This window comes from Pezoporus flaviventris, unplaced genomic scaffold, assembly GCF_033815535.1.
Source record: "Pezoporus flaviventris isolate CSIRO_AGI_PZ_B2104156 unplaced genomic scaffold, CSIRO_AGI_Pfla_v1 ptg000002l, whole genome shotgun sequence".
Classification (NCBI taxonomy): domain Eukaryota; kingdom Metazoa; phylum Chordata; class Aves; order Psittaciformes; family Psittacidae; genus Pezoporus; species Pezoporus flaviventris.
The window spans coordinates 58,011,398-58,069,818 of NW_026892550.1; the positions used below are offsets into that span (position 1 = coordinate 58,011,398).

The window sequence follows — 58,421 nt, forward strand, 5'->3', positions numbered from 1 at the left end:
CTGCAGGTTGAGGTGGGATTAAAACCATGACCCAGAGATCAGCTCCTTCATCTAGTCATCAAAGCATCTGTGCTCCTGTTGACTGTCACTTGCTCTAAGTGGGTTCACAAGGTTTCACATCATGCTAGTGTGGCCTCTTCCCCAGCCGTAAATCATTTTGCTCACTCAGGAGTGTGAGATGCTGCAAATGAATGTCACAAACTGAAACAGGAATGTTTTCAGTCGTATTTCTTCCTGTTGGAGATTTGTTGCTTCTACTGAGGTGTTCCTGCGCTTTAATCTAGGCTTGCTCTCCATGTCTTTGTGTTTCCAGGCTTGTTTCTTTTCTTCTGCTGTTACAGGGATGGGAGGGGGTCGCTCTCTTGCGGTAATTGATGCAACGTCCTTCCCCTTGTTTTCTCCTTGCTTCCTCAACACTGCTGCTTTGAATTTGTATTTGGAGTTACCTTTTAATCTGTAGCTGTATTTTTAATGCTTGGTTTTTTTCTCTCCACTCCTTCCCCTTTTCACAGCTGTTTCCATTCATCACAGGGCTATCTGGCTGTCTGAAGGGAGTGCCCTGATGGCATATTTGAAGTTGAACTAACTGTAGTGGAGCCTATAGCCTGGCTTGTCATACTCTTGGCCAAGCCTGTAGTTCTCTTTAAGAGCTGCCCTGAAATGCAGCATCACTGCTGGGGGAAGGGGAAAATGGGTATCTTGGTTCTCCCATTCATCCTGGAATTCCTGGGATGCCAGTGGGACAGCTCAGGCTCTGTGCATAGCTCCCTGGAGATCTTGACCCAGACCCCTTGCTTTAGGCAGGTATTCAGAACAGCTGCCATGTAGCTCGCTGGGTTGAATGATGAAGGGCTCAGCAGAGATTGGCACAGATGCTGGCTTCGGTAGCTGCTAGTCCTTTGGGAAACCTGCCGTGAGAGCCAGCGTCACGTGGGGGCTCCTGCTGCCTTGCTGTTCCAGGCAGGTGAATACTGAACATATTTTGTTGTTCCTAAACATCTAAGGCCAATCTCTGCAAACACTCGTTACAATATAGTGATGAGTGCTTGTGGCTTGTTTGTGGCTCTAACAGGTCTCTCTGAAACCAGCAGAGGTGTTTACGGGAGCATTCCCAGCATTTACGAGCTTTTCCAGAAGTCGGTGTCTTGAACTGTAGGTGTGTTTGATGCAGAGATTGTGCCTCAGCCTGCCAATATTGAGGATTGTGCAGAAATCTGTCAAACTAGTGAACCTCAGAAATTCAAAGGATTTGTTGTCTTGCGGAAGAAATCTGTTCTTTAGGTTACATCTAACCTTCCTGTTGTGTAGTATTTCACACCATCGTCCTGAACGTAACTGAAAGACGATTTAGGCTGCTGGGGAGAATTGAGGGATTCACACAGCTCTGAAATACCTGCAGGAGAGTGCAGAGGGGTGAGTCTTAAATTTTGCAGTGAAAAAATAACTTTGGAGACTGTGTGCACCGAAACACACAGACAAAGGAAATTAACAGTTGGGGTTTATGTTTTGTTTGCTGTAACAGGCATTCTGGCCATCACTGTACTGTAATGAGTCGCTGCTCTGGAAACCCAAGATTTTTCACGCTTGCTCGTTTGACTTTCTCTTTTTTCTCTCTGCTGACTCTGAGGAAGGACGTTCCTGGGTTGGCCTTTGTGACCGTTGAAGCACAGCTTGAGTGACATCTACTGAGCACAATGCGTTGTTCTTTTGTAAAAAAGATGTTTGATATCTTTTTTTCGTCTTCCAGTTGAAGATACTCCATTAGTATTGACGTGACTCACCTGAAGGCGTCATAATGGACAAGAGCAGCAGCGACAGGTATGGATAATTTGATGTATTCGTGGCTTCCCAGGTGCTGTGACAAATTCTGAGAGGTTTGAAAACAATAGTCCCCCCCATCAATGCAAGCATCATAATGACTGAGTGGGAGAGGAGGAGTCTCATATCTAACATTCTGTCTTTACGAAAGGCATCAGCTCTTTGGCAAACCAGAATCTGCTGCAAAACGGACAGTGATTAACACTGGATATCAACGTGACCCTCGTGTAGATGTAGCGCTTAGGGACACCTTTCAGTGGTGGACATGGTAGTGCTAGCTAATGGATGGGCTGCATGATCTTCATGTCCTTTTCCAACCTAAATGATTCTGTGATTCTCACGGATGAGAGCAGTCCCTTGTCCCATGGAAACTACTCATCGCAGGGAGGTGAGGTGTTTGTTTACAACACACCTTGCCTTGATACTTCCTGCACCAGCCCCACTGCTTCGCATCCTGTCCTTTTCACAGCCTCAGCGTAGCAGGGGGCAATGTTGCCATCCCAGTGATCTGTGTGAAGCAAGCCAGCCTTTAAAGTAAGGATTTCTGCACTCATTTGGATTTCTGCACGCATTTGGATTGAGAAAAGCAGTGCTGGTTCATATGGTTATGGAATATTTTATGGCATTCGGAACGATAAGTGGATAATGCCAAGGAAGATGATGCAAATTGCTCCTGATGGCTGTCAAAAGCTTGTAGGGCGCAGCCTCTGCTGCGGTCTGGTTCCTGGGAGAAGGTGATTTCTCTTTGAAATCTATTTTCATCAATTTAAATATTGAAGGAGAAAGGGTTGTTTCAATTTCTTTTCTCAGAAGTGTTCGATTCCTAACATCTGTAAAGCAGTTTCTTTCGTAACAGGCTGCATCCAACTTAGTCTTCTGTTGTTGTTAAAGTCGTTGGGTTTTTTTTTTTGATTCTCTCAGGTATTTTACTCAGTTTCTTCCCTTTGGCCTGCTGCTGCTCTAGCCTCACCGTAGCTATGCTGTGTGGTGAAATCTAACTGCTTTTCATGATTTGCCCAGCAAGGATGTGCTGCTGGCAGTCAGCTTTGGCTCTGGAAAGTGCCAAGTTTAAGAAGGTGCTATAAAGCAAGGCTATGTAAAAGTGCTTTGCTGATTCAGGGTCAGCAGAGAATTTTGCTGCCTCAGCCTTCTTCAGACTTGCCACTGCTTACAGCACACAGCTTCATTCACCTTGTTAAGCTGGTTTTTGTGTATGCTTCCACGTATGGGTTTCTGAATTTTTCTTGCCTTCCAAGTGTATTTGGAAGCAGAAGTTCGGGGATCAGGTGAATCTATTTCTCCAGGTACATGGAGCCCTTAAAATTGTGTGGTTTATGGTTTATAACCTGTGCTTTACAGTAGCACAGGCTGCATGGCTATTCCTGGACTACTGGTGGAGAAAGACGCAAGATGTTCTACTTTACAGCAAAGGGATTTTAGGAAAGCTTACTAGCCATGCATTTAATGATTTTAATATCGCTTGGTATCTATTCCTTCTTCATTGGTACTCTGCTTGATTGTTTCACAATACTTAAGCTTCTGGGATTTGTGCCAGAAACTTAATGGGTTATCATATCTTTATTAGTGTAATGTCACACTGCATTTTTTCTTGAGGTAAGGGATGCTGTATTCCCCTTTGAACAGTCCCTGATTCGGTTTTGTTGGAATCTTGCAACCAACGCTAGGTACTGATTGCTACTGTTAAGTTTTTCTTTCTGTTGGTGTTTGTTTTATTTAATGCTTCTTGAAAACACAATGTGCAAAGATTTATTTCGTAATATTACCCCCATGCGTGCCCACCCAGCCAGCCCCCTAAGTAGCATTGTAACAGAAGAGACCCAGGAGCAAGGAAATTTCACAGCAGGTGAAAATTACTGACTTCCCCAAGCTCTGGGGACATGTGGAAAACTCTCAGGTGCTTCAGGAGGACTCAGTTGAACAGAGGAACAAGGGAAGAGATTTGAAAATCCATGGGTGTGTGAGGTGAGTAGGACTGAACCAACACTCAGGGCAGACACTGTTAAATGGAGAGCAAAGAGATGCCACACTTCCGTCTGGAAGTACTGGGTTGGGCAATGTATCAGCACCTGCACTTTGTATGGAAACGCTGTCACTTTAGGCTTGAAACCTCTGAGTCGTGTTGTGGATTTTTTTCTTTCTCCCATGTAAAATTGTAAGTATATGGCCAGGTAAGATGGTGCTGTGTACATAAAATACATCTAATGTTCCCACCACCTGTGCTTCATCGCTGATGCCTGAGGTCAGTAGCGCGGCATTTTCAGGAATTCAGAATCGAGAAACAACGGCATCCAGGTTGCCTGCACACCTTTGCTTGTTCTTCTCTTGGATTTGAATTTCTATGCAGTGTTTATTTAAATGAGAGGCTTTCTCTGGAGACCCCCATTTTTATTCAGTGCATAAGTAGGTAAGAATGGATCTTCTAAAATTCACATGCTCATAAACAGCTTAAATACATTTGGAATTAGGATCACCAGTAGGAAGCTTGTCCTGTTAGGTTTTTCAGAAGTATTACTTTGGTAATCCTCTTCACCTCAGAAGTGCCCTTTTGAGTTAAGGATAAGCTGCAGAGTACAAGAAGCTTATGTTATCGATTTGTTTTGTTTGCATTGTACCTAATGGGGTCAGTTTCCTTCACTTGCAACACATCTGTCAGAGACAAGGACCTGAAAAAGGGGACACTTCTATCCCTGATCAGTGAATAAAAACACAGGTGGGAAAAGCTGCAGTGTGCTAATGTTGAAAAGAGAAGCAAGGGGGGGGGGTCTACAGGTTACGGGGTATGTTCTGGCAGGAAGCTTTCTTCAGGGAAACGCTCATTTATCAGACTTGAAATGTTCCCCAGGAACTTAGCGTTTTTCATCAAGTCTTGCAATGAAAATGGCGTTCATTTTGTTGTTGGGGCAATGACAGCACTGGGGTAGAGGCTCGAGGAGCAAGACCCAAAGAGCTTGTTACGAACACTGACTCCCCTTCTCTTGTAAGCAGGTATTTCACTGCCAGGATAGGTTTGTCCTGAAGACTACCAGTGGTTCATGGTCATGTCTTGGTCAGTGCCTGGGTGTCAGTGATTCTAACATTTCTTAAGTGCCCTTTTCATCACAGTGTATCTGTTTAAGGAATATGTTCAAAAAAAGGCCAGCAGGTACCTCTGTGCCACAGTTCTATTGGGTCATCCTCTTGATTATTTGCAGGTTTGCAGTCTCTTCAGAGCCTCAGCAGAAGTCTGTGCCTCTATGCTTTGAAGAAATGGATGGTAGGCAGCGTGAAGCAGGGTTAGGTTTTTTAACTGTCTCGCAGGGTTTCATAGGCATTAGTGAGACAAGCACTGAAATACAGAAGTTGAATTATGGCATGGAGAAATAAGAAATGTAACTGCATTCAGTATCATAGTGAAAAGCCTTCTTTTCAATGGCTTCTTCCATGACTACAAGACTGATTATGCAGGAAAACATTAAAGCATTGACCCGTTAAGAAAATGCGTGTTTAAACCTCATACCGCAGAGCAAATGCAAGACTGCTGCCTACATCTAGGGGGGGTGTAGATACAGTTGGCTCGCTGCGGTGCAGCACATTTCTTCCATGCTGTGATATTGGATAGTGTACGTTATGTCCACATCTAGCATTGGAACCTGCTGCAAGCCATATGACTGACATATGCTGCAAGCCGTATGACATATCCTGCAAGCCATATGACAAGTCACACCCCTTGAAATTCCCTAAGCAGGGGGTCTGTGTAGCCTGCACAGGCAAAAGCTTTGCTGAGTTGTATTGGGGTGGTGCCTGCAGGGGTGGCTTCGGTGAGAAGCTGCCAGGAGCTTCCCCCGTGTGCAGTGTAGTCAATGCCAGCTGGCTCCAAGACAGACCCGCCAAGGCCAAGCCCATCAGCAACAGCGGTAGCGCCTCTGGGATAATGTATGTAAGAAGGGGAAAAAGAAAATCCTGGCCCCTTCCGTAACCTTCGAGTTTGCTGGCAGGACTTGTGACCCTATGGGGGCCCCACGCTGAAGCAGAGTGTTCCTGAAGGACTGCACCCCATGGAAGGGGCTGATGCTGGAGCCATTCCTGAAGAACTGCCACCTCTGGGGAGGATTCACATTGGACTGTGTGCCCTGGGAGGGAGCCCACGCTGGAGCAGGGGAAGAGCGTGAGGAGTCCTCCCCTGAGGGATCTTTCCTTTCGGGACAAAGATGTGGAATGGGAAGAACCCAACCGTTTTCTGGTTGTTTTTACATTTTTAAACTATGCACTTAAAATTATGTAGCTTTATGTAGAAGCTTTCTGTAAATGGCCTCTAAAATTGTAATTTACTATTTGCTATAAATGGGGTATAAACTGTTCCCTGGTTATCTGCCCAGTGCTTTGATGGGAGTTGTGCCCTGAACCAGAAAATGAGGAGTGTAACCTTGTTTCAGTGTTGGTTTAAATCTCAGCTGTTCTGAAAGAAGTTGGGTAAATGTTTGGTTAATTACTGGAGGAAAGGAGTTGCAGGCGCAGTTTGGTTTTATCATTGTGCACGCAGAGCAAAGGCCAGCAGAGCTGCTTTCGAGGGAGTCTACAAACCGCCAGCAGGCCTAGAGCCCAGCAGAATTTGGGTGAGAGGCTTTATTTTCCCCAAGTTTCTTAGCCTGCAATTTCAAGCATGGGTACTTGCAAGTTTAGCAGCAGCAGCAGCAGCCGCCTCGGCTTTCCATTCGCTACACCTGCGTAGCCACGTGCGTCCTGTACTTGCTTTTGAAAACGCTAAAAGCCACGCGAGCCTCTTTTCCTCTACAAAAGCAAGCAAACGTTGCACACCCATACGCACACGCGCAAGCCGCTGGGAGGGATGCGGCAGCGGGCAGGGAGCCGCCGCTCGCAGCGCTACGCCCGCTGTCCACAGAGCGCCGGCTGCAAGCGGCCAGGTTGAAGAGACTCGTGCGCGGCGGCGGCGGCAGAGCGCGCCCACCCGCCCGCTCCTGTCCAATCGCGCCGCTCTGCTGCGCTGACTGACAGAACCGCCTGCCCAATTTAGGAGGTTGGGTCGTACCATGACAGCGCTGCTAAAAAGGGTGGTGGGCGCACCACAGTGCGGGTACTCGTGGGGGCAGTGAGCTGCTGCCAGACCCGCTCCCCATAAAGCGACAGAGGACTAAAAGAGCAGCGGGCCGCGGTTGATGTTGGCACGCTGCGAGCCAGATCTTGGTTTTTCACAGAGGGCCGTGTGGTCAGGTCCGGTCCCCCCCGTGAGTTCCCCCCTCCCAGCTGAAAGTGCCGAGGCCCGCATCGTCCTCCTCGTCGCCGGCCGGGCATGACTGGCGCCGGAGGAGGGCGCGGCTGCCCGGATGTCTGTCAAGATGAGTGTGAGGCAGGCCGGGCTCGGGGCGCCGGGCTGCGGGGAGCGAGGGCTGCGGTGCGGTGGCCGCTTGGAGCCGCACGCTGACGGGCGTCCGGAGGAGGGCGACGCGGCACCGCCACATGGACGAGGAGGCGTTGGCAGCCGGGTAGAGCCTGGGTAGCTGGGGAGAGAACTCATGGAGAGAAGACACTTGGGGCGTTAAACTTGGCGACGGCTGCCCAGTCGAGGTAGGGCGTTAAAGAGCTTGTGTCGCTGTTGGTGTGGTAATGATGCCTTCGCTCCTTGCCGGGCAGAGTTTGCTGTTGGTGCGGTGTGTGTGGAGAGGCGTCCTGGCTGGATTCCGTTGATGCGTTTCGCTCACTGAGGCGCCGCTGCCTCAGCTCAGCATAAAGCTGCTTTTAGCTGGAAACCCAGAGTCCTAATTCTCGCTGTCAAACCCCTCCCCAGCAAGTTAACATCACTGGGAAACTGATTTTCTCCTCCCCTGGGGACTTGTCCGTATCTCTTTTGGTGGTTTTCTCTTGTAGCCAGCCCAGCCTAAACAGGTTTCTGTGGTTGCCCGCAGCGCTGTTTGAAGGGGTGGTAAATGGTTTCTGTTCTATTGGGTTGGAGAACTGGCAGTGTAAATGGGAGGTTGCGTCTGCCTGTGTGCAGGTCTGCTGGATAGGTGGGAAATGGTTGTAGAGAAGAGTACGGAAACGAAGGGTCCGATGTCGTTGCTGTCAGGCAGTAGAATTCAAGCGAATGCAGCAGTGGCGGTTAAATCCTTTTCGGGTGACTGTGTTCTGGCTGCTGGGGGGCGGGGGGCATCCTGTCTAAAGTCAACTTCACCCTCGGCATGGGGGAGGCAGCTTTTCTGAAGTCACGGTGTTTGATGACGCAGTGCTGTTTAAGGTACCCGTTAAATGCCTTGTTAGCTTTTAGGATGCTTTAACGAGCGGGTCAGAAATGCCAAGGGGAGAAACTCTTCTCGTTGCTCTTTAGCCCCCCCCACCCTGCTCCCCTGTGCTTCAGGCGAGGGATGATTACAAGGAATTAAAACTGGTGGTATATCCTGCACAGAAGTTTGGCGCTCCGCAGTGTGTTTTCACAGTGGTGCTTTTCGACAGGCTTGAAGCCAAGAGGTGGCTTTACGTTGCAGACTGCAAGATGACAGAGCCCTGAGCTTTAGGGAAGCAGGACGGGAAGGTTGGCTGCTTCGTTAACAGCTGACCTCTTCTCTAGCTCTGACTACCTGCTCTCTCTGCATGTGGGGAGACTGGGAGCACTTCAAGTGGCAAAGGCTTAAGTTTGCGGCATCCTTTCCCTTTCCTTTGTGTGATGACTTACTGGCATGATTTACTGGCCTGCTGTATCAGCCCGTTGCTTTAATAGGCTGCGTGCTAAGAGGGGCTACAGCATAAGTGTTAGTGCCACTGGCTGGCTGTGAAGCTTGGCTTGGCTCCAAGGCTAGGGACACGCTTGATGTCTTGGAGGTCACACAGCCGTTTTCTTGGGTGGCAGGAGGGCACATGGGAGCAGGGCCTAGCAGGAAGCTTGCCATCAGACAGCAGTTTTCCATAGCTCACATTGTGTCAGGAAGCCACTTCTGCAGGAATTGGACCTCTTGATTAACTGTTTCAGGAAAGCCAGGCCTCTAGCTTGACCTTCAGTAGGGGATCATCGGTGTGGTCTTTGAGAAAATGTCAGTGGTGGGGAAGGCAAGGCTCTTCCCTTCCAAACTGGGACGCTCGAGAAGTTGAGTGTACTAAGAAGAATATAGGAATTGCATGTATGCAGTAGACTGTGCGGTAGGGTAGAAAGAGGAGGGAAGAGAGAAAAATAATGCATCCACATAGTGTGCCTGTGAGTAGAGTAGAAGCAGGAGAGGAGGCCAATGCCTGCATCCACATACTGTGCCTCCGTGCTGCTGCTTGACAAATGTCCATTAATAGTCCCAGATTTTGCAGGAGTATTTCACAGAGATGGTGTAGTTTAAAGTATCTGGCTTTCCGTGAAGTTATTCTGCTGCGCATGTGACGCAGCTTTATTGCTGTTTTGATGTGGGGCTGGCGGAATTGAGTGTATGCGTATGCGGTTGAGGAGGAACAGGGGGATTTGACCTGGTGCTTTCCAGATTTCTGAGACCACCACTTTAAATACATTTGCACGATTGCTTTAAATGGAACTGCATGGTTTGGCAGGTAAGCAAGCAGCTTTCTGACTGCCCATTTAAAGTAAAGACTAAGTTTTCAAGCCTGTTTATAAAGCTGGCAAAGTTCAGTCTCTGAAAGTGGCAACACCTTCAAAATAGTAGATTCTTTTTTACCCTCAGGTGAAGAGTTAGACAGAATCACAGAACCGTGAGGGTTGGAAGGGACCTCTGGAGATCATACAGCCCACCCGCCCTGGCAAGGCGGGGCCACCTAGAGCAGATGACACAGGAAGGTGCCCAGGCAGGTTTGGAATGTCTCCAGAGAGGGGGCCACCACTACTCTCCTGGGCAGCTTGTTCCAGTGCTCTGCCACCCTTGATGTAAAGAAGTTCTTCCTCACGTTGGGGTGAAGCTTCTTGACTTTTAGTTTGTGGCCATTGGTCCTCATCCTGCCGTTGAGCACCACTGAAAAGAGTCTGGAACCAGTGTTTGACGATTCAATGGACGGATAGTTTTTCCCTTCCCACCTTTCTTGATGTATGGTATCAAGAGTAGAAAGCCCTGAGAAGGATGCTTGCTGTACCTTGTATGTATTATAGCACCATGCGGTGACATGACATAACTGATTTGCCAACTGTAAGCATCCTGTTCAAAATGACTTTCATGCTGGACATGCACTGTTGTCTGAGAAGCACAGTAGGTACTCGTTGGTAACAGTGGTGTAAAGCGTTAACCATCCTTTCTTTCTCTCTTTCCTAAAGCTTATGCAATGAGGACAGAAACCTGCTGCATGCTAGAGAGAGAGAGAGATGAATTAGGGAGGCTCAGCAGGAGAAAAACAAGCTCCCTGAGAAGCCTCCCGTCTTTGCAGCACCCTACAAGGTAATGATGGGGGGGGGGGTGTGGGGTGTGGGGGTGTGTGTGTGGTGGAGGGAGAGGAGGAAAGATGGTTGGAGCGTAAGAGCAGAGCTGTGGCTTCTGCATATGGTGTAGCAGAGTTGAGTGTGACACGTGCAGAACCAGCATCTTCCCATCTGCTTAACTTAAGCTCATCAGAGTATGGGTTTAAAGCTCTGAAGATGGTGCAAGCGCAGTAAGGTCTTTGGGCTGGGCAGATTCATTTGGAGGCTACTTCCTGTAGTTTGGGAATTTGAGGGAGAGCACCCAAGAGCAGCTTGGCTGCCTGTCTGTGTGCAGCTCTGATAGAAACAAACGGGTCTGCTGTTAGTGTTCCTGAAGACTGCAGGCACACCTACAAGTTTGGCTCAGAAGAACTAAGAGTGAGCAGAGCAGTCCCACTTGCTTTGGAGGGACTGCACTGCAGGATCAAGATGAGCTTGCCTAACTTTGCTTGTGGTGATACACGGTGATGCAATTAAGATCCTGACGAATCTCTCTTGCAGAGCTGAGTCTCCTGAAGTTGAGGGTCCGTGCTTTTTCCATTTCTGCCTCTGTTCTTCTGTTGCAGACTCATAAAGGAGATGACTTGTCAAACCAAATTCGGAACGTGCTGGGCAATTATGAGGATGTCATGGGGCTCATCAACTCCAAAACCCAATGGAATTTCTTAGGGCTTCAGGAAGTCCTTCCTCCGGTCTCACCTGAAGCACCTCATTTCCCACACTCCCTTGATGAAAATACCAGCCCTACATCATCACCTTCATTCCACGACACAGCCCACCATCCACCCACTACGGCTGTAAGTGCTCCTCCTGCTCACCGCTCAAGTCCCTGCGAAAAGGCACAATCAAGGCCAAAACCGCATTCAGGTTTGCACGTGCAGAGCGGCAGCTCATCCAACGGTCAGAGCCAAAGTCGCAAACGCAGTTGTGGTGACAAGGAAAGTCACGAAGGTCTTCATCGCAAGGGAAGTGACAGGCGTGCGGCTGGTGAAGGTCGTGCTCATGATCTGGACTACTCCATTTTCTCATTTTCTTCATTTCTGACACCTTTGCCTCCTCCACTGGAACCTCTGTCACCTCTGCGTTCCGACCTGCACGTCAGTTCCAAGTCAGAAAAGAGCAGCAAAAGCCAGGAGCTGACCTACAGTCAAAGAAAATCGTTTCAGGACCTAGTGACAGGATCAGAGGAAGAGGAAAGTCAGGACGGCTCAGACATTGACCTGAGCAGCAACATTCGGCCTTCCTCTCGGACGGTTCCTACAGCTTTGCCATCAAAGCCCAGCGCGATGCAGCAGAAACCAACTGCCTGTGTGAGACCAATGGATGTCCAAGATCAGGCGCGAGAGGAATCGCCAGATCTCAAACCTCTCCTGGAGGAATACCATAGAGAGCCCTTTGAAAAGATCTCAGATCTGAAGGTGAATGCCAGAGCCAGACTATTCAAATCAGAAATCCCTTCTGAGCCCGTAAAGGTGAGTTAGGAGACTCTGTTGCTGGCAGGGTAAGCTCAGCTATGGGAGGACAGGTCACCAAAGGGCAGAGACTACGAGCAGCATTGATGGCTGTGCACACTTTATCACTTTTAGAAGGTGTATTTTAAGAGTGCCTTTTGCCAGTACATCTGGGGGAGATACCTGGATGGTGAAAATGCAGCACTCGCCATGATTCCGTGTCTGTTTTATCAGTGAGGCTGCAGCAGGCCTTATGGTTAGAGCGACTGCTTCTGTTGCTGTGACTTTTGTCTTGCCTGTAAAGATTGTTGAAAAGAAGAAGGGGGGAAATGATACGCTGAGAGGTCAGGGGGTGATGTACCTACAGTCAGTGCATGCAGAGCGTCGGTACTCAGTGCTGGTGAGTAGAAGTCCCATATGTTTGCTGAGTACTGGGACAGCTGACTGTGCAGGGAGTTCTATGGTCACCTGGTAGGATGAAGGTTTTTGGGCTTTTTGGGGTTTTGGGTAGTTGTCTGTGAACACCACAGGGCTCTCCTAAGTGAGTTTGTACGATGTAACTGTAGACCCTCAGGGAAGTATCAATGTAAACAAAAAATATCCTGAAGATTTCTACCAGATGGACTTAGCCCTTGGGAAGCACGAGACCATTCTGTTTCCCGCTCCATGGAATGTTTTTTGAGCAGTTTCTCGAAGGAAATTTAGTGCAGAAGTGGGATTGTAAATCATAAGCAAGACCCTGAAAGCCCTCTAAAATTCTGCATTCAGGGAAAGACTGTAGGCTCTTTCTTGTCCCCCAGCTATGAGCAAAAGGAGCAGAGCTCTTTTGTTTGTTGTTGTCAGCAGAAGGCATCCTGGGCAGCAAGCTCGAGCATATCTTAGTTCTGGTCACTGCACTTGTCCTTTCTCTGCCAAGGACTGAGACCTAAGGCAGCTGGGCAAGGAGAGAGGTGGAGAGAGTTTTAAGATTGTGTTTTGCCTTTGTAGGAGAAAGGGAGAGTGTGGGTGCCTTCTGCCTTTTGTGGAAGAGGGTGTTGATCAGCTGCAAACGGCTGTAGGCAATTTCTTGTGGAAAAGGAGAGGAAACTGGCAAAATGACATTGATGAGAAGTTAACAGGTACCTTAATGCCCAGGTTTGAAAAGAAACAAGTAATAGACACAGACTAAACCCAACCAAACAGTAGCTATGCTGGGTTTGGATCTAAGTGACTAGAATTTTGTTGCAAAATGCCTTTTAGCTTTTAATAGCCTGATTCCTGCTGACCTCCAGCAGTACATAAACCCTCAAGTGGTTAAATGGCTTTAGGAAGTAAAGCTAGAGCTTCTGAGAAACTTGAAACCTTCAGGCAAAGGAAGGCAAACCTGTGATTTTTTTTCTTTTTCTCCGAAGCTCTTTGGACACAAGAAAGAGGTCCATGCATTTAGTTTGAGATTGAGCAAAATAATCCATCTTGGAGTTAGAAAAGCATGTAATATCTTTGAGGACTGTTTTATTTCCTCCAGGCAGCCAGGCAGGAACAGGACAGTGCACCCATTGTTTACTGAGCATTTTGATGTAAAATGCTTCCATTGCCAGGAGCCTTCATTGTCAGCTGAAGAAAGCAAGAGTAGAAGTTGATGGAAACGGTTTGGTTTGTTTTCAAACCTGCAGCAAGGGTGGTGGCAGGCTGGAGCTGCTGTCTTGTCTTGTCTTGTCTTGTCTTGTCTGTGAGTGGGGCTTCTGGGTTGACCCTGGGACAGAAGCAGGAGAGTGCCTGGAGGTATGGCATTGTTTCAGTGACTCAACTTTAGGTTGCCTTGGAAAGGAGAGGAGTGGACTTGAATGGGTTAAGCGCGCTTGTGAAATCGTCCACAGGGGACTTGGCTGCATGCAACCTGCTGGTTAAACTGGGGCTCACAGAGGACCTGAAATAGCACCCAGATAAATTATTTTAGAAGGCTCCTGTGGACTTTGAGCCTGGTGGCTTTGATTTGTAGTCTGCCATGAAGTCGCGGGTGTCAAAACCAAGCGAGCAGCGTAAACACAAATATGAGAACAAGTAGATTTTGATGTAACTTTGAAGATTTCTGTCTCGCTGGATGAGGCAGAGCCATTCTGTACATTTCTGTGGTGCCTCAGTATTGCTTTAGTGTGCATAAAGCAAAAAGTATAGCATGGTTTTTGTTTTTCATGAAATGTAGAAGTGAAACTTAACGCTGGGAGCAATGGCAAGCAGATGGACTTTAGCTTTGCTTTGCTGGAATTACAAGAGTCTTGCTCCATTACGGTCAAGAACTAAGCTGGTGAGAGGGGAGATGTAGGATGCGTTGCTTGTTTCTGCTCCTCCTGCACTGCTAAACCCACCCAGCTGGCTACCTGAAGCTAGAAGAAAACTTGAACAAGTGCATCCCCAAACGTACATTTTACAGCTGCTGCAGTGTGAGGTGCCTTGTTAGTGCAGCACTGGAACCAAGTTTCTTCTCTTTCCACAAGGACAGTCGGATAGGAAGGTTTTTGAAAGTTGGGTTTCCGTTTCAGTTTTCTTTGAGTTGCATTTTGCCTTTCCTTCTCTCTTCCACCTTTTGTCTTGTTTGTTGTGGCCATTGTGTTTTTGATGAAATGAAGTGAATTTTCTGCGCTAAAAACGGTGCGTCTTGCGGTAATTATTAACCCTCTGTGAAAATTAATCCTAGCCTTAGGCAATCTGCTCAGAAAATTGCCTTCTCTGCTCATGGGTTTGTCGTTCTCTGACTGCAGCTTCCCGAATTTCGTAGAACAGCTCGAGCTGCTGCTACGGGGACTCGGCTGCCAAACAGTATCTGAACGTTATTTTGCAGTAGCAACGAACCCTCAGGCAATTTCCACGTAACAAAATGGCCTTTAAAGTCTGTAGCTATAATTCATGGAGCAGTCATGAAAGACATATTTAGCTCTGTGCAATCTGAGAATTTAAACAAATTATATCAACCAAGATTTTGTGACTAGATAACAAAAGTCCCTTTTTGAGCTTCTGATTTGAATGGTTTTGAGCCAATACAAAAATAGCACCAAGGGAAACCTAAGGGTGTGCAAGTATTCCCACGCTGAAGTCAGGGAAGGGATACTCATCCTTAAAATACAGCTTGTTTCGAAGTCTGTGCACACTTTATCTGGTTTGTTATTGGCTTAGTGCAAAGCCCACAGGCAACAGTGCGAAGACACCTCGGTAAGCTTCAGCTCAAGTTCCATATTTTTCCTTATAAAAAGGCTAATAACTCTTTTTGTGTGAACTTTAAAACAGAAACAAATATAAAAAACAACCCCTACAATTCCTGAACCTGAAAGAAGTCAGAAGAAAATCTTGTGTTAACTACCTGCCTGTACCTCCCGTACTTGATGCGGTTTTGCTGCTTTTGTTTGCTCGACACCAGTGTTGCGGTTTCCCCTGTGTAGCCAGTTCTCCTGTGGCTTGCAGGGGCCTTTTTTACTGCAGCAGCTGCCAGTTTTGTTTGCCCTCTTAAGAAAGGGTAGACGTTCCCCATGCGTCAAACACTTGTGGGAATCGGTGAGCGGATGAAAGAAAGAGATCTGTTGAACAAGTGCACTGTGTCTGCAGCAAGCGATAAACATCCCTTAAAAACATGCTTAAGGACCACCCATGCTGATAGTTTGCTTGCAGGATGGTGCCTGCCTGACTAGAAATTATTTTAATCACAGGTATATTCACACAGTCTTCGTATTTGTTCCAATAAATGCTTTCCTGAATAGGTAACTAGGAACGGTTGCTTCAGCTTTCCCCAAAAGCGGCTTTGTCACCACATCCTCTAAAACCAGGTGGATGGAGTAAGCCATGCTTCAGATCGTTGGACCTGTCTTTGTATCAGAGATGTATTATAATCTCTTTAGTGGTAAATGTTTGGCAGAGCATCTGCTTTGGTGTCTGGTGTTTCTTAAGATAGCCTGCAAAAACCTGTATGGATTTCTGTGTTTACGTGTTTGTTTTCATCAAGTTGATTGTAGCTTCAAGTTTTGGCAGGCTTTTTCAGTACACAGCAGCACATTATTGCATCCCTAATCAAGATGATTAGAGGCTTGGTTAAAATACATACAGTCTCTTTTGTTGGCTGGGTCATTTTGGAAGCGTGCCCTATGTGTGTGCATCTTGCATCTATCTATAGTATTAGAGGGTAGATTCTTAACACAGAAATGCAGGTGGAAAATCACTTTGAAGAGTAAGTTAGTGTGTTATTCCTAGCGTGACTTGTGTGTGAACAGAGAGTGCATTTAATATGCAAGATCTCCTCCCGCTCTGAGCTAGCGAAGCACGTGTAGATGAAGTGAAGACAGGGTGGTAGGTTTTGGTCTGATCTTGCCCCGCCTGTTCTATTCAAACTAAGTCTTCATTCATGCATATGCAGTTTTGTGATCCCCATTGCATTCAAGGGGCAAAAGCCCATGCGGTTGACATGGAAAAATAAATTTGTAACCAAATATTTCTATTAAAATATAGTATTAAATTGGAAGCAGCTGTAAATGGGAAACTTTTTCAGCAGCCTGAAGAGGTGACCTTCTCTGCTGATAATTGATAGCTGCAGTGGCAAAGCTCTCATTAGGAAACAAAGAAAACTGCCAGCACAGTGAAGGGCATGGAACTCAAATTGGCTTTTCTGATCCTGCTCGCTCGGGTTTTCTCAGCACTAATAATTTAGCCTGAAACCAGGCAAAGAGCAGTAGCTGGTATTCTTGAGCCACACACACACACACACACACGTTGCGAGTCCATTTCAATTAGGAGGAGATAGCAGGCAACATAGGAAATGCCTGCGTGCTCTAGCTCTTCTTGACCTACGCTGCTTGCATATCTACAGGCACCAGTTTCACCTGAGGTGAAAGGGACTGAGAAGCAGCACAGGGCTGATTGGTGTCAGAGGGGCAGCTCTACGTGGGCTGTGACGACAGAGGCATACAGATAAGCAGGCGGAAATTACTGAAATGAGAAGGAGCAGAAAGGTCTTTAGGCGAGGCAGGCTGTTTACAAATCAGGGAGCAAGCTTCAGCCCCCTACTTCCACATGCCAGAGCTGTGTGGTCCTTCAGCTCCATTTGGCACACCTTGGCAGAGTGGAATAAAAATGTGTGCTGTAATTTCTAATGGAATACCTTTGATAAAAAGCAGCAGCCTTAAAAGCTCTTCAGCCATTACCCCAAACCAGCGCTGCTTATTCCTTGTAGTATCTGTGGCAAAACCTTCTTTTCAAAAAGATGCCCACTTTCTGAGTTTCCCAGCTTTGGCGAGCGTTGACTGCATTGTGCAGAGAGGAGAAAGCTGGGCTTTTGCCACTATTCTGTCAATGCTTCTCGTGCTTTGCCCTTCCGCCTCCAGCTATCACACCGAGACCAAGGAGCAGGCTACTGGTGCCTCCTGCTGTGAAGCTGTAACTGAGTCTGCCACAAAAGACGGCAGTGCCGGGCAGGCTGATGCCGTCCCTGTCTTGAGTTACTGCCTGGTTGGGGCACTGCACTGCTTCTGGTTGATGGCTGGGTGTCTGGCCCACACATCATGGCCAGTGGACATCTCCTTTGTGTACCAGGTGGTTCCTCAAGCAATTTAGTTTGCTTTGGGGTGATTCTTATTATCCCGAGTTCCTTGTTCATCTCTCTCTAGTGTGTCTAAGAGATCTCTGTAAGCCTCAGGGCATGTGCTTATGGAAGTGTGTGGGTTTTTTGGAATTGCCGGTGAAAAGAGGACTTGGAGGTATTTCGGAGAGTTTTGTCACACAGTTGCTGTGCAGCTTGAACAGAATGCCTGTGCATTTCTTAAATTGTTTTCTACATGAAAATCTCCCTCCCTTCTTTTGCGGGTGTGTGCACCTGTGCATTTGTGCAAGCCTGTTGTAGTGAAGGCAGGCTAGTTCCTCCCCGTGTTGCTCTAACCCGGCGGTGCATTCAAGGTTTTATCCTGAACTGCACAAGTTAGTCATACTGCTTTTCAACTTTTCTAATCACAGTTGGTGTTCCCTTGAGTCCAGGAGCTGGCATTTAAGAGTCCGGTGGGTTATTCTTCCACTTACAGCCACCTTTACTTTGCCTGCTCCCAGTTTAGGGCTTTATACTGGCTTCTTATTCTGCTGAGTGCACGTGGGTGCACAGAAGGACACCAGTTAGGAAGCAGGGGGAATCCTGTCAGCTGGACAAGCACCACTGTTTAATGAACTCTCTTTCACTTTGGTTCTTTCTCATCTTTATTGGAATATATCTTCTACTAAAGACTTGAAAACAACAGGCTTTGTAGAATAAAGTGCCCTTCTGATGGGGCTTTTTAGTCTTTTCTTATTAAGGGACTCCCGTGGCCTTTGTAGAACTGTTGGTAAGCAAACGTTTGATGAGTGCCTCTGTTTATCTCAGTCAGCTGGTAAAGGAACAAAGAAACTCATGCTGCTTCCTTCTTTTTATTTGCTTGTAGCAAACCTTCCGCTGGGATGCCCAAGCCGTTAAGGAAATTTTGAAGGTAGGTGCTCTTAAATAATAGATCGACGTGTTTGTGTTTTGTATACATTGAAGTAGTGGTGGTGGGAGGAGGAGGAATATCACCGCGTGCATGGCACTGCTGCTGGACTGGGCTTCTCTGTCCCTGTAATTATGGTACATTTGCGCCAATCTGAGCCAGCTCTTAATGCAAAACTGCCTCTGCAACCTGTGTCAGAGATGGCTTTGTGGGCAGCGCACAGGCTGCCAGTACTCAGCTGGGTCTGAGTACATGGGACCCTTTCACCGAGCACAGAGTGCAAATAAGATAAGTGTTCCAGGAGAGGCAGTGAGGGTGGCAGGCCATATGAGTTCCTTTATTTCTGGGAGTGAGTATTACACTCTTCAGGATTTAAACTTAATAGGGAGACAAGAAAAGTCTGTCTTGTGTGATTTCAACAGAGTGGTTCTGAATTTCTGAGCCCCAGCTTCCCCAAAGGTTTTGTCTAGATTGACCCCCATTAAGGTGTTTTAGCGTATGTTCAAGACAAAGATCGTTGTCTGTGCTAGGCTGTTCACGTGTTTGTTGCAGTGCAAGCCAAAGCTTTAGCCCAGTCCTCTGTGTCCAGCTGTGGTGCCAGAAGAGGCAGGTTGGAGGTTGATCCCTATCTCCTGGCTGCGGTCTGTGTGCTGTGCTCTTAGCCGGACCATGGCTTAGCCCAACTAGCTGGTCCCTGGGTGAGAGTTAGGGCAGGGCAACAGGGCAGAAAGGCTCCTAAAGACATAGCCCATCAGGCAGTCGCTCTCTTTGGTTTGAAACCACGTCTTGGAGCTCTGCAGCAAAGGCATCTTGGCCAGTCAGAGCAAAAGGCAGTGTTTCAGGTAGAATAGCATGAGGAATGGCTGGCAGTCAGAGCTCCCTAGCTGACCCCCTTGAGTTTTGAAAAGCCTTTCAGGGGGGTGTTGTTGCTGTAATAGGAACATAATAGGAAGTTCCTGAACTTTGAAAAAGTCCAGAGCTACTGGTAGACAGGTTTTATGTCCTTTTCCCTTTATTAACTGTGATAGCCTAATCCTGCAAACATAGGAAGTATTTAACTCTCTACAAGCTTCACTGAGATTGCTGCTAATTGGGCAATGCAAGTATGCTTGGAGAAAAGGAGCAAGTGCTCATGACGGTCTGGCTCGCTGAGCTCAAAGAGGGCTTCTTGCTGTGGTATTGCCTCTTGGGTTTACGATGGAAATGCTGCGTGGTCTCCTGCATCCTCCTGGGGCTCGGCGGGCGGCTTCCGGGGAATGCTCTCGGCCGTCGCAGGGCTCGGCTCCTCCGCGGGGCTCGGCTCCTCCGCCGCCTTCTCCCGCTGCTCGGCAGCCGCCTTCTTGCGCTCCTCGACCTCCTCCACCGGCAGCCGTCCCCTCGCGGCCTCGGGCCCCGCTGCCGCCGCCGCTTGGTCCCCGGGGCCGCTCTCCCGGGCAGCTTCAGCAGCCGCCGGCTCCCGGGGCCGCGCCCCCTCGGCTCCCCGGGGCCTCACCAAGACGGAGGCGAGGGCGAGGGCCAGGACGGTGAAGAGCAACCGGACGGGCAGGTACAAGTCCACGGCCACGTCCGTCCCGCCCTGCTGCTGGAGCCCGCCCGTGTTACAAGTCATTGCCATGAAGCACCACTAGTGAGACAAGAACCTTAGCCCAAGCCTCACACTTGATAAACACTAACACAGCAAATACCGGCTCTAAGTAAGTTACAACATTCTGAAACTGTGATATCAACAGGAACAACTCTGAGAGCCAATAAATCAGCATTGTGACGAGTGACTATTAATCCAGTCAGATCTGTTGTTATCTCAACCCCTCATGCCCCACGTTTGGGCACCAAAAAGAACTCTCGTGGTTTAAAACCAGGCAGAGGGCTTGTTCACTCACTCCCCCCCTCCTTTCCCTCCCCCTACTCCCAGAGGGACGGAGAGGAGAATTGAAAAGAATGCAACTCCCACGGGTTGAGATAAGAACAGTTCAGTAACTAAGGTATAACACAGATCACTACTGCTACCACCAATAATAATAATGATAAAGGAAATAACAAGGGAAGAGAATACATCACGTTGCCACCAGTCAACCAATACCTCGCCCGCCCCCCTTTCCCCCCCCCCCAGCCCGACCAAGCACCGACCCATACCTCCTCCAACCGCGCAGTGCCCCAGCCCTTCCGGCTAACTCCCAGTTACATCCTGGGCATGACGTGCTGTGGTATGGAATACCTCTTTGGCTAGCTTGGGTCAGGTGTCCTGTCTCTGCTTCCTCCCGGCTTCCCCTCCTCCCTGGCAGAGCGTGAGGCTCACAAAGTCCTTGGCCAAACCAAAACATCATTGTTATCAGCTCTGTTCCCGAGCCGAAAGTCAAAACACTGCACTGCACCAGCTACCAAGGAGGAGAAAAATGACTGCTACTGCTGAACCCAGGATACCTGGGTGAGAGTTAGAGCAGGGCAACAGGGCAGAAAGGCTCCTAAAGACATAGCCCATCAGGCAGTCGCTCTCTTTGGTTTGAAACCACGTCTTGGAGCTCTGCAGCAAAGGCATCTTGGCCAGTCAGAGCAAAAGGCAGTGTTTCAGGTAGAATAGCATGAGGAATGGCTGGCAGTCAGAGCTCCCTAGCTGACCCCCTTGAGTTTTGAAAAGCCTTTCAGGGGGGTGTTGTTGCTGTAATAGGAACATAATAGGAAGTTCCTGAACTTTGAAAAAGTCCAGAGCTACTGGTAGACAGGTTTTATGTCCTTTTCCCTTTATTAACTGTGATAGCCTAATCCTGCAAACATAGGAAGTATTTAACTCTCTACAAGCTTCACCGAGATTGCTGCTAATTGGGCAATGCAAGTATGCTTGGAGAAAAGGAGCAAGTGCTCATGACGGTCTGGCTCGCTGAGCTCAAAGAGGGCTTCTTGCTGTGGTATTGCCTCTTGGGTTTACGATGGGCTCAGCTTTTTATTGTACATGAATATAAATGTCTTTGAGGTACAACTTCAGTTGCCTGTATCAGCAAAAATACTGTAACCCACTTCTGTCATTTGCTTTCCAGGAAATGACCCAGTCATGGCCACCTCTTCTGACAGATATTCCTACTCCTCCTACTGCAGAGCCTTCCAAATTTCCATTACCAACAAAGGTAAACACCCTCTTTTTGCCAAGGCTTTTGATAAATTAGAAGAGAGCTTTCCAACTCTTGCACGTACTTTCATCTGATGAGCTTTCCAACTCTTGCACCTCCTTTCATAGGTAAAGGCTTTTAGGAGAAATTATCTTTAGAAGTCACAATGGATTTTGAATTGTGTGATGGTTACTTGCAATGCATCACTTCTGTCCGTGCTAAGCTACATCAGGCAAGCTTAGACTATTGGAGACTTCGGAGTTATTCTTTGTCACGTTGCTCAAAGTATCGATTAGAGTAACAAACACAAGGAAATCGGATCACTGATACGCTGCTATTGAGAGATGATGTATTTGATTCTCAACTTGCACCTTGTGCTTGCTTTCTAGGAGTCGCAGCCTGTTGGATGTGTAGCACAGAACCAGAGTAAGTAGAAATCCAAAGGAAAGCACACTGTTCTATGTGTATTGAGAGACGGTTTTGAGTGTCATACATTGAGAACATCAAATGTTTACCTTGATTAAGGGACGTGGTTTCCTGTGCTTTGTTAAACATTGATGAGTTTAGAAAATGCTGAAGAGACTGTATGCATTCCTTACCTAGAAATTAAGGCAGCAGTTCAGCAGAGAACAAACAGTATTTCATTAGGAAGCCCCATTTGGAGTGATAAATAATCTCAGTGGCAATCAGTTACGTCCTGGAAGAAAGTGACTTTCTAACCTGATGCTCAGAGACCATAGGGTAAAATACGCTACCGGTGAGGCAGATAAACCCCGCTGATTCTCTTTTGATTTACAGGACAGTACGATGGACCTTCGGATACGTTGCCTCGTTCTCAGACAACAGTATCGTAAGTAACCAGACTCAGTTGCCATCTCTTGGTTGAGATTGTAGAGTCTTGCACTCAAGCTCTGTCAGGTCTGTAAAACTCAACCCTTTTCGTGCTGTTCTGACATTCTGCAGAGGAGCCTCCCCTGGCTGGTAGTGTGGGATAGTGTCTTCCTGAGTAGTTAGCTGCTGCTTTAATCCATTCTTTCTTTTGCTGCTCCTTCTTCCACCCCAGCTTGCTCCTCCTGAAGGACTTCTGGGACTTTTCTTTGCGCTGTTAAACATATTCGTTTCAACTGCTGCAGGCTCTGCCTTCCTCCACAGACAATCTTTTTCAGCTCTTCTCAGCTGCCTGTAAAAATCCCTTCTGAGCTTGAGTCAGTTTTCCAGGCAGCAGAGAGAGAAGAGACTTTTACTGTAGACAAGAATCTGAAAATACGCCTTTCTTAGCGCAGAGGTCCAGAATTGTAACTTCGGCATGGTACGTACCTCTGTCCTTCGCCAACATCCCCTCTCTGCTCAGCGTCCGTGCGGGCTCTTCAGAGCCAGTGTACCCAGAGTCAGCAAAGACAGCTGAAGTGGGAGGAAGAGGGTGGCTTAGGCTAATGTCCAAAATGGAGTCAAGAAGGATTTCCCCAGGGACTTCCTCTGCACCTGTCCCTTGAACCGATGCATCCCTTCCTCTTTGTTTTTCTGTTTTCACTCGCACAACAGGGCTTGCTTTCTTTGCTGTTTAAAGCACACGTGACTGAAAATCCAGCTGCCTGGAGTAGCTTGCCTTACCAAGTGTAGCTGGCTGAAAACAAACAGCACTTGTGCTGCTTAATTTGAAGCAGCCCTGAAATCCCAGGGTGCTCGTGTGCCCAAATTAAGCATTCGGCTTTACAGAGCGTGCAAGGGTTTCCCAGACGGCTTTCATTCTTGAATACAGCCTGAAGTTAGCACCTGGCAGTGCTGGAATGGAAGAGCCCTTCTTTTAAAAGGGGAAATGTCTCACTCATTTGTGGTGATGCATCTTTAGCCCAGCTGGCGGGGAAGGACCAGCCTTTGCTTTCAAGCGATGCTGATTTTAGTGCTCCTTCTCTCACTAACAGAGCTTTTCTATAGCTTTGGAGGGAGATTGATGGTGTGTATCTAAGCTGGAAAAGAACAGGTCCTGCAAATGAAAACCTGGCGTCTGTTAAGGCATGAGCTAATTAAGGCAGCCACAGGGCAATGGCACGGGCCAAATGCAAAGAGAGCGCGGTAGGCCTTTGGGTGTAATCAAAGTCTGTGTGCGCCGAGAACCTCTTGTGCATCAGGGTAAGGTACTCGGGGACTGTGGGGTTGGTGCCTTTTCAACAGGCATCATCTGTGTGGCAAGGGTTGGCTCTGTACTGGTAGACACAGGAGACCTTTGGGGTTTCTTCGCGCCGTCCTGCTCAGTGGACAAGAGTGGATTTGTCACATCTGATTTGTGGAATTGTTTGTTGGGAGTCCGTGGTCAGCTTTGGCAGTAAATGTGGTCCTGTTTCAAGGAGAGTATCTCCGTGCATGGCAGCTGCTTTGGTGTGACTGTAAAATAGCGTGTCTCTTTTGTGGGAACTGTGCTTAAAGGAGGGAATCACTTTTTTGACTCAAGGTTTTCACTCCTCCGATGTCGCAGAATTAGGAAAGCAAAGGTCACCTCAGGGTCATCAGAGGTGACCTCCAGAGCTGTAAATGGTTTTTGCTTTGTTCATAATCGGACATGAAGGCGTGAAAGAACGTGAAGTTTTGTGTCGTTTTCCTTTTCCCCACAAGTATCAGGAACACAAACTCTGCCCCCACTTTTCAAGGTGGATGTGGTTTCCTGGGAATCTTTCTTACTTGTTTTCCTGCTCTAAAATGTCTTGTCCTGAGGGGTTGGAGGCTTACTTTTCTTATTTGGGCATGAGAGAAATTTCTCACAGAAAGCCCTTAGTTGGAAATGAGGTTGAAATAAACGCAGCTTTGACCTGATTGATCAAAATCCCTGTGTCAGTGGCCAAGCTTTCATCCCGTTTTGAAATGACACTTGTGTAATTCTCTGGGTTGAGGAGCTGGTCTCCAGCTAGTTTCAGGATTTGAATCACTGTACTTTCGAACAGCAGGAGTTTTGCCTGTCTGTTTTCCAGCTCCTTTTGAATATGCCTGTGTGATTTCCAGAGGAGAATAACACCTGGGGGAAGGCTGGGTCCCCGCCCACAGATCCTTCCCTTCCAGCCTCTCGAGGCCTTCAGTAATACATTGAAATAGCAAGCAGTAGTTACCACCTGCAGGCAGAGGACGAAATGATGCTTCTAGAAACATTTGCAGGCAGCCTGCTCTCTAGCAATAGTAAAAGAGAGTTTGCGGCTCCCCACTTGTAAGCTGCTTGGAGTGTCTGAACTGCTTGATTTACAGTTATTGCTGAGATGTGCAGGAGCATCAAATTCATTGTGTAGAGAAGAAAGAGGAGGGAGGCTTGCCCTTGGCATTTACTTACGTATGTACGGTAGAACACTTGAGCAGCAAAAAGAGAACCCTTGTGACAGAAAAACATTTGCAGCCCCTGAGAGCAGAGAGCATGAGCGCACGCAGCTTCTGGTGCACAGATGATGCTTTCTGTCCCTTGGGGACTCAGTGCAGCCCAATAGCACGCCACTCTCTTAATGTACAAGGATCAGAGTTCTTCCACCCTGTGCTGCTGCGTTAGTGCGCTGGACAAACTTAAGCGAGGAGCATTCCCCTCACAGAGCTTCATCTTTGTTGTGTGTAGATGGCAGCCAATGATACTGACATCCTTTTCAAAATGTCCTGAGATTAGTTGAAAAGTACAATATAATGTTCCTAGATTGTGTGTTATCGTTTTATCATTCATTAACGACAGGGTTTAGCAGATAGAGAATGCCAAACATTCCTAAAGAATGTGGGAGGTTGGTTTCTTTTGGCAAGCACAAACCAAGTCGTTTTCAGTGTCTGGTACTTGAAAGTACGTCTGCCTTGGCTGATACTTATCTTCTGGTTGTCTTTCAGAGTGCTGCTCCGGGAAGACCTGCAAGTCAGTGATAGCGAAGACAGCGATGACAACCAAGTCGGTTTTAGATGTTTTATACGCTGGGCACGCAAACATCCCTTTAAATCATCAGGCCTTGTTGCGTTGTTCCGAATGCCTTAAGCTAACCTTTACTCTCATTCTCCTCCTTCTTTTTTGTGAACAAAACAGGTTGCTGACAATCCACTTGCTCCTCCAAGGTACAGCTTTGTTCTTGAACTAACAGCTAGACTAAATAAGAAGGGAAAAACAAACTACGTCTTAATATATGGGGTGCATGGGTAAGGGGTTCCTTGTTTCTCCTGTAGATACAGGATTTGGTTTCTAGCTGCCCGAAGCTGCTGTTGAAAATTGGCGTTAGTTGTATGGGGTTTTACAGAAAGCTCCAATGAGAAATGAATAATCCAGGCATGCTGGATTTTTCTTATCAACCAGAATTATATTTCCCCAAGTTCTCTTGCCCTCCACCAGAGTATCTGAAGATCACCCTGGAGCCAAGGGGATTCTCAGTTGTAGTAGTGCTGGGTGAGGTGTGAGTCCAGTTTTAGTTTAGAAGGAAGCCCAAAACAGCCAAGCAGGCGAAGAACGGAAAAGCGTTGGGTAGACTCACGGAGGCTGTTTCAGCTCCTCCTGATAAGGCAGCTCCTTATAAGTAGTTCCTGCCATGTATTGTAAGTCAGAAGCAATATTTAGGGTAGACGTAACGGCCACCTGCCAGTATTACAAGAAGTTGAGAAGCACAGAATTTTCAAGATTTTCAAGAAACTTGCCTCCAATCCATACAAATGTGTTGATTCTGACGTATGGAACAAGTTTCAAAGAGAAAAAAAAATATTCACAAGCCCATTTTGAAACAAAGGACTGCATCCAAGTCATGGCTCTTCCTCAGTTCCATTCACTCCTGTTGCCAGTGCTGGAGGAAAACACTCCTGAAGAGAGGAGAGTCTTGCAAAAACTGCTGGTGCTTGACGTGGTTGTTAAAGAAGCAGTTCCAGCACCTTGCCCAAGTAACACAGATGAATTGAAAACTTTATGGGAAGAATATAGAAAAGAGAAATCATCCTGGCGTGGATGTTTCTGTGTCATTAGCCTTTACGGCACCCTTTTCTTTTGAGGGATGAGGCTTTCAAAAGAGCACTTGCCAGTTTTGGTTCCTTTTTAAAATTCAGTTGGCTAAATGCAGCTGCAGACTGCAGCAGTCCTGCTCAGAGATTTCTCTGACCTGTTATAGAGTTGGAGGTTTTATTACTTCTAGAGGTTTTTTATTCCGGTGCTTTATCTTTTGAGCATGGCACTGTATTCCTTGGCCTTATCCTTTCTCGTCTCAGTACCAAAACAGGGGTTTCAGTTTTAGTTTTGAATCCTGTCATGTCAATATAACAAGAAACTTCACCTATGCTGCTTTCTAATTTTATCTCATGGTGGCCTTGCAGTGTCCAACAGTCCCAGGCCAAGACTGTAGCATCAGCACATTCCAGCAGCTCGGAGTCAAGGAGCACCAGTGGCTCAGGGAGCACCAGTGACTCAGGGAGCACCAGTGACTCAGACAGCTCTTCAGACTCAGAGACAAGTGGCAGTGAAGCCAAGGAACCTTTGAGAGCGTCAGCGCCTGAGGTGAATGCAGATAAAATGCAGAGGCTGCTTAATACAGCCTCTTGCCTCAGCCTCCCCGCTGTCTGAATGCAGCCAGGACAGGAGACCTGAAATCCTCTCATGGCTCAGGTGTCCCTGTGACGTCTATGCTGCATCATCAGACTTTTCCTGCCCTTTGCTCCCCTTCTAGAATTGATCAATTCTATAACCCTTGTTAACAGCATAATTAGAGTTTTACCTGCTTAACCTTGAAGTGTTTGTCTAGCACTCCTTGAGGAATTAGTGACTTCACTGGCAAAACATAAGGAAGGCGCAGATGAGCAGCACAGCTCGTCTGGGGGTGTCTGGGACCCACCTCTGCTCACGGGGCTTTTCTGGGTGCTAAAGCTATGGACTGCTTCAGGATAAGACCACTTTCCTGATAGGTTAAGAGGAGCCCCTCTCTCAGTGCAGCTCCTGTGCACAAGTGACAGATTGAGCTTCTCCCAGATTGCAGCTGAAGTGATCAGACCTGCAGGAAGGGCTGGAATGTGCTTAGACTTGCTTCTGTTGGATTTGGCTCAGATAGTGCTGCACTGGCAATTCTGAGGCTTTTATTGGGAAAAGCAGACAAACAGAATGTGGTGCCTTAAGGTTTCATTACTGAGAGCATGCATTTTCTAAAAGTCTGCTGCGGAAGTGCTCGTGTCCCATGGTTTCAGACAGTTCCTCCAGCTTGCAAAACGTTCTCAGGCCAGTGGGAAGGGAAGCGCATGCCTATATCCTATGGACCACAGCTGATGTAAGCAGTCTGCTGACAGTTTTGAGGTGCTCTCACAAACCCCAGAAACCCTATAATTTATTTCTTCCCCCTCCGCCAGCCCTAGCTTTCCTGTCTTTTACCTGAGAAGCACCTCAACGGGGAAAATTTTATGTGCAGAAAACAGACTTTGAAAAGGAGTATCTTTCTCATCTTGCATCTACGTGCTTTACCATCCAGCAGTTCAGTTACAGACTTTGCCCTTTGCAACGTGGGTGTCTTTGGAAGGAAGCAGATGTTATGTGCTTCTCTTCTTTTACCAAATGCTGCCTGCTTTGTCCTGAGAACCCTCCATTGAAAGACCCTTCTTGCTCCAGTGAAGTTATTTGCCACTGTTTGCCAATGATCAGCTATTTGCCACTGATGGTTTATCCTTGTTTTATACAGCAAACTGTTCATCCATGATGCTCGAGGAGCAAGTTAGTGCACACGGCCTGTTTGTTTATAGTTAGTTCTTCCCATGCAAAAGCACGGACTTTGACCTACAGGCCATAGTTCCTTCTTCTTCTTAAACAGAAGTCTAGTGTTTGGAAAACCTAATGAAAACCCCTAAACCCATGGGGAAACAAACTGGGTTTTAAACCGGTTTTCTAGGTAGTTTCACTCAAAGAAAGTTGAGGACATGTCTTGTTTATCGACGTGTTCTACAGCGAGTTGAATGTGGATAGAGAAGAAAATCACAGCGGAAGGGACCCAGGAGTCTCGGTAAACCTTTCATGTAATAGAGGCTGTCTTTTTGGAGAAGAACTGTGGTTCCTCTTGGAAGCAGAGTTGTGACTGAGGAGAACTGATGTGGGCAAGAGCATAGCTGTGCTCTGGTGTCCAGACAATGAGCTACACATTTGAGTGATGCTGACACACACATGGTAGTTTCAGCATGGGTCCCAGAGAATTGTGTCTGATTTGCAGCTTCTGTTGTCTGGTTTAGGGTTAGTTGGCTTTACTGTAATATGTCAGACTGCTATTAGATTAGGCAGGGCTTGTAGCAATCCCATTCTGTTATCTGACTGACTCCAGAGGCCTTCAGACCTCGGTCATTGCTTATGCCTTGCTTGATGCGGAGGGAAGCGTGTGTTGGGCTGTGTAGGCAGAGGAGTGGGAAGAGGCCGGACTTGATGTGCTATACAATTCTGGTAAATGGTTTTCTCATGGTTAAACCACAGGAGCCTGACAGCCGACCTGTCAGACTGCAGAGAGGTGTGACAGCTGGCACAGGTTCTTGTCGCTTTGAAAGCAGTGCTGCGTGCAGGAAGTTTTGCGCAAGCGTTGCGAGGACAGCACCTAATCTGTTTTTACAGTTGACGCTCTTTATAGATGTTGTCTCAGTTTGCAGCAGGGTTGGTTAGTGGCAAACAAAGATGAAGCTTTCATGTAGACTGGTGTCTTAGTGAGTGACAGGCAGGGCTAGCAGTGATCCAGGAGTGCTGTGCAAGACGTTTGACTGATCCTGTGGAGAAATGGGGTCTGTGTTTCTGAAGCAGATGTCGATGTGCACATGCTAGAGCATCCCCACGGTCTCATGGTCTCTCAAGCTCTTTCAAACAGTTGAAAGAGGAAATTTTCCTGGGTTCTAGTAAGCTGTGCTAGAAGGAAAATAGCTCATGAAGACCTCAGTCTTTCATCTCTCCTTTCTCTTTTTGCCTGCAGCCTGACCCACCAACTTCCAGTAAGTGGCAGGCTGGCAACTGCCTAACCAAGGTAAGCCCACCCTTCTCCCTGCAACCCATTTAAAAGCAGCACAGTATCTGAAATGCCTGCTAGAGTGTGCAGTCATTTGTGCTACCCGTTTAATGTCTGTTGTGGGAGAGCACCTTGTCTGCAGTTTGGGGGGGTGCCCCGAAGAACTAACCCAGCCATCCCAGTTTGTGCTTTTCAGTTTTGTCCATGGGTGCCCCTTCTGCTGCCATTAGCCAAGTAAGCTCAGTCTGAGTAGCATAGCCTTTTCCTGTGTGGAGTAGTCTGAAACAGTTGTGATTGCTTGCTTACACAAAGAGAAAGGAATTCTGCAGGCTTGAACTGTGTTATTCCTTAGGGGCGATGGTAGAAGCTTCGTGCCTTTTGCTTTTCCATAAATGCAGGCTTTTAACTGAAGCAGGTTCACTGACAGTAACAACCATCCCTAAGCCCTGCTTTGGATCTCAGTGCTTGGATAAATACATAGAAGGTTTCTTTGGCTTTCCCTGGAGCTGTCGTGGTTCTAGCAGTGAACAGACATACGTGAAAAGACACGTATGTCCAGTAAGGGGCTTTCCAGACACATCCTTGCAGAGTCCTTCTGCTGTAATAGTTGCTTTCCTTTGAATTAAAGACAGCCCTTTATTTAGCAAAGATAGTAATTGCTCACAAGTGGTTTTTGGAAAGCTATCTATCTCCCAAAGGGGACTGTGAATAAGCTTCCAGGCAGGCACAGAGAAAGTTGGCTGCAAGCCTTATGGTGGATGGGTATTCGCTATGGATATTTCTGTGCCTGTATACCTTTTTGGTGGTCCGCACCAAGCGGGTAGCTTAGCATGTGTAGGTGAATAAGCCTGGTTCCCATGTGGGTTTAGTTTAGTCTTGGCATTTTCTGAACTTCCCATAGTTGTAGGGGAGAATTCAGGAGGGTGGGGAAATCGTGAAGAAATTTGAGAGACCCCAGCAGTCCCCCTTGTGCAGAGCAGTGGGGGAAAGGTGAAGAGGCAGTAAATCTGTCACTTCTCCTGCTGCCTCAGAAGACCCAAGGCAGGAGCTGTTTGATCTTAGACATGTCCTGCCTGGCAGTCTGAGCGTCTGACTTCAGGACCCCCCCCCTCAGAGCCTCACTGTCTGTATTATGTAAGCATGCATCTGTCCTTGGAGGCTTATCACATGACTACATCAGGAGGAATCTGAATACATTTCTGTATAATTCATACCAAGTAGGAGAAAAAAAGCCCAGCCAGAACAGATGCAATGCTTATTTTGAGCAATGGAAGTGCCTTAATTTTGATTACTATTAGCCGCAAGAGGTTGAGCAGTTCCATCTCTGCCACTACAAAATATCCAAGCAGAAGGAGATAAAATGTCATCTTAGGATACTGCTCAGTGAACCTGAAATCTGTATCTGCTGTGGTCTGGGTTTCCACTTTGTTGGTTCCACTATCTTTTCAATACTTCTAACAAGAATTGATCAAACTTAGCTGCATTGGTTTATACTTTACGTGAACTTTAAAAACCTGAGTGATTTGGTTTTCTTTCTTCCTGTTAGAGGAAAGCGGTGGACGAAGAGACGAATAGGAAGAAATTGAAATCAGAGAAAGAAAAAAAATCACTGAACTCTTCACCTAAGAAAGACTCCAAGAAACTGAAGTGAGTATACGGTGGTGGAATGGCAGAAAGATGCACGAAAGTGAGTGTGTCTTAAACAAGGAACTGTATCTTCTGTCCTCACACATTTGCTTATAACGTAATGTGCCTCCTGAGGCTTCATCTGCTGAAGACTTGTCTTTAACTCCTGGAACCCACCAGGTGGCTGTGGGAATGGAATTTATTCACCTTATTATTTGTTGCAGGTGTGAAGTGATACTTGGGTGTCACCTGTTTCCGATCCCTTCTTAATGCTGAGGATTATGGTTCTAACCATTCAAGAATAAGCTGATGTTTCAGTGGCCGATCGTCCTCCCATTCTTGCTGTTCGCTGCTGCACAAGCGTTGAATGTTGTGGCATTTGTCCAGATTTCTAACCGTCGAGATGGACATGATTTTAAACGCTTCCCATCCTGCAGCTTCCGTTGCCGTCTGCTCTGTTCCATGTATTGCGCATAGCTCGGGATATCTCTTTACGCTGCAGGAAATGTAATTGCCAGTTGTGCCCATATTGCTTGTCCTTTTAAGCTGGTAGGCAACTATTTGCGCTGCTGCCTTTTGGACCAGATGCAGGAAACACATTTGTGCCAACCAGATTTGTTGGTTGAGTTCCATACAGTGCGGTAGACTGCCTGCCTGCTGGGATGCAGGAGTCATTCCCCTTCTCCAAACCTCCGTGGAGGTGATCTGTCAGCAGGTGATTGCTCTAGGTGGTCTGGGGGGTGTTAGCTGTTCTATGGGGAGTGGCGTCTGCTTGTTCTGCATGATAGTTGAGGTGTTTCAGGGGATGGCAAGAGAACTTGCTGTCTAGCTGAAGATGCCCCTGCTCATTGCAGAGGAGTTGAACTAGACAGGTATTAAAGGTCCCTTCCAAACCAAACTACGATTCTATTCTGTGATGTTTGAACTCTCAGAGAGTCCATTATTTCTGCTTTCATGAGAAACAGAATTAGCCTTAAAATGCTTTCTAGGCAGGTGGAGAGCATTTCCCTTCTCCACTGAAATCATCTTGTTGGTTTTGTCTTTTTGTGTCTGTGACTTAATGGGCAGACAAGCGTGTGTTTTGAATCATGACTCTGTCTGGAATTTCAGGGGGCCTTTATGGCCGGGAATTTCTCCTTTATTCCAGCATAGCGTTTGCAGTGCTTCAAATGGATGTACTGAGATTTCCCCTATATAATTTGCGTAATTTGTGCTGCCAGTATTTTGGCTAGATCTTTGCTAGAGCAAATGCTTCCAGGCGCATGTCTTCAAATGGGAGGCTTGCGCATCAGTCATGGGCTACTGAATTAAATTCTTGCTGTGACTTGAATTTGAGGCATTGGTATAGCGTTGAGACTTGAATTTGAGGGATTGGTATAGCGTTGAGGTTTGTGGCCTGAAAATACGAGTAAACTGCTTTTCTGCCGAGAAAATAGAGACGTACTCTTGAAGCGCTGAAACGCTGGGCTAACGTTTAGTTGGGTCGTATTTCAGCTGGTGTCATAACGGAGGGGCTTTGACACTGGGGTTCATTCCTCCCTTTTTCTCAGTGAAGGCAAACCCCATGCTCCGGCTTTGGGAGTGAAAGGAGAATATGTATTTTGGAGGAGAGAGGGCACTGGATCAGGTCAGAGGGTGCTGCTGTGCTATAATCCTCTCTGGAGCTGTAACAAGGCAGTGAAGTGAGGGAGCACGAGTGCAGTGAGTAGGGACTGTGCCATGGGAAAAGTGGGTTGTGGAACAGGGGAGAGGACTGTCCCATGCACAGCAGAAGGAAGCCAGATGTGCAACGTTACACTTCAGTCTTTTCTCTGGGTTTAGCTTAATTTCCTCCTTGTGATGTTGCAGTCCCTGAGTTGGAATGCCCTGTTGGCTGATTTCTCACAGAGAACTGACTGTCTCTGTCTTTAAGTAAAAAGGGGCTGTGTTGGAGGGATGTCTTTTTTGCAATATCCTGCTATCCTGGTTATAAATTTTTATTCCAGGGACAAGTCCTGGGGCTTAATTCTACTTGAAAAGCAACTCGCTTGTCTGTTGTCAGCAGCTGAAGATGTGGTATCTAATGCACACTGAAATTTCATTTTTCTTTTGTTGGATTCTTAATGTCATCTTCACTTCCAGAGAGATTTCAGCATCATCAGTATATGATGCAACGAATTTTGTAAAAATTCACTACATTATTGATGCACCATATTCATCCCAATTGCTGAATGCTCTTCCCGTCTCCAGAGCATCAAACTCCAAAGCTTCATTTGAATACTGGAAGAATGATTTTCAACCTCCACCACTGCCACCACTGTGTCCTATACCTCCTGCACCAGAGTCAACAAAGGTGGCCCAGAAGAGACGCAGAAGCCAGAACGACGAGCTGTCTGCCATCGCCAACACAACCAAGACTGAGAGCAACAACAAGGATCCTTTGATCTGCAAGCACCGCAAAGTGCAGAGTAATGAAGCTGAACTATCAAAGGATATCAAAGTAGGTATCTGTTATAACTAACAGGAAGTTCCCTGCAACCCGTGGGTGCTGCGTGATTCTCTTTAGAAACATGCTCTGAGGATATAGAAAAGGAAAGAAGATAAACCAGCCACCAGAGAAAGCTCTCTGAGGCATTTTGCCCCTTTCACGGCTATCTGTAACCGTACGTCACTAGCCCAGAAGCCTACACTGTAACTTCTCTGCTGACTTGCCATCGTTTGTTTTCATCTCATTTAGTGGAGCTTAGTGAGAAGAGGTGCCCGTGTAAAAACCAAAGGCATCGTGTTGATGGCAGTAACTGTTTCTGACTGTAGGCAACTGCAAGTACAATACTGGTGTAAAATAAGGGTGTTTACAAAAGGGAAAAGTGGGCTGCTTAAAAATAAGAAACATACAACCCGCGTGTAAGGTTTTCATAGTATCATAGAATGGTTTGGGATGAGATGGAGCATTTACCACTTCTTTGGGCAACCTGTTTCAGTGCCTCACCATCCTCACAGTTTGCTTATGAAATTGTTAGTGATCCTTGCAGCTGGATCTTTGCATTTTTGGGTTGTAAAATTCAGTTGTCTTCCTATTTACTAGTGACTGGGTGGGTGTGCTCTAGTATGTTGTGTGAGTCAAGCCCGACTGTGCTCGCTCTCTCAGCTGGCTTCTAACTGCTTGCTTTTTCCTTATAATGTAGTTGGTAATGGAGAATCAACGATTTTGTGGTTAAGCTGGAAATAAGTGTGAATGGATATTACCTCTTGCTGCCTTGGTTAGTGAAAGGTTTCCTGAAAAATGTGCTGCTTGCAGCCTTACTGCTATCTTAGCCATTGTGCAAGGAAAGCTGCTACTTAATTTCCCCATGCTTGGGAAAAGTATTAATGATGTGAATGGTATTAAGCCTTTCTACTAGCAGTCAGGTAAGAAGCCAGGTTTTCATTTCCATTATTGGAGGAGGTGCTGGGGAAGTAGGTTAGAAGACAGGTGGAGCCTGGGAGATAGACTATGCCTGGGACAAAAAAATATTTCCTATTGAAATTCAGGAAAGGCAAGCTTTGGAATCGTTTTCGACATCTCTCTAAGCAGATTTATCTGTATTCTGTGATTTGTCAGGGATCTGCCGGACACGTCACAAAACTTTTCCCAGTGCCTTCTTTGCCAAATGGTACCTCCCAGCCAAAGAGACCTCAACTCAAGTTTGAAAGGTAAGGTTTTGTCTTACACCCGTCATCTGTACTTTGTAAAGCCACCAGGCCAGCCTGGCCCTGCAGCTACCCTGGCTTCTGCCTTAATAGGCATTTCTCTGGGGAGGAAAGAGAGAAGGAGAGGTGTCGGTGACTTGCCCTGTACTGTCTTCTCATGTCTGGGACTTACCCCACCTACCCCAAAGCAAAGGTCTAATTACAGCATTTCTTGGACTAGAAGCACTACTCTAGAAATTAGTTACTTTTTCACTCTGAGAGGAGGTACCTCTTGTGCCTGCCTACAAATGATAGGTTTTGATTTGCCTCCTTCTTGGCAAGTGGTAAACTACTCTGTGACAAGGTGCTGGGCAGGCAGGTAACTTTTTCTGAGAGGGCATGACTCTTTACTTGCTCGTTTTGTTAGTGCACGACTGGTTGTGTGCCATTTGCACGGTGAATAGTTTATCCCACTGCCTTTTCCCTGTTTTCTGTTTTTCCTCTCTGTGTCCCAAATTCAGACATCTGAAGTATCCAGCAGAATACTACGCAGAAGAGGCCAGGAGGCTGAAACACAAAGCTGATGCAATGGTAAGTTTTGGCTCTGTGCTAGAAATGTAAAGCAGCTCATGCATTGGGAGCCAGTATTTGTGTTCATGTGCATAAGGATTCACCAGCTAAAATGACTTCCCATACTCCAAACTTGGAGTCTGTTCAAGTCATATGTGGGGATGCTGTCTTTGTTTCCCAAAATGTTCAGACATTTCCCTTTGTTATAAACACATCTAGAGAATATGCCTCAAGAACAGGATTTAGAGCAGATGTTGTCTGAGGTTAGCAGGCCACTTTGCTTTGCAGAGCTATGACAAAGCCCTTGTCAGAACAGTTATAGGACAGTTTACCCTGAAATGTCACGATCCTGACAGTAATTGTGTTGCTGGTGGACAAGACTTGGAAGTGCCCTTTGCAGATGTAAGCAGCTCTCTTCTTTATGTGCAGTTTAGCAGTGTACATGAAGTAGTGTAGTTTTTGCTAGTTAGGCCTCAGTCAGATAAGTTACATATGCTACTTGCCATTTACCTGTGAAAATGAAGTGAGGGAACCTGCCTTTCACGAGGCAGGCCTCCAAGACCAGACAGTAATATCCAAAAACTGTACAGATAATAAATACTTGGGGAAACCATTGGTCAAGAGGAAGAGCTACAAACAGCCAGAGCACACCCAGACCACATTAACTGTCACCTGGAGGCCTGGCCCGCATCTTTTTCTTCCTTCAACTCCTGACTTACTAGGGAGAAAAAGGGAATGTGGGTACACTTGAGACATTTGGGTACACTAAGCCATTTTTGTCGTAGTCTAAAAAGGAGAATATTCTTCCCAATAGACTGACAAGATTGCGAAGGCCTTTCAGTACCTAGAATCTGCCCTTTTCTTCATCGAGTACGGAATTGCCTTGGAAGCGAATGCACAGAATTTCGCCTACAAAATATTCCAGGACACCACAGATTTCATCAAGTAAGCAGTTTTCAAAGCAGCATGTTTGGAGGGGAAGGGTTAGTTGCATTGCTTGTTTGCACCTGTGGCAGCTGTGGGTTCCCACCATGGAGCAGAGTTCAGGTTGCTGTACAAGCACAGGACAGGCCATGCAAAGGCACCAGAGACAAATCCTTTGAAATGGTTCAGCATTGCTTATCGGAAGAAGTAGGCGCCATGTCCTCTTGAGCATTTGAGCCTTGCAGCTGAGGTACACCAGAGAACACCGGTTCTGACAAGAAAGGGCATGAAGGGATTTTTCCTTTATCCAGACCTGAAGTTGCTTTTGCATGCGAGCTCAGTAGCATTTCAGTTTTAAAAAGCAAAGCAGCAATACAGCATGTGAAAGAGCAGTCAGTGCCCCAGAGGTCTTGCAACTTGATTGAGGGCAGACTTTACTGGTTTCTGCCATGTGTTTTTCTACCAGTACGCTTTATTGGGGCTTCTTTTAGCAACCTTCCCCATTTAGTTTCAGAGCCATAGTAGATATATGCAGGTAGTATGACATACACGGGCCGTGTGACATGTACAGGCAGCACAACCTGAGGAACCATGTATTGGATAGGAGGGAGACAGGTATCAGTTTATTCCTATTGAAATGAGGGGATGTATGAGTGTGTTTGAGAGTTGATTTGATGCCTTGCCTCACAGCTGAAACAGCTGTCAGGTTTTTCTGTCATAGCCTGCAAACTTTTAAAAGGAATTGTTTGCTTTCTGCTCTTGAAGGACTGTATTTCCCAGCTGCTGCTGTTGCTTTGCTTTGCTTTCAGAAAGCAGAGTTGCTTGGCTGTGTTTTACCAAGCGACGCATTTCCTCTAAGATGTCTGCCCCAGGCCATTAGGTGGCCCATGGGGAACATCTACTTGAAGGGGTGCTGCCTGTTAATCGTGTAAGAGGAGAGTGAGTCACATAAGAGGCCGTTATCTGTTCCTGTGGCATGGAAAACAAGGCGTTTTGAGACAGTCCTCTGCACAAGGTCATAAAAGCACTTGGTGCCAGGACTAAGACCTCAGGGCATGTTCCCTGACTTTTGGACCAGCCTTTGAGATAATGGCATGCACTGTTTTCTCCTATAAAGAGCGGGCCATCAGATCACTGACGGCTGACAAGGTTCTCCTTCTTTTGTTTCCTTAGATTCATCATGACGCTAAAATACTGTATGAGCCCCTCAGCACCTTCACATGAAGAAATCTTTACCGTGTTATGGTGCGTAACTCTTTTTCTGTGCCTTCGTACTTTTTAGACTTGATCGAGTGAACGACTCATTACTTTCAGGGGAAAAGGAATGAGTGAAATGGGAATCAGGGTTCTGCAAGGAAGAAATCCTCACACTTGAAAATCCAGACTGAACTGGAACACCTCTAGTGTGAGCCAACATATCACAAGGGACCACACGTGGAAGGCACAGGCTCTAAAATCTGATATTCTGGTAACTCGAGAGCACCTAAGGGCTTTCACCTAAGGTGAAAGAATGCAATTTGGCTGCTCATGTTGGAGCCACCTCACTGAAGCTGTAGCTTGAACGTAGCTGAGGCACGTGGCTGCAGGGGGGCTTACTCAGCCTGTGGCACCTGTAAGAGGCTGGGCACCTGTTTATATGAAAGACCAGACCCCGCCCTCGTTTGGTTTCTTTCCCCTTGTGATTATTTCACAGTGACTTTTTTAAAGATAGGCAGAAGGAGGAGAAATCCCGAGCTTTCTGGACTTTGCAGCAGAGCTGAGGCATGCCTGCCTGCGTCCCGCAAGGCTGCTGACTGCTGAGCAGGCAGCAGCAAGCGTGAATATTGACCAAGCTTGGGTGTGTTTCTGTTGACAGCATGCGCTGCCTGTCCCTTCTGAACATGGCCCTGTTCCGTGGCAAAAAAGAGACTGCAGCAAAGTATTCCAGCATTCTGAACGACCACTTCAAGGTAGGGCACGCGTAACTGAGCTGCCAGATGCATGGCTGCGCTAGTTACTGATGGCAGCTGAGCAGCCCAAATCTAACAAGAGTTCTTTTCTTGCTGCAGAGATTTCCCACAAAAGCACCTTCTCCGTCTGTTGCAAGGTAAGATTTGAAAATACATGGGTTGTAATGTGCCCATAAGGGTGTGAGTGAAAACAGTAGCTGGAGTATTTGAGTTGCAAGCTGCATGTGAGAGTGCCTTTCCATTGGCTCTTTCTTGCCACCTGAAATCTATTGTTAGGGGCCATGAGTATGTTTCTGCTCTCTCTTTCCCACCTCTTCTTGTTGGGAAGGGGTTTTCTTTGTTACGAGGTCCAGAGTTACCGTGTATCAGGCGGAGCAGGTCTTTACCAAAGAAGTGGTCAGAGGAGCAAAGAAGGTATCATCACTAGGCTGTTTCAAAGCCCTTGTTGTCATCTTTGTTCTGTTAGAGATCCTTTGATACTTAGTGAGATACCCTTCCTGTCTTCCTGGCCACTGTCCGGTAGGGTCGTGCCTTCACCCTGTGGCAGCATAACTTTGAGGTGATACCTGAATATTTGTCTCTTTAGCTCAGTCACCAATTAAGAAACTCATTTTCTAATTTGTGAGTTCTAGAGCATGTTGTCCTTTCTAGGTATCTGCAGCAGTGTTGCTGTGTATGTGGCAGCGAAAGTTAAATGTTCATGATGGTGTTTCTTTCTCCTGCAGGAGCACAGGCATGCCTTCTCCATCGTTTCCAGTGCCGTCTCCTACCACTTCTCTGCGGGGAGCTGGCAACTGCAGTGGCAACAGTATGTGCTCTTCAACCGCCGTCTCCTCCGATATCCCAGACATCACCTATTCCTACGTCAACATCACTTCCTATGTTCTCTCTGCGCTTAATAATTGGGAGCGAGCTGATGCACTGATCCTGAAGAATCAGGGTAAGCTTTTGCCCTCTGGCTTTTCTGTCTTTTGTGTTGTGTTTGTACGTATGTGCATGCCTAAATTCTAACAGTGTAGCAAGCACCATACCTAAAGATCAAAGCATTACATACAGACAGCTATGGCATGTTGGCAGAGATGCCAGATGATGATATATTGATGAGTGTTGCCATTTAAAGGTTGGCTCGGCATCCTCAAATGTCTAAGAGCTAAGGGGTGAGCGTATCAAGTGCAGGGAACCAGCCAACTTGCATTTCCTGGTAACACAAGAGGCATAAGGAGTTTTTTGCTCTTTACTTTTCCCTTTGGGATGCGTAGGTTTGCTGAGTGGGTTCACTTTTACTAGAAACATTTTGGCCTGCAGCCCTGTGCTTTTGTTGGTCAATCTTCCAGGTAGTTTTGTCTTGAGAGCAGTGGGGCTGGCATCACCCTGTAACAGAGAGGCTGAGCTGCCCTTGAACTGGAGTTCTTCTGGGGCACATGATCAGTATTTGCCGGTAGCATCTCCTGACATTGCTGCTACTTTTTGTGTTTTACAGTTTTGTTGTTAAAAAGATTGTACTGTCCTGTGGTGCCGCGACAGGTACAAGCAGCGGTGAATGCTCAAAAGCCCTAGATTGGGTGCCTTCAGTGTGTAACCTGCTATTCCACGTGGCATTTGCAGCCATTGCAGTCATTTTCCATAAACCACAGCTTTCTGAGCTGCTGTGGGTGAAGGGGTGTAGTGTCACAATCTGTCGGCAAACTCAGAAAAACCCAAAAAGACCAATGTGCCTGGCTCAGTTGCTGGAAGGTTGTAAAAATTCGCTAACGAGGCAGTGGCTGGAATTCAGAGAATACTCCCGAAATGTTCCTTACACAGCTGAGCAGAAGTTTTCAGCCTCCAATCTTTGTGTGTAAAAAACGAGAGCCGAAAGGTACTCTGCAACATGATTGAGACTGGAGGGACTAAGGGACTGGGAAAAGCCCATGTCACTGGAAGGCAGGTCCTACAGGAACGTCTCAGAAAGGTGACCGGAAAGGAACAGGTGGGCTGATTTCCCATAACTTGCTGTCACCTGCAGAGAAGATTGCCAGTACAGTGCAGGGTGTGCGGCCTGACGGCACCTCCCAGCAGCCTCAGATAGGCTACAAGAGCCGTCTCCTACCTGTGCAGGAGAAGGAGCATGGTGCCTGAAGTTGGTGGGAGGATAGGAGCACTACCTTAACCCTGCCTCAAGTGCCCAGCTAAAAGCAACTCAAATTAGAGCTGTATAGCCTGTCAAGCCTTAGAAATGTTTAAACCTGTTCAGTTGAGAAATCGTGATGGCTCCAGGGTTTGAGGATGGATGAAAGGAAAGGGCTGTTCTGACAGCTGTGTGTGCTTCTGGGCATCCTTCAGAAAGACGGTCAAATCTGGCCGGTTCAACATCTGGAGGAGCATGTGGCAGGGACTGGGGTGTGAACACCCAGACTTCTGCCCCCTGCCGTGGAGTCTCAATGTCCTTTTACAGGCACTGGGGGAGGTGGTTCAGTGTGTATGCACACGCGAGTGCCTTTTCCTCTCGTATGCCCTGCCGTGCGTGCTTGTTAACACTTCCCAGCCTTCTAATACCGCTGAGCTGTCTGTATTAACCACGTGTTTAACGGGACTTCCCAAGTGACAGTGTGCTGCTGTTGTTCCTCCGTGCCTCTTGTGTGAAACCAACCAAATGTTTTCTCTCTTTTTTTTTCCAGAGTTTTTTGGGGAACTCGGCGCAGCATCGGAGGAGCTGTCACTGACCAGCAGCTTGATCAGACTAGTCCGCTATGTTAGACAGGGTTTACACTGGCTGAGACTGGAAAACAACATGCCTTAACTGGTGCTCAAGTTACTTAAGTTGGTTGTTCTTCTTCTTCTTAAGTAGATGGAACAACTTCTTCTTCTTAGGTACCTCGACCAACTTCTTGGGTACCTCGACCAACTTCTTAGGTACCTAGGTACCTGCAACAATTTCTTAGGTACCTGCAACCACTTCTTAGGTGCATGCAACAACTTCTTTGGTACCTGCAACAACTTCTTTGGTACCTGCAACAACTTCTTAGGTACCTGAAACCTCTTCTTAGGTGCCTGCAACCACTTCTTAGGTGCCTGCAACCACTTCTTAGGTGCCTGCAACCACTTCTTAGGTGCCTGAAACAACTTCTTAGGTGCCTGCAACCACTTCTTAGGTGCCTGCAACCTCTTCTTAGGTACCTGAAACCTCTTCTTAGGTGCCTGAAACCACTTCTTAGGTACCTCCAACAACTTCTTAGGTACCTCCAACAACTTCTTAACTGCCAGGAACAACTTCTTAGGCACGTGGAACAACTTCTTAGGTACCTCAAAGAACTTCTTAGGTACCAGGAACAACTTCTTAGGTACCTCCAACAACTTCTTAGGTACCTTGGAGAACATCTTAGGTACCTGGAAGAACTTCTTAGGTACCTGGAAGAACTTTTTAGGTACCTGGAACAGCGTCGTAGGTACCTGGAAGAACGTCGTAGGTACGTGGAACAACTTTTTCTTCTGAAGTACCTGGAACTTCTTTTTCTTACTATCATTCTTATTTCTATTATTATTATTTCTTTATTTTTGTTTTCTGCCCTTGGGGTTTTGTTTGTTCTTTGCACTTTCAAAGTCTCAGCCTCTCTTTATTGAATTCTTAGATTGTTCAGGTGTTGAACTGTGGAACTGTCAGCTACAAAGCGCCTGCAGAGGAAGAGGAATCATCGTGGGATAGATCTGGGTATACTGGAAAAACATTGAACTGTTTTGGGGAGGAAAGCCACAGCGTTGATGGCACCTTCCTTTAAAACAACGAAGCGCAATGAAGTGTCTGAATGGCTCAATGTATTGATGGTCTACAAACATTTCTATAAATAACCAGTGGAACAATAATTATACATTAAGAAGTGCCGTCAAGAAGGACATCTTCCTCCTGAGGTTATTATGCAACATCCCAGTGTTTGCAACAGCTGTTTGAACAGAAGACATCTGAGAGAAGTGTTATTGCAAGCACAGGTGCAGTCTTTGTTGTCTTTACCTCTGCATTGGCAAGTAACACCCTCACCAGCGCCGGGCAGCGTTACATTCTTATAAAAGCCACAAAAATTACTGCCTTGCCTGTGTCCGACCTCACCCTTTGGCATTTGTCAGCCACCCGCTGTCCTGAGAACTGGGGGAAAGCCACCGCCTTCAGTGCTGCAAGTTCACTCCAGTCATCGCTGCTTTGGTCCTTCTGGCCACGCACACATGCTCTTAGCACTTGAACTGTGTTACTTAGGGTCTTGTTTGGCTTAAACCTTGTAAGCCAAACACAGTTGGGGTGGCAAAATGACGAAGTGTGGTTGGAAAGAGCTCTGCCTCTGCTGTGGTGAAGGGACATCACTGACACTGAGGACTCCTTGTCCTGTTGCTTTTTGCCATTTTGACTAGTGGGGGTACTCGGCTTGTACTGGGTCACTGTGGTTGTTTGGACGCTGTTCTGGGTCTGAGAGCTTACACGGGGAGGAATCGCTTCTCTCTAAGGAGGGGCTGAGTGGTTGAATGTGGAACACAAGACAAATTTTGTGTTTGGGTATTTGCCTGTAACCGTTGTTGGTGTCAATGACTATGTAAAAGCAGGGTTTGGTAGCAAAGTAGGACCTCCTTCGTGTGGGAGGTAACTCATGTGCTCTCTCTGAACCAAACTATAGGATGGGCCCAGCAACTTAGGAATTTGTCAAGGGGACACCCGAGGGAATAATGAGCTGTTTGCAAGCAATTTTTTCCTTGTTGGGGGCTGCGTTTTGAAAATGTGATTTTGCAGGTGACAGTAACTGTGAGGGCAGCATCTGCGGCACTTGTGTGTTCAGTAGGGGGACACCGTTCTCTACCCAAAGATTTCCTGTTGTGTGGCAGCAGCATCCTGCCCTCCTCATATCTCACAGTGTGCCTTAGCCCTCTGGTCCCCTCTGGCACCCCTTGCCCTGTCTCGGACAGACCTGTGGGAGTGGTGAAGAGAATGGTGTCCTAAAATAGCTGTACTTACAGGAAAGGATGAGCTCCGTTTTCCCCATGATTTCAGGATGGAGGAACAGGTCTGCGTGTGTGCAGCAGTATTGTGTAAATTACCTGCTAGTAGTCTGGATGGTCACGAAAGTGGAGAGCAAAAGGTGTGCGTGCCTTAGTGCCTTTCAGGGATAAGCTGTCCTAACCAGTGGAAGGAAGGTCCATGTCCCCCCCTCGCTCTTTTAGCTATCAAACTTCACTTGCGCTCCTTCTCCCTGGGCTGCTCTGGGTGAGCCAGGGACAGAGAGGGGCTCAGCTTTAAGTGTTTTGTTCTCGGGAAGCATGGGGATGGCCAGCCAGCCTGAAGGCTTGACATGCACTTTGGAGCTCGATTCCATACTAGTGGGTCGATGCCGCCTTGCGACTGTCTTCAAAGCAATTTAGCAATTTTTAGGCTCACCGGCTGAGGAAGAGGAAGGAAGCTTTATTGAATCTGAAAACCACTGTGGGAGTCTGCAAGAGCCTTGGCAGAGTGTTAGTTATGGGTAAGCATAAGGTGAAGCAGGGACGCAGGTCCCCTCGGGACTCTAATTTTGCATACACCCCTCTCACTCCCTGCTGCCAGACCGTGTTCCCATTGGAGAGCCACTTGCCCACCCCTGCTGTAAGCTGTGGGTGCACCAGGTCCTGTCCTTGCCGGCCCTTTAGGCACTTTGCTGCCCAGATGGCAATCATCTGCTGCCCTGGAAAGCTCATGCAAGTGCATTATGTGAGCAGAGTTGGTAAGAAGACGCCTGGGCAAGGCAGATGTACTGGCATTTGCCTCATTACAGCTGGGAAAGGGCACATGTGCTCTGCTACTGTGTGGCAGTGGTCATGCAAGGACTGCTCCCACTCCCAAAGCAAACTCCCCTGGAACTGGAGGAAATGGGATCCTGGGCAGTTCATGTCACAGGTGTGCAAGGCGGTATTTGGGGGCTTTTGTTTCAAAAGCAATCTGAGGAAGCATTGGTACCAAGCTACATAGGAAGTTGTGCTTTGTTGCAGGTCATGGAGGAGACTGTTTCAATAATAGTTAATTTTTTAAAAGCCATCATGTTTCCACCTCGAGCCAGCTCAGAGGCCTGTGAAGGGTTAGGCAAGATGCTCATCATTTGCACTTGGGCCTGTATCAGGTCTTAACAAGTGCGAATGAAGGAATGAAGGAATGACTAAAACCAAAACACGTAATAGTGGAGGAAATAACATTTCCATTGAGGAACAAAATCATGAATCCAAGGGAAACGGGTGATGGTGAAGTCCTGTAAGGAAAGGAGGCAGCTGTGGTAGCAAAGCGAAACCATTTCCATGCCCTATTTATTTAGGAGAAATAATGCACGTGTTGAAACTGTCAAATGATCTATTTTTAAGATGCCATTTATTCAATAGTTGAAACCCCCCAGAGATCTCTTCTGTAAATTAAGGTCAAAGTCTGACTGCGATGTCCTTGGTTTTGTTTTCTCCTCTCCCTTCCCTCTTGGTTCCCATTCTAAATCTATACGCCTGAAACTTATTTTGGGGACACAGGTTCGTCTTGTAAATGATGTTTTGTGCCCTGTGTGTGATGGAGTTTCTGAGATGGCCGATTCATTTATGTGGGGAAATAAACAATAAATGAAATAGCCCATTTGTTATGAGTTGTTGCAAGCGTCTTCGTGCTTCTTGTAGAGAAGTTGCGGGTTGCCTTTTCTCTCTGACTGGTCTTAGCGTTTCCCTTCTGAATGAGGTTTAAGTATGAATTTATGTACAAGAAGTCTCCGTTTCAATTGCTCCCCTGTTTGTCACCCCTTGCCCTTTCCTTTGGGAACAAGAATGTGTGCAAATCTAGGTGCTCAGAGTGGCAGGAGGGTCATGATTCAAGGCATCAGCCTCTTCTCCTCCTGAAATGGATTCAGAGAAGACTGTGCCAGAGTCCGCCGCCGGCAGCCACCAGAGCCTGGCTCTGAGCACTCGCTGACAGGGAAATCCCGTTGCCTCAGGGAATCCCACAGGGTTCCATGCCCCGTGGTAGCTCTGCTTCTCGTGGGTTGTGTGAGGTGAGCTCTTTGCAACGGCCTTAACAGTTCTTGTTTGGGGCTTTTCCCATTATTTGGTTTTATGTTGGGCAGTGTGACTGTGCCTTGGAAGAATGATTTCTGCATGTCTCTATGCACTATTGTGATACAGTTCGTGCATTATTCAGGTCCTTTCTGCATCAGACACTGCGCCAAAGGCGTCTGCTAAGCATGGATGTGGTTTTCTAACGTAGTCTGTAAACTGTAGAGGATTCTGAAGCCTGTTGTAATACCCACCAGACACTTTCCTGTTACAGACGTAGAGAAAAGGTACACTTTTGGGGGGGGCTCAGTTCGCTTTTTTTGCTGCACACGTAAAGCCCCAGTGGCAAAACTGGTACTGAAGAAAGAGTAAAGGAAAGAAGTATCTCATTAGTAAAATAACCCAGATGTGAAACATCCCCATGTGAGCATCTGGTGGGAATTTTAGTTACAGGCTTAGACAGGAGGAGCTTGGTGGTGCCTTTGCTCAGGCAAGGTGGGACTGGGACTCAGTTCACTGCCATCAACCAGTGTTTCAAGTGGTGTGACAGCAGGTCTCCCCCAGGCCGGCTGCAAGATGCATGGAAGGTAAGAAGAGGAGCATGGGAAGGCAGCTCGTGGTTGTGGCCATACATGTGTGGATCTTGCTGTGGTTCTGGTGGGGAGCGAGGGTGAGTTGAACACAAGCTGCCCTCTCTGCTGGCCAGGGTGCAGCTGCACCTGTGTCACTCGCATCCTCTGTTCCATCATTTCCCTACCCCTCGCACCCCAAAAGGTTTGTTTCCTACAATCCTTGCTTGGGGCTAAAGGGAGGAGGGTTCATTTTGGAGGTGGGATGGAGATGGGGAGCGGAAGAGGAGGGACGCAGCAGGAGGAGGAGGTGTGACGTGCCAGCAGGGAGGTCATCTCAAAGCCAGGGAGGGCAAAGGGGGAGCAGGAGGCCGTGGGGCTGCAGCAAGCATCCATGGCCCTACTCAGCTCTGTGCCCAAGGCAGTGGCCCCATCCCCAGCTAAAGCAGCCAAAACTACGTTGGGGTTGCTTTGCAATCAGATTTTGTTTGTTTGTTTATTGAGCCTTTCTTGACTAAATCTCATTTTGCAACTGTGTTTAATCTCTTTTGAGATTTGTTACGTACCATAAACTGTCTGGCTTTGTCGCTTCGGCTTGGCTTATCCTTTTCAAAGCCAAATGTTACATTTGGCAAAGCAGCTGCGTTCAAGTTGACTGCGGTTTCTCAGCCCCGTGCTGCTCTCCAAACACTAAAATAGCCTGCTGGCAGCCTCTGCTTTCTGTATGCTAATGGCACTTTTAGTAACCCATCACTACCTGAAATCAGCAGTGCTCTTGGGCCACCATTTTCTGTAACCTTTATGCTCCTGCAGTGAGGACTTGGGCACGTTACAGCCCATGTCAAACACAAGCGACGTGTTCAGTCAAGGTACGGGATTCCTGGGATTCCCACTGGTTTTTCTCCTCTCCTACTCCGTATCGCTGAGGTTAATGTTTCCTTGGGTCCAGCGTTCCGTACTGTAACGATACGGCAATGTTGTCCGCTGTCACCCAGGACAGGCAGCCTGGGAGGAATACTGAGGAAAAGTCAGAGCAGCCAGGGATCAGGTTAGGAAAGGTAAAAGCCCTGGCAGAACCAAATCTGGCCAAGGACGTTAGGGGCAACAAGAAAAACTCCTACAGGTGTGTCAATGATAAAAGGAAGCCGAGGGAAAGTGTGGCCCCCTTGCAGAAGGAAATGAAAGACCAAGTTACCTGGGGCATGGAGAAGGGACACTGAGGTACTCAGGGACAGTTTTTTGCTTCGGTCTTCACCCGCCGGAGCTCCAGCCAACTGCCCAAGTCACAGAAGGCAAAGGCAGGGACTGGCAGAACTGTGCCCATGGGATGCTGTGGTCCACGCCCCGTCCTCGGAGACGTTCAAGGCCAGGGTGGATGTGGGTCTGTCTGGGCAGCCTGATGTAGCTGATGTCGCTGCTCATTGCGGGGGGATTGGACTGGATGGGCTTTGAAGGTCCCTCCCAACCCAACCCAATCCAATCTGTGATTCAGAAGCCAGGCAGGCAGCCGCAGGCACACGTGCGTTCTCTTCAGCGCAGCCCAGTGCCCGTGTGTCTGATCTCTGTGAGGACACTGCTGCCCCACCTACCATAGGTTGTGTGCACTCACTGGAAGCCCGAGTCACCGGTCTGGTGGCAAACTGAGGGCAGGTATGGATTGGCATGGGCTTTTGGCCTGGAGCGATGGAGCGCCACAACCCCTGCACACCAGGCAAGTCAGATGGCAGGAACCACACAGCTTCCTGGTGGCTTTTCTTGTGCTGGAACAGCTCGGAAATGCAACAGTCTGGAATCCAAGGAGCTGTGCTGGAATGCCACGAAGTGGCAGCAACACCACCAACCTTGCTGCTAGAGCCAGGAAGGAACTGCAGATCTAAGTGTCATCTCTTGGCTAGAAGCGCTTTATTTGCTGCCGGCTCCAGTCGAGAGAACATGCAAAGGTTCAGAAAACAAATACAGATGTGGTAACAGCAGGCCAGCAAACAATTCAGGTGGAGCATCTGGAATAAAGTACTTGGGTTTGCACAACTCTGCACTGCAGCAGTGCTGAGAACAGTTTTGGAAGCAGTTTCAGCCTAATTCAAGATAGAAAGCCCCATTTAATGGTGGGAGTCATCTGGAGTCCCCAGCCACAATCATACCTTAGAATCACAGAATTGTTAGGGTTGGAAAGGACCTTAAGATGATCTATTTCCAAAGCCCCTGCCACGGGCAGGGACACCTCACACTAAATCGTGTCACCAAGGCTCTGTCCGACCTGGCCCTCAACACCGCCAGGGATGGAGCATTCGCAACTTCCTTGGGCAACCCATGCCAGTGCCTCACCACCCTCACGGTAAAGAACTTCCTTCTTATATCCAATCTAAACTTCCCCTGTTTCAGTTTTAAACCGTCACCCCTTGTCCTGTCACTACAGTCCCTAATCAAGAGGCCTTCCTCAGCATCCCTATAGGCCCCCTTCAGGTACTGGAAGGCTGCTATGAGGTCTCCACGCAGCCTTCTCTTCTCCAGGCTGAACAGCCCCAACTTCCTCAGCCCGTCTTGATACGGGAGGTGCTCCAGTGCCCTGGTCATCCTCGTGGCCCTCCTCTGGACTCATTCCAACAGTTCCATGTCCTTTTGATGTTGAGGACACCAGAACTGCACACAATACTCCAGGTGAGGTCTCACGAGAGCAGAGTAGAGGGGCAGGATCACCTCCTTCGACCTGCTGGTCACGCTCCTTTTGATGCAGCCCAACATACGGTTGGCTCTCTGGGCTGCGAGCGCACACTGAAGCCGGCTCAAGTTCAGTTTCTCATCGACCAACACCCCCAAGTCCTTCTCCGCAGGGCTGCTCTGAATCTCTTCTCTGTCCAACCTGTAGCTGTGCCTGGGATTGCTCTGACCCAGGTGAAGGACCTTTACTTGGCATGGTTAAACTTCCTAAGGTTGGCATCAGTCCCCCTCACAAGCGTGTCAAGGTCCCTCTGGATGGCATTCCTTCCCTCCAGCGTATCAACCGAACCACACAGCTTGGTGACATCGGCAAACTCGCTGAGAGCGTGCTCGATCCCACTGTCCATGTCAGCGATGAAGATGCTGAACAAGACTGGTCCCAGCACTGATCCCTCAGGGCCATCACTCATGACTGGTCTCCAGCTGGACACTCAGCTATTGACCACAACTCCTCTCGTGCGGCCATCCAACCAGTTTTTTATCCACCAAGCGTTCTGTGGGTGATGGGATAAAAATAGTTAACGAAATGGATCCAGGCGTTATCATCCTGGTCCGGCTTAAGCCTTTGGGAATGGTAAAGAAAATACCAGGTGCTGTTGCCCTGATGAGGCCTAAGCCTTGGGAACTGTAAAGAGAACAATGAAGGGTAAACATTGGTTAGCAAAACAAAGCAGGCAGTTTGCAAGATAAAGCAGGATGTGCATCTCAAAGACAGACCAAAGAGTGTGAATATTTGTAACCCCTAGCAGTTTTGCTAAATGGGGATGATAAGGGAGTAAAAGTGTGAAAGTTACTGCTTAGCACTTAGGAAACTCTAAAAGGGATGCGAGAGGCGAAATAAAGGTCTTCAGATTTCACCAGAGCTGGAGTCCGTCTTTGATACGCCACAAACGGTGCCCAAACAGGAGGAACTCGGGCTAATCTTTCGGAGTCGGCGGCCGGTGGCATAGCTCTGCTGAACTCAGAGGAGTCCGGTGGGGGAGCACCGAAGTGATCCAGACACGGACCTGTCACCTGGCAGAGGTGAGGAGGCTGCTGGGGTAGCACTGAAGAGGTCTGGACATGCGATCACCTGGAAAAGGTGAGCAGCCGGGAACGGGACTATGGGGGGGAATATTACTAAGGAAGAAGCCTCCGTTTTACGGATGTTTTCAGTCCTGCCCCTCCTCAGGGCAGGTTCCCTGACTTTTGGACCAGCCTTTGAGATAATGGCATGCACTGTTTTCTCCTATAAAGAGCGGGCCATCAGATCACTGACGGCTGACAAGGTTCTCCTTCTTTTGTTTCCTTAGATTCATCATGACGCTAAAATACTGTATGAGCCCCTCAGCACCTTCACATGAAGAAATCTTTACCGTGTTATGGTGCGTAACTCTTTTTCTGTGCCTTCGTACTTTTTAGACTTGATCGAGTGAACGACTCATTACTTTCAGGGGAAAAGGAATGAGTGAAATGGGAATCAGGGTTCTGCAAGGAAGAAATCCTCACACTTGAAAATCCAGACTGAACTGGAACACCTCTAGTGTGAGCCAACATATCACAAGGGACCACACGTGGAAGGCACAGGCTCTAAAATCTGATATTCTGGTAACTCGAGAGCACCTAAGGGCTTTCACCTAAGGTGAAAGAATGCAATTTGGCTGCTCATGTTGGAGCCACCTCACTGAAGCTGTAGCTTGAACGTAGCTGAGGCACGTGGCTGCAGGGGGGCTTACTCAGCCTGTGGCACCTGTAAGAGGCTGGGCACCTGTTTATATGAAAGACCAGACCCCGCCCTCGTTTGGTTTCTTTCCCCTTGTGATTATTTCACAGTGACTTTTTTAAAGATAGGCAGAAGGAGGAGAAATCCCGAGCTTTCTGGACTTTGCAGCAGAGCTGAGGCATGCCTGCCTGCGTCCCGCAAGGCTGCTGACTGCTGAGCAGGCAGCAGCAAGCGTGAATATTGACCAAGCTTGGGTGTGTTTCTGTTGACAGCATGCGCTGCCTGTCCCTTCTGAACATGGCCCTGTTCCGTGGCAAAAAAGAGACTGCAGCAAAGTATTCCAGCATTCTGAACGACCACTTCAAGGTAGGGCACGCGTAACTGAGCTGCCAGATGCATGGCTGCGCTAGTTACTGATGGCAGCTGAGCAGCCCAAATCTAACAAGAGTTCTTTTCTTGCTGCAGAGATTTCCCACAAAAGCACCTTCTCCGTCTGTTGCAAGGTAAGATTTGAAAATACATGGGTTGTAATGTGCCCATAAGGGTGTGAGTGAAAACAGCAGCTGGAGTATTTGAGTTGCAAGCTGCATGTGAGAGTGCCTTTCCATTTGCTCTTTCTTGCCACCTGAAATCTACTCTATTAGGGGCCATGAGTATGTTTCTGCTCTCTCTTTCCCACCTCTTCTTGTTGGGAAGAGGTTTTCTTTGTTACGAGGTCCAGAGTTACCGTGTATCAGGCGGAGCAGGTCTTTACCAAAGAAGTGGTCAGAGGAGCAAAGAAGGTATCATCACTAGGCTGTTTCAAAGCCCTTGTCATCTTTGTTCTGTTAGAGATCCTTTGATACTTAGTGAGATAGCTTTCCTGTCCAGTAGGGTCGTGCCTTCACCCTGTGGCAGCATAACTTTGAGGTGATACCTGAATATTTGTCTCTTTAGCTCAGTCACCAATTAAGAAACTCATTTTCTAATTTGTGAGTTCTAGAGCATGTTGTCCTTTCTAGGTATCTGCAGCAGTGTTGCTGTGTATGTGGCAGCAGTTTTTCTTCAGTGGATCCTTAGGACTGCCCGAAGAGGAGAGTGCAGCGTAAGTGGGCAATGAGCGGTGATAACTGGGAAACGGCAAGCTTGATTAAAAGGAAATTTGCCAAGAAATAAACATGGATTGATTTATTTTTTACATAATTCAGCATCCCATATAATAAGGTGGGGACTCAGGAGCTGGTGTGCTTGAAACCAAAACTGCACGCTTAAAGGTGAGGAAGCAGAAAATTCCACACTCATTAAACCTTGGATTTTCTTGCCAGTGACTGCAGAAGTTCAGGCTGGGAACCTGGGGTAGGTGGAAAGAGGCTGGGCAGTATCTCCTCTAGGCACAGCATTTGGTTTCTAGCAGCCCAAAGCCGCTGTTGAAAATTGGCTTTAGTTGTGTGAGGTTTTACAGAAAGCTCCAATGAGAAATGAATACTCCAGAATTAGATATGTACTAGAATTGTATGAACCAGAATTATATTTCCCCATCTCCTCTTCCCCACCACCACCTCCACTGTATCTGAAGATCACACTGGAGCTAAGGGGATTCTCAGCTGCAGTCCTGGTGGGTGAGGTGTGAGTCCTGTTTTAACTCGAAAGGAAGGCCAAAACAGCCAAGCAGGTGAGGAACAGAAGAGTGTCGGGCAGACTCACTGAGTCTGTTTCAGCTCCTCCTCATAAGGCAGCTGCTTGTAAGTAGGTCCTGCCACGTGTTGTTATAACGCATGTCACAAGCAGCATTTAAGGTAGACTTGACGGTCACATGCCAGTATTAAAGGAAGAAAGGTGGAGAAGCCCAGAACTTTTCCTAGAGGAGAGCGCTGACGTACACGTTTGGCTTGATACGTGTACTCTGCAAGCGCAGGGTAACGGTCTGCAAAGTCAGATTTGCAGAAGGGCACGCCGATTCTTGCCATAATCTGTGTCTCTGCAAGCTCTTAAGCGCACAAGTTCAGGCTGGGAACCTGGGTTAGGTGGAAAGAGGCTGGGCAGTATTGTGTCCCCAGTCAGTACAGGCAGCAAAACGGTTACTTGGGCTTTCAAGTTGGAAACGACGGTGCAGTTTTGATTCCGAGTTCAGTGCTGTTTGATGGATCTCAAGTCTCCTGTAGGAAGTGGTATACTGAAGATCCATAAGCTCCACAGGTTCAGCTGCACCAAAATGAAATCATTCAGGCAGTATGTTTTGGTTCAGGATCTCGTGCCTGCGGCTCTTTGAGGAAAACGCAGAAGAATGTGGAGCTGTGTGTGGGAAGATTGAAAATGAGGCAGCTGAACGCATTGCACAAGGCGTGTTACGCTAACCTCCCATGGAACAGGCTGGAAGCTTGTTTTGGTTTGTGCACGGCTGATGGGGAGAAAGATCTAGAATTCTTGTTAATTTCTGTGCCTTTTGATACGGTATCCTTTTTGTGAAATAACAGCATTCCACTATTTATGTGTGCAGAGCCTGCCCCTGGAGACCAGTCGATCACCCACCAGCGCTGTAGGGGATCAGGCTATCGTGACGGAAAGCTTTCTTCAACAGGAACCTGACACAGGATTCGCCCTTTCCACAGAAAATCTTCAACCAAACATCACAGAAGACTGTGGAAGTGGCAGGGAATCTCAGAAATTGAGTTGCAGGGATCAGCTCTCACCAAGCAATCACCTGGCGAGTAGTTTCCAGCGTAGGGTTGAGCAAATCCTCTTGTTCAGCGCATGAGCAATTTGTGGAACTGGTAACTCGCACCGCATCAGAGATGCGTTCATTTATTGTGTTTTAGATTAACAGAGTGTATTTGACTGAGATGATTTAATACTGCACTCACAAGCTAAGGGGGTTACTCAGCAAAGCCTGCAGGAGCTGCAAGGGCTGCTATGAGGTCTCCACACAGCCTTCTCTTCTACAGGCTGAACAGCCCCAACTCTCTCAGCCTATCTTGGTCTGTTGTGACCTCCTCTGCACTTGCTCCAACAACTCCATGTCCTTCTTCCGCTGAGGACATGGGAACCGTGCACGGTGCTGCAAGTGAGGCCTCACAACCCTCCCCTTCTATTTTTGTGGGGTTCTGTTGTGGGGTTTTGTTTGCTTTGCTTTGGTTTTGGTTGGTTTTTGGTTTTTGGTTTTTTTTTGGGGGGGGGTGTGGTTTGGTTTTGTTTTTTTTGTTGGTTTTTTGTTTTTTTTGGGGGGGTGTGGTTTGGTTTTGGTTGTTTTTTGTTGTTTTTTGGTTTTTTTTGGGGGGGTGTGGTTTGGTTTTGGTTGGTTTTTGTTGTTTTTTTGTTTTTTTTGGGGGGGGTGTGGTTTGGTTTTGGTTGTTTTTTGTTGGTTTTTTGGTTTTTTTTGGGGGTGGGTGGTTTGGTTTTGGTTGTTTTTTGTTGGTTTTTTGGTTTTTTTGGGGGGGGTGTGGTTTGGTTTTGGTTGTTTTTTGTTGGTTTTTGGTTTTTTTGGGGGGGTGGGTGGTTTGGTTTTGGTTGTTTCTTGTTGTTTTTTGTTTTTTTTGGGGGGGTGTGTTTTGGTTTTGGTTGTTTCTTGTTGTTTTTTGGTTTTTTTTGGGGGGTGTGGTTTGGTTTTGGTTGGTTTTTGTTGTTTTTTGTTTTTTTGCGGGGGGGGGTGTGGTTTGGTTTTGGTTGGTTTTTGTTGTTTTTTTGGGGGGGTGTGGTTTGGTTTTGGTTGGTTTTTATTTTTTTTTTTGGGGGGGGGGGTAGTTTGGGGTTTGGTTTGTTTTTGTTGTTTCTGTGGTTTGCTTTTCTCATCCAGTTCCCAAGGAATTTAAAAATGGCTTCGAAGCGCTCGCAGGCTCAGTTCTGCACTACTGCCCCTTAGCACGTTCTGGAACCCCCGGGCACGCCGCGGCGCGACGGAGCTCCCATTGTTAGCTCACGTTATTCGCTCCCCCTGCGGCGGTGCGGGGCGGCTTATCCGCATCAGGCCGGAGCGCCGAAGCGCGGCCAGCAGCGGCGTCACGGAGGTGCACGTTAAGGCGGACGGGAGCAGCTTCCCGGCGCCTGCCTGCAGCTGCCGGGGACAACCCGCGGGGAAGGGCGGGCCGGGGCCAGCAGCCGTTGGTGCTCCCCGCAGCCCGTCGCGGTCGTCGCGCGGCGACGTGAGCTCTGCCACCTCCCGTTGTGTAAGTTAATAACGGAACAGTTGCTTTAGAGCAAGACGGGAGCTCCTGACTGAATTAACCAGCTAGGCCAGAAGCCGTCGGGGAGGAAAGCTTGGGTTTACATACACAGCTTGTTTGCAGAAAGTAAAAGCAAAGGCGTTTGTACCTTGTTGAAATAGGTTACAGTAGTAATGCCCGTGCACCCTCAAATGGATGCTGCATCAGTACGGTTGAAAAGCTGGCCCTGTCAAAGGCACCTGCAAACCCTGGATTGTTCAGGGAAATGTAGATTTTACTGCTGGCCGCTCACATGCTTCATAGCCCTGTCAAGGATAAGTTGGTGACAGAGCAGGCTTCCCCAGCAGCCTGTTTAGTCAAACATGGGCATGCATCTCTCTGCATATGTTACTACCCTGTGACATCCGTGCAGTGGCTGAACGTTTGGAGACCAGGAATGTAGAATTAAAGAAACAGGAGTTAAAAAGAAGTTGGAATTCTTTCAGTATGTGCTTCCTGCTTCTCCTGCCTTTGTTTATTTTTAAATTCAAGTGGACCTCTTGTTCTTTTAAGGCTGTTTATTTACCAGCAAAAGTGACATTTTTCATGGTTCTGAGGAGGGAACAAATATTAAGGGTTGGTTTGCTTTCAGATCTGTAAACTTAGTGTGCACATCTACTACTTAGTCTCGCTAGCTGCAGGTTGAGGTGGGATTAAAACCATGACCCAGAGATCAGCTCCTTCATCTAGTCATCAAAGCATCTGTGCTCCTGTTGACTGTCACTTGCTCTAAGTGGGTTCACAAGGTTTCACATCATGCTAGTGTGGCCTCTTCCCCAGCCGTAAATCATTTTGCTCACTCAGGAGTGTGAGATGCTGCAAATGAATGTCACAAACTGAAACAGGAATGTTTTCAGTCGCATTTCTTCCTGTTGGAGATTTGTTGCTTCTACTGAGGTGTTCCTGCGCTTTAATCTAGGCTTGCTCTCCATGTCTTTGTGTTTCCAGGCTTGTTTCTTTTCTTCTGCTGTTACAGGGATGGGAGGGGGTCGCTCTCTTGCGGTAATTGATGCAACGTCCTTCCCCTTGTTTTCTCCTTGCTTCCTCAACTCTGCTGCTTTGAATTTGTATTTGGAGTTACCTTTTAATCTGTAGCTGTATTTTTAATGCTTGGTTTTTTTCTCTCCACTCCTTCCCCTTTTCACAGCTGTTTCCATTCATCACAGGGCTATCTGGCTGTCTGAAGGGAGTGCCCTGATGGCATATTTGAAGTTGAACTAACTGTAGTGGAGCCTATAGCCTGGCTTGTCATACTCTTGGCCAAGCCTGTAGTTCTCTTTAAGAGCTGCCCTGAAATGCAGCATCACTGCTGGGGGAAGGGGAAAATGGGTATCTTGGTTCTCCCATTCATCCTGGAATTCCTGGGATGCCAGTGGGACAGCTCAGGCTCTGTGCATAGCTCCCTGGAGATCTTGACCCAGACCCCTTGCTTTAGGCAGGTATTCAGAACAGCTGCCATGTAGCTCGCTGGGTTGAATGATGAAGGGCTCAGCAGAGATTGGCACAGATGCTGGCTTCGGTAGCTGCTAGTCCTTTGGGAAACCTGCCGTGAGAGCCAGCGTCACGTGGGGGCTCCTGCTGCCTTGCTGTTCCAGGCAGGTGAATACTGAACATATTTTGTTGTTCCTAAACATCTAAGGCCAATCTCTGCAAACACTCGTTACAATATAGTGATGAGTGCTTGTGGCTTGTTTGTGGCTCTAACAGGTCTCTCTGAAACCAGCAGAGGTGTTTACGGGAGCATTCCCAGCATTTACGAGCTTTTCCAGAAGTCGGTGTCTTGAACTGTAGGTGTGTTTGATGCAGAGATTGTGCCTCAGCCTGCCAATATTGAGGATTGTGCAGAAATCTGTCAAACTAGTGAACCTCAGAAATTCAAAGGATTTGTTGTCTTGCGGAAGAAATCTGTTCTTTAGGTTACATCTAACCTTCCTGTTGTGTAGTATTTCACACCATCGTCCTGAACGTAACTGAAAGACGATTTAGGCTGCTGGGGAGAATTGAGGGATTCACACAGCTCTGAAATACCTGCAGGAGAGTGCAGAGGGGTGAGTCTTAAATTTTGCAGTGAAAAATAACTTTGGAGACTGTGTGCACCGAAACACACAGACAAAGGAAATTAACAGTTGGGGTTTATGTTTTGTTTGCTGTAACAGGCATTCTGGCCATCACTGTACTGTAATGAGTCGCTGCTCTGGAGACCCAAGATTTTTCACGTTTGCTCGTTTGACTTTCTCTTTTTTCTCTCTGCTGACTCTGAGGAAGGACGTTCCTGGGTTGGCCTTTGTGACCCTTGAAGCACAGCTTGAGTGACATCTTGATATCTTTTTTTCGTCTTCCAGTTGAAGATACTCCATTAGTATTGACGTGACTCACCTGAAGGCGTCATAATGGACAAGAGCAGCAGCGACAGGTATGGATAATTTGATGTATTCGTGGCTTCCCAGGTGCTGTGACAAATTCTGAGAGGTTTGAAAACAATAGTCCCCCCATCAATGCAAGCATCATAATGACTGAGTGGGAGAGGAGGAGTCTCATATCTAACATTCTGTCTTTACGAAAGGCATCAGCTCTTTGGTAAACCAGAATCTGCTGCAAAACGGACAGTGATTAACACTGGATATCAACGTGACCCTCGTGTAGATGTAGCGCTTAGGGACACCTTTCAGTGGTGGACATGGTAGTGCTAGCTAATGGATGGGCTGCATGATCTTCATGTCCTTTTCCAACCTAAATGATTCTGTGATTCTCACGGATGAGAGCAGTCCCTTGTCCCATGGAAACTACTCATCGCAGGGAGGTGAGGTGTTTGTTTACAACATACCTTGCCTTGATACTTCCTGCACCAGCCCCACTGCTTCGCATCCTGTCCTTTTCACAGCCTCAGCGTAGCAGGGGGCAATGTTGCCATCCCAGTGATCTGTGTGAAGCAAGCCAGCCTTTAAAGTAAGGATTTCTGCACTCATTTGGATTTCTGCACGCATTTGGATTGAGAAAAGCAGTGCTGGTTCATATGGTTATGGAATATTTTATGGCATTCGGAACGATAAGTGGATAATGCCAAGGAAGATGATGCAAATTGCTCCTGATGGCTGTCAAAAGCTTGTAGGGCGCAGCCTCTGCTGCGGTCTGGTTCCTGGGAGAAGGTGATTTCTCTTTGAAATCTATTTTCATCAATTTAAATATTGAAGGAGAAAGGGTTGTTTCAATTTCTTTTCTCAGAAGTGTTCGATTCCTAACATCTGTAAAGCAGTTTCTTTCGTAACAGGCTGCATCCAACTTAGTCTTCTGTTGTTGTTAAAGTCGTTGGGTTTTTTTTTTTGATTCTCTCAGGTATTTTACTCAGTTTCTTCCCTTTGGCCTGCTGCTGCTCTAGCCTCACCGTAGCTATGCTGTGTGGTGAAATCTAACTGCTTTTCATGATTTGCCCAGCAAGGATGTGCTGCTGGCAGTCAGCTTTGGCTCTGGAAAGTGCCAAGTTTAAGAAGGTGCTATAAAGCAAGGCTATGTAAAAGTGCTTTGCTGATTCAGGGTCAGCAGAGAATTTTGCTGCCTCAGCCTTCTTCAGACTTGCCACTGCTTACAGCACACATCTTCATTCACCTTGTTAAGCTGGTTTTTGTGTATGCTTCCACGTATGGGTTTCTGAATTTTTCTTGCCTTCCAAGTGTATTTGGAAGCAGAAGTTCGGGGATCAGGTGAATCTATTTCTCCAGGTACATGGAGCCCTTAAAATTGTGTGGTTTATGGTTTATAACCTGTGCTTTACAGTAGCACAGGCTGCATGGCTATTCCTGGACTACTGGTGGAGAAAGACGCAAGATGTTCTACTTTACAGCAAAGGGATTTTAGGAAAGCTTACTAGCCATGCATTTAATGATTTTAATATCGCTTGGTATCTATTCCTTCTTCATTGGTACTCTGCTTGATTGTTTCACAATACTTAAGCTTCTGGGATTTGTGCCAGAAACTTAATGGGTTATCATATCTTTATTAGTGTAATGTCACACTGCATTTTTTCTTGAGGTAAGGGATGCTGTATTCCCCTTTGAACAGTCCCTGATTCGGTTTTGTTGGAATCTTGCAACCAACGCTAGGTACTGATTGCTACTGTTAAGTTTTTCTTTCTGTTGGTGTTTGTTTTATTTAATGCTTCTTGAAAACACAATGTGCAAAGATTTATTTCGTAATATTACCCCCATGCGTGCCCACCCAGCCAGCCCCCTAAGTAGCATTGTAACAGAAGAGACCCAGGAGCAAGGAAATTTCACAGCAGGTGAAAATTACTGACTTCCCCAAGCTCTGGGGACATGTGGAAAACTCTCAGGTGCTTCAGGAGGACTCAGTTGAACAGAGGAACAAGGGAAGAGAT

The 58,421-nt window shown here is 47.3% G+C and overlaps 1 protein-coding gene across 1 annotated transcript; it reads left to right on the plus strand.

Annotated features, from left to right (window-relative positions):
• Nucleotides 1-9,911: 9,911 nt before the first annotated feature.
• Nucleotides 9,912-39,995, plus strand: LOC133274621 (AF4/FMR2 family member 1-like). Its single transcript, XM_061464089.1, is given in 20 exon segments — nucleotides 9,912-9,916; nucleotides 10,070-10,190; nucleotides 10,777-11,682; nucleotides 18,084-18,128; nucleotides 21,158-21,244; nucleotides 21,616-21,652; nucleotides 22,025-22,076; nucleotides 25,070-25,127; nucleotides 29,128-29,178; nucleotides 30,707-30,807; nucleotides 33,016-33,265; nucleotides 34,367-34,458; nucleotides 34,810-34,813; nucleotides 34,966-35,025; nucleotides 35,819-35,949; nucleotides 37,102-37,173; nucleotides 37,784-37,886; nucleotides 37,977-38,014; nucleotides 38,603-38,817; nucleotides 39,883-39,995. Coding segments are annotated over 20 exon segments (2,541 nt in total).
• The last annotated feature ends 18,426 nt before the right edge of the window (nucleotides 39,996-58,421 follow it).